Here is a 72,089-nt window from a genome sequence, read left to right as displayed (position 1 = left end):
TAGCTAATCTTGACAATACTTCTTAGTACAAACATTTGGTTATTTCATTGTCCTTTGAGTTTTGTAGTATTGAAAACGGATTTTTATTTTTGAACCCGTCTCTTACGTTTCAAAGTCCGAGACGCTAACTACTTGGCTAGCAAAACATCCACTTCATAACTAACTTAATTGTATAACTTAATGTTATAATTGTTAAATAATGTGATATAATTTTAAAATATGTCTTGTAACAGTACAATGATTTGCTTTGCCGTAATTTGCTGAGTGCACTAAACTGTTGATCGTCTGTTGGATGCTGCAGATCATTTTCCATTCGAAAAGAAAATATTTTTCCTTTATTTTTTCTTAATTTGGAAATAAATCTGAAGCAGTTTTTGATGAAACAAAATATAAAAACTTATTCAATGTCTTTCATTATTCCCATTAACAATCATACATTTCTGCAAAAAGCATTTACTATTAGGATATTTAAGTTAGGATTTACTCCGATACATATATATATTATATAAACGTGATTCTGAACTAGCTTAATATCGGTTCCTCCGGCAAGTTTAGACAAGTCACGTATGTCGCCGCCATCTTGGACCACGAGGCGTTGTGGCGTTTCACTGCAGATGTTCCTCGATCCACATTTGTTGTGTTTGGTATTTTGTATACAAAGTGGCTCAAAATGTTAACAAAAGACATTAAAACAAACTATACATACTGTTTTTTTTATATTTTCATTCTTTATTTTATTTGTATTTATGCCGTTATTTTTATACATTCCTTTTAAATAGCTTTACGCAAACCATTTCGTAATGTATAACTACTGTACAGTTACTGTTGCTTAATACTTTGTGGCCTATTAGATACAACATGTAACATATCATGTATTTCCTGTAAAATGGTGTAACCGTTGAGAGGAAATAAATAAATCAATATAGCGTGACAATAAAGCAAAATTACCAGTATACTACAAGAATATGCTATAATCAAATAAAAATAAAAATTCGTTAGTGTGTCGATTGTTAGTACATTTTGAATAATGCGAACTAAACCAAATTTTTAGCGGAAATTTTAAAGTTTCTTGTAGGGGAACGGGCCGAGCCTCGTTCTGTTAGTATCCAATAATTGGTAGCCCAATGAAAAATGGCATCTGGGTCTGGAAACGATTATACTAAGAGCTAAACCAGGGACTTAATATTTGAAGGCGAGCACTACATCCACTCTTCTACCCAGACGATAAAATGCTTGCTCGTAAGCTAGTTTTTACACCGTTTGACCTAGCAAATAACAATGCTAACCGATTGCTTATGTTTCGTAAGCACTTTTAAAATAACACTTTTACCTTTTACCTATACATGATTTATTAAAACAAAACGTTGATTTAAAATAGAGTTAGGTAACTAGGGTTCAACTTGAAAAAGTAGCGTTAAAAACAGTAAGTAATGGATAACAAGTTTAATTTGAAACACGTTGGTCTTTTTTGTAATTGTAAGCATGATATTTTATGTGTATGTACTCGAGAATAATTTGCTTCAAATTTATGTTCAATCTGGATAACATATGCAGTAGTTTGCATACGTATGTATTACCTGCTAACAGCAAGATGTACAGTTACTGTTGCCATCAGTGGTAATATGGTCCATTGTATCTGCCATTGCGTGGATGCTTGGAATACATTACGTTCTTGACTCGATAAATTTCAATTCGAAACAGTTTTCATAAAAATCTACTTTTAATATCAAACGTGAGTTTTTTACTATTTCTAATACTTTTAGTGGTGTACGTGTGATGAATTTCTCGGATGTGGTCTTTAATAACCAGTACAACAATAATGTCTCGAAACAGCAACATGTTGGCAATCATCATTTAACTACATACGCCATGTAGTGGCGACTCGCACTGCAATCAATAATAATGTATCATCCAAATATCTGTAAATAGGTTCGTAGCCAGATGCATCAAAGTTGTACAGGGTGGAGGCCTTCTCAAATACAATTGATATGGTGGCACAATAAAAATGGCTTCAAATAAATTATCCTGGCTTCTGGCTACTGAGACAGCTGATCTTGATATATCTTGTGGTATCTTCCGTGCGATCTTGTATCTATATTTGTGGATGTGTACAGAGCTACAGACAACACCGTACTGTGGTCCGATTTTGATTAAATTTAGTATGTAAGTACTAATCCATGGTATCTCCAAGCGTTATTTTTTTATTTTATTTTTAATGGTGAGTTTTCCATAACACCCATAAAATAACGGAAAAATAGGATTTTCTCGAAAATGGCCCGAACGATGTTGATAAATTTACTATGTTGCAGCTCTTTAAATTCTGAACACAATGATAGAACTCCCATTCCTGTAAAAGTTACTGTTCGAAAGTTATTGCAACTTATGTTATTTTCCATATAGAATATCTCCATCGCTTACCCGTGCATGATAATGGTTGTTGACAAGCATATACTATTATATATATACATATGATATATATTGTTGGAGAAGGTATGTGTGAGATTTCTGATCCCGTTTATTTATAACTGTAACCCTGATTGATGTAGGTAAATCAATCTTCTTGTCGTAGATCTAATATTAAAATAGTTGATTTATTGTAAAATATGGTAAAAATTTTAGTCATGTTCACCTAATTACTGTCTAAAAAATAATATATTCTTTGAAAAGTAAAGGGGTAGCCTATTGCATTATTTGTTTTGCCTTCGAATCGAACCCTATAAAACGATGCTGTTTGCGCACGTGTGTACTACGTGTTATTTTAATGGGGAATAAAAATATGACTCGTTTATGGAAATATATTAGTTATAGCTTAATCCAATCATACGAATTGAAGGGACGGGTGGCGTCGTTCTGTAATCCAGCTACTAGGAGGTCACGAATTGTGGATATTTATAGGCATGCACTGTAGATGTGATGCTCCCTGTTTTGGATCAATATGTCGTCCACACTAGTGAGTACTACTACTATCTGCAGCACTATCCTGATAATTAGATTAATTCGTTAATTACAAGGAAAAAATGTGGTTCGGATCCCACTATGAACTGTAGGTCCCTTAGTTACCATTAGCTGTATGGGCTATTATAATAATTAACAGCTGCTGTGTCTGAGGAACATGTCGGCCTTAGTCACTAACAAGACTACAAGATCGCGCCACTCATCCTACACTCATCCTTCACTCATATTTCGGTTAAAATACGCACATAGTGGCGTCCCCATCTTAAATAATTGATTGATTGATTAATTGAATGCACTTAGTCTGCAGGTTTGCTGCGCAGGGAATATTTTGTATTATATCTTTAAACTATTCTCCACTAAACAATCAAAATCCGAACGTATTAATATTATAAAGTCTCGAACTACAAGCTAGTACATAAATTCTGTTGACATGATATTTGAATAATGTTAGTTGCTATCTGTTATCTCCGCTGTCAGTTTTGTTTTGACTGTAAATGAAGCTAACACTGATGACGCCATTCCATCTTGAAACGTCAGGAATTATCATAACGTTGAACGAAAAGATATGCTCTATTATTCTACTCTCTTGAGGCTAGCTCTATTAAATATTAACTTTTCGGAAGATGTTGGGATATATATTTTTGTTAACTGTATTATATCTTCAGGCTATTTATCCTGTTTTCGTAAGTATTTTTTTCCTGGCTGTCTTAGAGGATTTGATTTCATCCAAAGGTAAACAAAGCATGGGGAGAGTCGGTACAGATGTAGAATGAACTAACTATCCTGAGTATAAGTAGTTGGGACGGAACATGAGCCCTTGACATCGCTGTCTACGTTCACAGTCCTGTTGCCACAGACCGAGCCTAAATTTAACATAACCCACCAAATTTGGCCTCACATTTTTCTTTGTTGGACGCTGTATTTAAATACTTACATTAATGAAACTCTTCCGGATTGCATTGCTTTTTTCTACATCATGACTTTATACTTTCTACCCCTTTTTACTCCTACGGAGACAGTATTGTTTACTTCAACATTTTAGAGTTTAAGTTAACCCCCATTCCTGCAAAAATTACGCTTCAAGAGCTATTGAACCTTTTGTGATTTTACCCATAAAATACTACACTTGTTTTCACCACTTGCCTGTGATATAGGTTGTGCAGCTAATGGGAGAAAGTGTGTGTCAGATAGCTGATATCGATTATTTATTCTAGTAAAGGCTTTGAAAGTACTCGTACGTGTTTAACTATTTCTATAGCTATTATAGCCTAGCTCAATTAGTCAAGACGAGATTTGAAAGAACGTCAATACGAACACTTATGTGGCAAAACTAGGACTGGCGGGAGTTGTATTTTATGTTCTGCACATGCAAAGAATTTCCTACCTGGGAAATTTACTGACTACCTGTTATGTTGTATAATCATCTATCTATATAAATAAAATTAGAGTTTTGTCTGTACATTGCTCAGAATTATATATGTTTAGGTTATTTTTACGTTTTATACATTAAGGAAGCAGAAACAAGACTTATCTCTATTACTGTCTGTATGTCTGTCTGTCTGTGTGTAACACTCAAGATGGCATTTTACGCTATCTTCAAATGTTAAAACGCGAGACTGACTCTTCTAAAAGGGATATACTTTTTAAACAATCTCAAAAAACATAGTACAAAAAAAACTTCAATTTTAATCAGACATAACTATTCAAGACCAACTATAACAATCAATCAAAAGAAAAATACAATTGCAAATGTGAACAAAAACATGTAAAGAATTAATATAAATAATCATCTAGACACAGTCAATTTGCAACATTTCAACGAAACTATCTAATGGCACTGGGATATTATATAAATTGTTATCATTTCCATCAACCCTATTTTTAAGAAATATTAATACTTTTGTAAAATAACACTTAAAGCTTATTTTATAGCACTTTTTGCGTTATAATTGTATAGATTTTGTTCTATAAAAATTAGTTATTTGCGATTTAGGGGGAGAAAGTAGGGAGAATAGCGTACAGGGGGAGAAAGTAAAAATCAGATTACATTTTCGTCAATCTTGGTAAAAGCAGGAAAATACAACATTTTCTTTTGTCTTGTATAGCGAGATATAAAGACAGCAAATTCTGATGCAATAATGTTGTATGTGCAGCAGCCTCTTAAAGTCACCTTTTGTATTGGTTACAACATGTAGCCATATATCATTGAAACACGTCAATGCTCTGATGCAAAAAGCGTGTGTAACGTCACTTAGGCCAAGTCAAGATAGATGTTGAACGTTCAATATAAATAGTTTAACACGGAACAGCTTTCACCACAGTTCAGTCTGAGAGATGTGAACTGTGATCAATGTGTTGTCTGCGTATACATGATGCCAAGTGGTCTGTTAGAGTAATGTTTGTTTATGTTGACATCAAAAGACTATAACAAATTATAAACCCAATCTAACTACTCCTTTAATCCACATTGGACACTTAAAACCAGACGAGTGTACCTTTAAGTACTTTTCTTTACTTTGGAACAAGAAAAGTTTATTTCCTTGCGCACTTGCTTTGGTGACCATCATTAATGATCACAATTTATAATACAAAAAATATTTTTGAAAACATGTTTGTTGGTAAAAACACAATATGATGTTTATTAGGTTTCTCTTTGCCATGGAAATAGTTTTTTGTCTACGATTGAGGGTCAAAACAAAATATTGTTTACACGTTTGAGGATTGAGATTCATTCTTCTTTTATTCAATTATTGTTTTAGGTTATAAAATATAAAATTTTAGGTATATATTTATATCGTAAACATAGAGTACAGAAAGCTCCCAGTGAAGAACCAATCATCTGACACTTTCTTAAACAGATAATTTGGGACAAACATTGTGTAACAACTTATTATCCAATGGCAACCACTTTTGAATTATGTCAATACCTAAAACATGGAAAGAATTATTTATAGTGTCAACTTTTTGAAAAGAAGTGATTTCAAATGCTCGTACTGAAACTTTATAAATAAATCATTTATGAACAATATACCTTCAAAATAAGTAAACAATACGGATCACAGTCTCATAGTTCGAGAGTTTCAGTACAAGTCGTTTGAGATGTCCTCGTAGGCCTACAGCATTTAGTGTCAAAAACATAAGTTTTTTTATCGTTTGCAGCTTTAGCCAGCCTGAGCACGACATACAGTCTCCAACCCTTCACGAGCAGCTAGGGGAAATGGGCAAAAATCACCCTTCCCATCTGTCCTTGACAACTATAGAAACTCATTCTTCATACCGTTGCTTGACGTTCAATATTTTTCATCGCATTGACATTAAATATTGCTTACTTGTATGAAAACTTTATCTTTGCAGTGATTGAGGAAACTTGTAATTGGGCCTAATTGCTTTCTCCCGCTACGCAACATATTACAAATAATATAATTTTGTTTCAGTACATATAGAATTCAATATTTAATAGTCGATTGTAATATTTTACAACCCTATATTTAATAGTGTATTTCGTACCTAGGGCAGAAAATGAGGTTTTGACGGCTCGAGATAGTTTTTAAGTTCGAGACGAAGTCGATTTAGTATAAAATACTACACTTGTTTTCACCACTTGCCTGTGATATAGGTTGTGCAGCTAATGGGAGAAAGTGTGTGTCAGATAGCTGATATCGATTATTTATTCTAGTAAAGGCTTTGAAAGTACTCGTACGTGTTTAACTATTTCTATAGCTATTATATCCTAGCTCAATTAGTCAAGACGACATTTGAAAGAACGTCAATACGAACGAACACTTATGTGGCAAAACTAGGACTGGCAGGAGTTGTATTTTATGTTTCCCTACCTGGGAAATGTACTGACTACCTGTTATGTTATATAATCATCTATCTATATAAATAAAATTAGAGTTTTGTCTGTACATTGCTCAGAATTATATATTTTTAGGTTATTTTTACGTTTTATACATTAAGGAAGCAGAAACAAGTCTTATCTCTATTACTGTCTGTCTGTCTGTCTTTCTGTCTGTATGTAACACTCAAGGTGGCATTTTACGCTATCTTCAAATGTTAAAACGCGAGACTGACTCTTCTAAAAGGGATATACTTTTTAAATGATCTCAAAAAACATAGTACAAAAAGAACTTCAATTTTAATCAGACATAACTATTCAAGACCAACTATAACAATCAATCAAAAGAAAAATACAATTGCAAATGTGAACAAAAACATGTGATGAATTAATTAATATAAATAATCAACTAGACACAGTCTATTTGCAACATTACAAAGAAACTATCTAATGGCACTGGGATATTATATAAATTGTTTTCATTTCCATCAACCCTATTTTTAAGAAATATTAATACTTTTGTAAAATAACACTTAAAGCTTATTTTATAGCACTTTTTGCGTTATAATATTGTATAGATTTTGGTCTAAAAAAATTAGTTAATTGCGATTTAGGGGAAGAAAGTAGGGAGAATAGCGTATAGGGGGAGAAAGTAAAAATCAGATTACATTTTCGTCAATCTTAGTAAAAGCAGGAAACATACAACATTTTCTTTTGTCTTGTACGAGGTGTTAGCCCGTCCTACGTACGGGAGTAGTCAGTTAAAACTTTGTAGGCCTATAATTCAGAACATCTAGTTTACACGTATAAGGACAAATTTTATTGCAGCCTACAGTAGAAAGAGTAATTATCAATTGAGAAGTGTATAGGCCTAGTCGATCATAAAGTCAGCTTTTGTATTGGTTACAACATGTAGCCATATATCATTGAAACATGTCAATGCTCTGATGCAAAAAGCGTGTGTAACGTCACTTAGGCCAAGTCAAGATAGATGTTGAACGTTCAATATAAATAGTTTAACACGGAACAGCTTTCACCACAGTTCAGTCTGAGAGATGTGAACTGTGATCAATGTGTTGTCTGCGTATACATGATGCCAAGTGGTCTGTTAGAGTAATGTTTGTTTATGTTGACATCAAAAGACTATAAAAAATTATAAACCCAATCTAACTACTCCTTTAATCCACATTGGACACTTAAAACCAGACGAGTGTACCTTTAAGTACTTTTCTTTACTTTGGAACAAGAAAAGTTTATTTCCTTGCGCACTTGCTTTGGTGACCATCATTAATGATCACAATTTATAATACAAAAAATATTTTTGAAAATATGTTTGTTGGTAAAAACACAATATGATGCTTATTAGGTTTCTATTTGCCATGGAAATAGTTTTTTGTCTACGATTGAGAGTCAAAACAAAATATTGTTTACACGTTTGAGGATCAAGATTCATTCTTCTTTTATCCAAATATTGTTTTAGGTTATAAAATATAAAATGGTAGGTATATATTTATATCGTAAACATAGAGTACAGAAAGCTCCCAGTGAAGAACCAATCATCTGACACTTTCTTAAACAGATAATTTGGGACAAACATTGTGTAACAACTTATTATCCAATGGCAACCACTTTTGAATTATGTCAATGCCAAAGACATGAAAAAAATTATTTATAGTTTCAACTTTTTGAAAAGAAGTGGTTTCAAATGCTCGTACTGAAACTTTATAAATAAATCATTTATGAACAATACACGTTCAAAATAAGTAAACAATACGGATCACAATCTCATATATAGTTCGAGAGTTTTAGTAAAAGTCGTTTGAGATGTCCTCGTAGGCCTACAGCATTTAGTGTCAAAAACATAAGTTTGATAAGAAGGGATATTTTTATCGTTGCAGCTTTAGCCAGCCTGAGCACGACATACAGTCTCCAACCCTTCACGAGCAGCTAGGGGAAATGGGCAAAAATCACCCTTCCTATCTGTCCTTGACAACTATAGAAACTCATTCTTCATACCGTTGCTTGACGTTCAATATTTTTCATCCCATTAACATTAAATATTGCTTACTTGTATGAAAACGTTATCTTTGCAGTGATTGAGGAAACTTGTAATTAGGCCTAATTGCTTTCTCCCGCTACGCAACATATTACAAATAATATAATTTTGTTTCAGTACATATAGAATTCAATATTTAATAGTCGATTGTAATATTTTACAACCCTATATTTAATAGTGTATTTCGTACCTAGGGCCGAAAATAAGGTTTTGACGGCTCGAGATAGTTTTTAAGTTCGAGACGAATTCGAGAACTTAAAACGATCGAGAGCTGCAAAACCATTTCGGTCTGTGGTACGAACACTATTTTTCACCACACTACTACTATTCACAATCTATCTATCTATATATTAATAGGCAAGCATGTTTCTTTAAAACCTTTTTTCTCAGCTCGTGTGCATCGTAGGGAAAATCTATGCATACCGTTAGAAAGCTATTTTCCTGTAGGTGTGCAGAATCCCTTTATAAATTAAAATAGGCTCAAAGATAAGCACAATAAATGAGTTTAAAAATTTGAAAAAATTAACATGGATCATATGGGTTGCTATGCTGGTGACGAAATAACAACGAAATATAAACAGAAAATCAAAACAAATGGAAGAAACTCCAATCGCATGTTTTATTTACAGTGTGGAGTGAAAATAGAGAAGTCTGTAAATTACATATTTTTGGTCGAGTTTCGACCACTGGACGACCTCTCGTAATAATTAATGTACACTGATAGTCAACGCAACTTTAAGGTTATGTGAAGAAGTAATTTCAGGAATCAGCAAACATAATAATTAACAGTTGCTATGCAACGGTGAAAATAAAACAATTCTATAGCAATGCTATGGATCCTGATTGTGTATTTAATATGCAAGCGGGCAGCTGATTTTGCGGTCCTAGGGATGTAAAAACCTGCTTGGTCCCCAAATGACGATGACAGCTGGCATGGCCAGCAAAACGTAACTTTCAGCCTCTAATTAACGTATGTAAAACAGCTAATAACATCATAGTGTGGTGAAAAATATTTTTTTATAACATTAAACGAACCAACAAACCAACAAATTGTTCGTGTCATAATATACCTGTAAACTATATTTTTATCTCAAAAAAATTTCTTTGGCTGTTTTTTTTTTTTTTTATTAAAATATTTAATTTCTTCCAGCATATGTTAGAAATTGAGCCAGGTTAATGTAAATTTTCTTAGTCTGCAGGTCTGCTGTGGCAAGGGTATTTTATTTTAGATTATTAAATAAGTTGGCGGATTCATAATTATAGAAACCAAATGTTTAACAGGAGAAGCCATAATATAGTACATCTCCAGTTAACATTCCAAGTATAATCCAGCGTCTAAAAAACTGAATCGATTATTGATTCGTTTTATAAACTATTTATAATTCTATGTTTTTATCTTACAGATCTTTTACGGTTGAATGATGGAAGAAAATCTGTAACACTAATGGTCAAAGTTAGGTTTAGTAACTTAATCTTCTACCCAAGCAACAAACTACTTCACTGCCACCAAAATTAAAACTTCATCGTAACTCTTGACTTGTGCATCAGGCACCAGTTTTCAAAGTTTTTTAACAATGATCTATTCACTTCTGGATAAATTTTCACATAAAAATACCATACAATAATTTAAAAACGACTGGTTTCAGTTTCTTAAAATTAAAAGTGAGCCTAACAAACGGAGCTGTTTTTAAACAGTCTTTTTAAAATAACATTGACTCAAAGTACGTGATATACTTGATATAGTTGATAAGGGTAAAAACTATTAGTTCTCATTATATCCCTATTATTTGCATTGCGTGCTCGAACTCTTCGAGGTATCTTAAAAAAATTACAAATACTAATGAAACATACTATGAAAACACAAAATCTAACGTAAGTCACTTTCTTCTTGATATTTTAAACAAATACAATTACAATGTTTTACTTGAATTCCCTAAAACATTCTATGAACATAAATGAAATGAAATGAATGAGTGTTCTCAGTCAATACAACACGGACCTGACATCAGCCTAATTGACAATCAGCTGACATCAAGGCAATTATTGAACATCACCTGGACCAAACCATGAATACACCGAGGCTATTGCAATCTAGAAAACCAACTATGTAGCATTCAATTCCTTTATTTGTGGGATATTCTCAAATTCAGTTCACAAAACCAATTCATATTTAAAATTACAGTATAAGTTCGTTACTTCTGAAAAATTAATACGGATCAAATTATTAGGGAAAGGAACAAATTGCATTGCAATTATAAAACGCTGATATTACTAACATTATTTCAAAGTGAAAATACTACTAAATAATGTACAATATCATTCACAAGCGGTAAACTAAATGCTATAGAATGACTTGCTGCAAAAAACAATTCTTATAGATTTTTATTATCACTCAAAATACTTTCAGCCAGAAGCTCATATGGCTTTTAACACAAAGCCTGATCAAGGGAGGGCCTTTTAATGCACACAAATCTTCCTCCCTAAATCTAAGCATTTGTTTCCCGCTCAAAATAAATTTGGATCATAAGATTTTCCAGTCTCCCTAAGTCTTCTCAATGGGAAAGACAGAAACCCCCCCTTAAACGTAATGAGATTTCCCTCTGTACATCACATATTTAACATCACGAACAAGCATAGCAGATTAAAGAGCATTCATTGCGTGTATTTGATTATTTTCATCTAATGATTTGTGTCTTTAGTTTGCACATCAAAAACTCATTCTTAGTATAAAGCCCGTGCGTATTTTATCATATACAGAGTTGTAAAGATCTGATAAAACAACTGGTGCTGTAGATAAATTTTGAAATAAATTATAACATTAAGATATGCGTTATTTTGATGGATTACGATCAAGTCACGACCAATAACAGTTCAATTTTAAGTTAAACTCCTAAAGGATTTGTATGGCTGCTGAGTGTTATGTGCCACTTATGTGAGTAAACGCATTTTCCGCCCCTCCCTCAAAAAGAAAATAATTAATCCGTATAATCTCCTAGGTGTTTCAGATAGCTATATCCCATACACTAAGGAAAGGCAGCAACAAATTTGCAATTTTATAACTGAAGGCATGTGATGGGTCGAGGAATTAGAACCGAATGATGAGCAATACTCCTATAGAGTTTGTCGAACTACTTAAGCACTAGTTGTTAGTACGACGACTATTCGCAGTACTATCCTGATAATTATACCAATTCGTATATACCAAGGCAAAAAATGTGGTTCGGATTCCACTATAAACTGTAGGTCCCTTAGTTGCCATTAGCTGTATGGGCTATTAATTAACAGCTGTGTCTAAGAAATATGTCGGCCTTAGTCACTATCAAGACTACAAGATCGCGCCAATCGCTACACTCATCTCCATTCATACTTGGCTTAAAATACATACTTTGTATGGTCGCCATTTCATTGAAAAGTATTAAAGTATTAAGTATTAATGTTGATAAAGTTGTCAATAAAGTGTATAACCTTTAAAAGTGATCACTAATCTGGATAAACTCCAACATGTCTGCACAAATGCAAAGGGATTCTAAATCGAACCAACTCTCTCTAAATCGGAACTCTTAGTTTTTTAAATGTCAGTGGCGTTGATCGCCGCATAATGTGACTGCGGTTAAATTATAATTTCACAATTCTCTATGATACAACTGGATTGAGGTTCAAATTTTTGTAATTAATGCAAAAGAGAATTGTTGCAGATATTTGTTTTTCAGTTGGATAAAACACTGTGAAACTTGCCAAGATGTGAGGATTATTTAAACTAACGTAATTTGTAAACGCACGTGATATACTTGCTTATGCAACAAGTATACTATTTGTACTCAGTTACTAGGTAAAATTATTGTTATTAAGTAACTTGGGCTGCTACTACATGCTTAGCCTAACTTTGAATAGTATATTAACGCGACTTGAATAATTCAAAAAAAGTAACCTAAACTATGCCTGAAGTTGGCCTTAAGTACAGTAGTTAGTTGTTGATTTCAAGTTGGTTGTTTCGTAATACCACAGAAATGATAGTGAAAAGTGTAATACTGGTAAGTTGACAAGTGTAATACTGTATATTAATATCACTTTGTAATACAAGTTTTGCTGGGCACAAATTAATTGCAATTTATAAATACACAAACATACTACATCCTGCAATTAGATCTCAAAGCCCCCTTTATCACAAATTCAGGCCTTTTGATTTTGTGCATTCCGTTTTGAAATCACAGCTTAAGTCATTATGTTATACTGCAGAATAGGCCTATGATATATTCATGAACTGAGCAATATGATTATAGATTAACGTGAAAGGCTAATGAATCTAATGAATATTGTTGCAAGGACCTTGTTCAATTATGGATACATGGTGTACACGTAGCTTACATATCAATATCTCTTTGTCTATCGCTGTGGTGTTCGGCCGAAAGTATGGTGTAACGGTGTAATCCACATTAATAAATAAATAATCTTAAAGTGACAATTGACAAAGCTGCTTTTTTCTATTAGGTACTACGACTATTCGACATTCGTCGGTATAAAACAGTAAACAGTAGTGCAAGTAGACTTCTTATCCTCTCGTAAAATTTCGAGGCTTTTTTACTTATGTTTGATATGGGCATTTGAGTAACGTTCAGAGTGTGTTGTCAACAAATTTTTCACATTTTAAAGATTAGATTTTTACAATAATTGGCGCTTTACTGCTTGTTTACAAAGTCATAAGTCAGATCTGTTTAAAATTAGATAGTTTTAGAAGACATCGTATTGCCATGCTGAAGTAGTAACTAGTTTTAGAGATGAGGATGAAAGTATTTGATACACCTTTGCTTCTCCGAAATAGTGTTTCCGTCTCACATACCATATTGACCAATAGGATACAGGTGATATATAAATCACGCCTGATAAAAGTGGGCTTAAACCATGGTGGGGGGCTTAAACTACAGTTTCATCTATCTGTACCATTATAAAATTTAGGTGGTGTCTGCTTGTCTGTGCGGCTGCCATGACTAAAATACTAAACCGATACAGCCAAAATTAAACACACCGATAGACCACATGTATCTAGGAATGTCATAGGCCATTCATTTCCCTGAGTTTCTCTCGGGCTACGCCCCTTGGATGTCCAAAGTTTTGAGGTGAGGTTTTCAAAAGTAAATATTAATTGGTATCCATGGGAGCATGAGAACATTCACAACCTTTGTTTACCTTTGTGTTGACATTTCAATGTATAAACAATCAGAACCGTTGAATGCTTATTAGACAATTTCAGACAGCTGATCCAAACAAATAAAATAAAATATTTTACAATATTATTTTTAAAACTATGTCATTGATAATAAAATTAGAGATGATTCTATAACCGTAAGTTATGGCAGTTATGTTATTGATACATTTTAATGTTAAAAGTAAGACAGTTCAATGTAGGCGTAGGTCATACTTTTTTGTATAAATTTGGTGGCTTGTGTTTATAATGTTGCGGGCTTGACGGGTTCTATTCACGTAGTCCGTTGACATGGGTCTATTGTCTATCACTGGTACTGGTGCGTTCGGAGAATCCGTGTTGATAAACAACCCTTTTGAGACGGCGCCTGGCTATTGTTGCGCGGGGCTCCTGGCTTGTAACAATAAATTCGAACTACTTAACAAGTGTTTGGATTAGGCGGTATAGTACATCTTCCCGTTTGCGAAGCACGGGTACAGAAGCTACTAGAATCATAAACTTAAAGAGAAGTGAATGTTCAACCCAATCTTAGTTAAAGTTAAATAATCAGTTAGATTACATCCAGGGCTGCGCCTAGTTATTAAGATATATATTTCATAAAAGTTCGTTATATGTGTATAAATCATAATCAAAGATAAAACCCTATCAATAATACTATAATGTACAACCAAGGCAAAAACAGGTCGATATTTAAAATAAATACAATAATAAAAAATGTATAAACATCTATTATATTTTACTCGTCTTAGAGTTTTTAATCCATAAATTTAGGGATTTAGAAAACTGGGTAAAGCTGAATTTGAAAGCGAGAACAAAGAAAAGTTCGAAGAATACGAGAATTCTAAACTGTAACCAAGTGTACAATCTTCTTATCTCCTTTTGTTTGTTTTCGCATGCCCAGGTTTGGTTAAGACTCTTTATCTTTGCTAAGCATACTTTGTTCTTTGTATTCTTCCATAAATATATACATAAAACAATGGTATGTGAACGACTGTTTCTTTCCAAAATGTAAATTAATATTTGTAAAAGCAGTGTAAAGTCTTTTAAGATTTTGGATTTGAAATCTATTCCAGTAGTGACAGAAATTTAAAATAAAAACTCCATAGGCATGACCATTATCATTCTTGTATAAAAGAACAAGTAGCCTTTACTGTTGTGTAGTATTTTAGCTAATATGTCTACGATATATATACTTATTTATTTACCAGCCGCTATAGTCGTGCTTTGGAACCTGGCGAGGATGTGGAAGAGAAAATGTTGGTTCTTTAAAAATGCTGTATGATATTGTTACACACATGTATGTTTCTGTTGACCCTAGGCTACCTGGCACGATATGAAAGTGGTACTGTAACCTATAAACCTATAAATGTGTGTTTGTATGAGATAAACTCAAAAACTACTCAACCAACTAAATTTGACAAAAATAAAGCTACAGCTCCGAGGATACATATCCCCGCATCGATATTGACCTAGGACTCTTTTAATTTTCACTTCCCGTTTCCTGTTAGTACATAGCTGTTGTGGCTCGAACTGGTGGCCCGGTATTATTTGTAATAATAAATAGACGCACGGGGTAAGATGTAAATATAAAATGTAGATAGATTGAATAGTAAATGTAAATAAACCCCTATTATATAATTTGTCTAAAGAAATGTAAAATTGTAAACATCCTTATATATAATTCTGTAAAACAACATTTTTACCAGAAACTTTTGGACGTCTGGTAAGTCGCAGAATGGGAGGGGTCTTAAATTAAAGGTCTTGACCCCAGAAACTCGGGGAAAATAGCAGAATTCCCATGAATTTACCAGAAAACGAGATATAACGTAAAATATCCACCATAAGAAAAGCATGGGGACTGAAAAACGTCTGCATTCTAATCAACTGTTACTCATTTATTTGCAATGTTTACATTTATTCCGAAAGCCAATGTTGTTAAATAATGTTTCAAATTAAATATATTTGTTTAATTTTTTGTTTTCCGTTTTTATAATGAGTGGAGTAACTAGACAGGGTAGGGGAAGACCTGCAAGACGTTGAAGAGTATCCAGTATTTTTTTTCTTTTCCTTTTTTATAATGATTGAAGTAACATACCACAACCACAAGTAAATAACGAACTAAAAGAACTGTTTTTACATGATTCTAACTTCATAAAAAACATAAGGCAATACAACAGTGCAATGACTTTTGCGTAGAGCTTTCCGCTACACAAAAAGAGTTTCCGGGAAATGGGCCTTGCTGTTTTAAAATTCGGGGACATAGATATATTTCTGACTTACTACCGCGAAATGGGGAGTTTCATATGGAGAGGACAATAAATTGTGTCTAAATTAGGGGCTATGGCCCCTACAGGCCACTAGTAAACAATATCTGTCTTGAATATTATTTTAAATCAAATAATTATTAATTAAACCGTATATGTTGTCAAGATAGACTTCACATTAGTTATAATAGCCCTTTTATTAATTACTACACAAACTTCATCGATGTAAATGTCTCATTACCAACACCATACAGCTAATGTAGGATTCGTCATAGGTTTCGTATGGTAACTCTTAAAATAAGTGACACTTTTAATTCCATAGTTTAAGCATTTAAATTTTACACTCTTACCATTGATTGTAAAAAAACTGTAACACAGCTAATTATGATTGGTTTTAGAAACAAAAGTCAAGCTTGATTTTAAAACAAACCATTGGGTTTAATTGAATCAGTTGGGTAGCTAAACAGAGCCCCCAAATTAATTGCAATGTACTAGAGGATAATTTATAAAATGTAAGTTATTTTAAAATATGGGTGTATAGGCTTAACCAAGTAACCAACATCAGAGCACTTGAACGTAACCTTACGCATGATTGCCGTGCGGTTCCGGCATTAGAATAGACCGCAGTATCCCTCGCAGGTGTGGTCAAGTAGTTCTCCTCCGGGACCCTAAAGTAACAAGACCCAGAAACACGGTAGTAAAAAGTCCAAGTCTAAATTCCACAAAAATTCACTGCCACTTTCTCCAAATAGTTCTTACCAAGTTCCAAAAATTTCACTAAGTAGGGCCTATCAAAAACCTTTTTTTTAATCTATGTTTTAAGAAGGGTATTTGAAAGCTTTTAATTATGTAGTCTAAACAATATTTCTTCAGCTGAACAAGACTTTAAACAGACATTACCACAGTACATGATCAAAAACAATTAATTTTGAGAAAAAATTGCTAGCAGGACAGAAATATGAAAGTGACAAATATCACAAATTGAGACAAAAGCTTTAATTTGCCTGGTCCAGAGTGGCCAAGAGTAAAAGTAAACAACAAAACATTCAAATTAAAACAAATAAAAATACTACAAAATCAGCTTTAAACGTTCTTCAAAAAACTTTCTATGCTAGCGTGACAACACATGTATTTTTGTAAATAACTCCAAAAATAACAGAAAGAATCTGCTCGGAATGGTCTTAAAAGCTGGGGGAAATATTCCAGCAACTTTTCCAGACCATACCAAGCCTTAAATCAAAACTTGAGGCCGGTGGGTCTTCAGGTTACCCATGCCACACCTGACTGAAAACTGAGCAAAAAAAAAACGTGGTGCAATCGGTTGAGATGGTCACCAACTAATGCCAATATTCTGTGTTATGAGATAAATCAATCCGCTGTTTGCTATGATAATGGATTGGTTATGATTAATATTCATCCCAATCAGCTCCGAATTCCCTAACCCCAAAACCAGAGGCAGAAATGACACCCGGCATGGACTTAAACCCATTCAGGATAAGGAGCTCACGTATGAGCCGTTCCCATAGGTTCGCGCCCGGTTTCTTACTCCAAGTGCCAAAATCCATGACCACTCTCGGGAACTCTGCCAGCTTTATAAACAGTATTTATTTATTTAGTCCAACGAAAGATCGCACATTTACAATGTGGATATATGGTAACCATGTGGTATAAACATGCATGTTAACAGAAAAACTTCACATAACAAGATCAACATCGGTAACAGGAAATCTGATCTTGACTAGGGTAGAGAAAGCAACAAATGTGACAATGAGGCACAAAATAACGTATGAAAAACAATAAGAATAAGAACAATAACAATGCATTTTTAGAACATAAGAATGTGTAAAATCCACCAACATAGGTATTTAACCTAAGGTGGTTATTGTTTTTTTCTTTTTTCATGTGTGTATTTTTGTGTTTGTTTGTTGTGTGGAAAAACAATAAAGATTTCTAAAAAAAAAAATAACAATGGTAAGCTAGTGTACAACATTAGAAACACAGGAATCCATGCTCAACAACACAGACTAAAACTGTTTGAACAAAAACCCCACTATTCCGGTTTCAAACTTTTCCAGGCACTGCAAAAACAACTCCAAAACACAAAACATCCAAAAAATCTCAAAATTCAAAACATAAATCAAATATTTCCTGAAAAAAATTGGTTTTTGTGATATGGAAGATTTTCTAAATTTCACAAAACAGAGCTCTTTGGCCTAGAATGTGATTTTTATAAAAGTTATTTTTTATACCCTATTGACCTGTCCAATTCCTGCCTCTGGACTAAGGACGGAAACTACAAGTACAGTATATAAGTAAGTAACTAATAAGCATTCAATACAACAATAACAATATGGTAACTCTATAGCGAAATTGTCAAAAACCGAAATAGTTGTGAAAAATAATAATAAATGGTGATAGCTTTATAACAAAAAAGTAAAGCACAGGTAAGCCTGACACCGAAGGAATTAATATAAACAAAATATTGTTGAAACTACCGTCTATGTCACCAACATAATAAAATAGACACAAAAACAAGCTTCAGGTTTTACATTGGGACGAGAAGTCTATTTGTGTTACTGTGTTAGGTACAAAAGTTGACTCTTCGTCCTTTTGTAAAATCAGTAACTTATTTGTTTTATTTCTAGTTCATGTTTCAGTCACTGATCGCATTATAGTAACGACGAAATGTTGTTTCTCTTATTTTATGGTTCATTTTGTGATTTATGATTTTGTTATATCACCACCAATTGAGATGGGGACGTAAGATGGGTGCGTATATAAACCCAAATATGAGTGAAGTATGAATGCAGAATGAAGTGTGATGATCCGTGTAGCTTTTTGTTACTTACTGTGATCAGCTGTTTCATTAGCCAGGATAATAATTTATTTAAAGCTCAGGCTCAGGAACAGCTTGCTGAGTCCAATTTCAAACCATCAAAAAGCTACGCACTTTTCTCATGATCGAACCGGTTATTAAACATTAGGACGAGCTATTTTTTTTTAATTAAATCGTTCTTTTTGCTTAAACTTGTATTGAATGGCTGAAATAGTAAGAAGAAAATAAATTGTCAAAATACGCCCCTAGTTTGCGGCACCAGACGGAAATAACATTAACATTTCCTTTATCTCATGCGCAAGGACATACACTTAGTATGTTTTATCTATGGTAAAATTGGCAATTGACAAATCTACTGTGGTAGTATGTTTAATCTATCGTCTCTATGCTGTTTTATCCACGGCCGCCTTTAAAGGTGGCCGTGGTTCTATCTAACGAAATCTGTGCTGTGGTGGTAGACTACATGACACCTTGTCAAGCCTGCAAAAAAGCACATAAGAAAGAAGAAACCTGGTCGGTCATCTGATCATGATCATATGGTTTTAGTTAGATTGATTCTACCGTTTTGCTAACATTTTGGAGTCTGCGTATTGTATTTTTGTCTCTCACCCCACAGCACGAAAAGAATCAGCCAAGGTGACATAGTAGATAATTAATATTTTTATTTAACTATCAATTTATGGTTCATCAGAAATATGTTGATTGCTAATGTTTTAAAATCATTACTCTCATTTTAAGGTTATACAAAGAATAGGCTAGTCCAAAAATTAGAATTTACTTGGCTCAGTCTTTATACACTGCGACCTTCAACCAAAAAAAACTTTCTGTTCTAAGGCTATCAAGTAATTTTTAATAACACACTATTCGTACTTTTTACTTCTTGAGGTATTGTTTTTATATTATAAATGTTGGCCTAGGCCTAGCAAGTAAATCCAAGCTAGAACGCTAGAACATGAGCTACCCTAGGGCCACTCGGAAAAAAATTCCATTTGACCTCTTAGTTTGTAAAAATGTCTTTCTTTCAAGCTAGGCTAACTTAACTTATAGGCTTCCTAGTAAAAATTAAGGCGCTGATGCATGTATGAACATTCTGTAACATACAATTTTATTTTCAAATGGTACACTTACCGGCACCGGTACTTAATCCTTCCCGGACGGGTGATGGATATATCCACCAAGTCTTTGGCGATAAAGGACGGGTGGCTGATATATCCGCTTATGGTTTTTGATGTTCCGGACGGGAATTGGATATCCCTTCCGAGTGTCCCTTGTTTTGGCCTTAATGTCTGCCTATTTTTTGCTCATTTGCAAGGTTTTATTAAAACGGATCTGAGAAGCTTGAAAACAATGTTAATTATACTGTTCTATATACCATTTTGTTTGGAAAATCATGAGCTTCAATAGCCTATTATACATAAAACATAAGAAACATTTGTTTCAAAAAATTTTTTTTAAGTAAAAAAAAACAATATTTTGGAAAATTAAAAAAAAAAGTTTGCGCTCAATGAAATTGTATAAATTATAGGCCTATAAATATTTGAAAATAGCCACTTTGTTCTAAATTTTATGAGGATTACAAATATATAATAATAAGTACTAGCTGTGTGCCCGTTCTACGCACGTGGATCTTATAGTAGTCAGTTGAAACCTTCTTATATTAAGATTAAGAACAGCAGTTAGTTTGCATATTTGCAGATATGCTGGCAAAACTATTATATATAAACCAAATACAGTATCTGACAGTTCAAGCCAAAATAAATGCTTCGCAATTAAATGTCACCCGGATCGTTATGGTCCATATGTCCAATGATTAAACTAAAAAATGTTTTATAGATCCATGAAGCGTAACCCTAAAGTAGGCCTATAATTGAAAGTTACTTTCCACATCGGTTAACTTAAACGTATTTAAAGTACTACCACAACCTCACCATTTAACACTTTATTCCGGTTGACATTTTCAGTATCAAAGGTGCTCTTGTCCATTCCGTGAAACACTGAGAAATAAGGACATTAATGCGTTACCAACAGACATACACACAACAATCCAAAAAAGGCCACGAACTATTGATACATAAACAATATAAAGGCGTAAACAATTCATGATGGTTTGCCCAACAAATGTTTTACTCAAATAGGTTATCATTTTCTTTGCATACCGGGTAAGCTAAGATTTGGAATCCAGACAGAAAAAGCAAAACTTATACAGAGTTAAGACATCACTTAAATTGAATACGGACGGCTCTAATAAATAAGGTGCAACACCAACGATAACTAATTTGTAAACTAAAGTGATGTGTTGGTACCTACGTAAAAATGATTCTAGCAGCTACCAACGGTTCTAAGGAAAAGAACCAGTACCTACGTAAGAACCTACCTAAGAACTATAGTACATCCGATCAATTAAATACATTAATATCTAGTCCCGAGGTTATTGATCTCTTGCTTTTGGATTTTCTCGTAAAAAGTTATAGGCCCCTAGCGTAAACTTATCGGTGTCAGTTTGAAAAAAAAAACAACCTTACCCAAACAACTTTTTGTTTTTTAATAGATTACGCATTCTCTAAACAATGATTAGTATAGCCTATCTATTAACATTAGAAGGAAATGTGACGAAAATCACACAATGTTGGGGTTTTGGTCATTTGTAATTATATTTCTTAAGTAGGTAGGCCATGTATTCTATGGAAAAGTACCGGTATCAAGGATCGTTGTCAAAAAGGTTGTTATGAATAAATATGTAGGCTTACGTACCCAAGATATGAGCTATGGGCCTATTGGCTGTATGGTCCAGCGATTGCATCACACGGTGAGTAGAAACAGAAAGTGACACATTGGAAAAGCGAGTTTAGCACTTCCTCTGTTAAACCTCTGTTACAATCACCCACTGCAGTTGTGATTTTTTACTTTACACTTTACACAACCGCCATTGAAGCGCCGTCAATGAGTGGAAACCTTTTTTGTAAGCTATTGGCGACGATCATTTCAGTGTCCAGCCCTATACAACACTGATTCAAGGTCTTCTTTCTGGTTGTCAAAACTCAAGAAACATTTTATACTCAAAGAATTTCTGGTTCCGATTTGGACAATGTCTAGTTATTTAATTTCATTTACGGTTACACTATTAGACTATATTATTGCACTTGCGATTAATTAAATCCGTTACGTAAGAAAAACGTTTTTAATCTCACTTTGTTGGGATTTGCTTTCAAAACGTGATTCGAAATGGTTGCGGTATTTGTAAACAACATTTGTAAACATATCATTGACAGCTAGAAAAAATAATCTTGATCCGAACAGCTGTTCGTTATTTCATAGACAATAATTATGTGATAAAAATTGAACGAAAATTTGAAAAAAATCGCACAAAACTGTATTTTTGAACGTCCATAATTTTATTTACAAAGTAGTGAGGCTATATTTAAATCGCTAAAGACACTCTCGCCAATCCAGTGAATACATTAAAATGACTTGGATCTTGATAGGTACTCTGGTTTTCACGGAGAAGATTGCGTAAAATGCCATCTTGAGTGTTACAGACAAAGGGACAGACAGACAGACAGACAGACAGACAGAAATAGAGATAGATAAGACTCGTTTCTGCTTCTTTAATGTATAAAACGTAAAAATAACCTAAAAGTATATAATTCTGAGCAAAGTACAGACAAAACTCTAATTTTATTTATATAGATAAGGAAGTAGATTTGCAAATAAATAAGTTATGGGCAAAAAACAGATTTCAGTACATAGCGTTTAGCTAAGAATGCATAGCCTAACCATAGCTAGGAATCTGGCTGACAATTTACATCAATATCACTAGGCCTACCTACTTCTTCAGGATCATCAACCAGCCCTTCAAAATCACTTAAATCTTCTTATAATGCACCACGTAAATTACTAGGCTACTTTTGATTTTTAACATTAAAACAATGATAAACGTAATAAAACACATCAGTCATCGGTCTGAGGTTAACCAAGCTGTTTACAAATACGCACGTCAGCTGTCTGCTACAATATTATCGGAACTAAAATGAAAAGCGCTTAGAGACAGACCTCCGGAGAAAGCTCTGAATCTGTCAAATAAAACGATACCTAACTTCATCCAGTTCAATCCGATTTTGTCAGTCATAGAGCCTTCGCCGTAAACAGTGTTTGTGAGTCGATGCATCGACAAATAACATTCGGAGGGTTAAATCGCCTTCTCTTCAGACAGACTGACAAGTGCTTGAGCAGTAACCATATGTTTCGCGGTACCAAGGCGCCACTTTCCTGCTCTCTCCATGGCTGCACTCTCTCCCGCATTCCCTTCTCTCTCCCGCACCCTTCACCTCTCCTACCCTCCCCCCTCGACGTTTCGCGCTCAACACTACGTTATCTTTATTTATTGCCTAACGTTCTCATGGTCATATCTTCAAAGACGGGTGGCGGATATCCGCTGCTTTTCTACTCATCCGGGGACGGGTAGCGGATATATCCGCAATAGTTAAATACAAGTAAAAAATTATTTTGACAGTTTGAAGTGTTCCATTGTGTTTATTTTATGTATACTTGTATAACAAAACACAAATAAGGAAAATTAATTTTTATTTTTTCCTATAATTTTTTCCCGTTCTAATATCACGATTACGCCCGTCCGGGAAGGGTTAAAAGATTACTTAGTTGAAAAAAGACGTACATATTAAAAGTTGATGGGTAAAAAATAATTGCACAACATAGGGTACTGTACCCTATTGAAGCAAAAAAAATGTAGGCCCTATTTCTGAACTTTCTGCACTCTTCTTCTAAACCATTCCTACAATCCTAATAAATGTTAAAATACCTTTAAAACATTTTTTAAGTCGCGGAAACCACCAAAAATTGTGGAAATATATGAAACTACTTTCTTAAGGCGCGGAGCACATTGCACACATAGTAACAAGAAATGAAGTGTTATGGATCTAACTTACTTCGGTTGAATTGAAACTGAAACAATAAATTATCTTATCTAGGCATGTGGGAAAGGCAGGTCGGGGTTTAAGTTTTGTGGGTTCATGGCTGAATTAAGTGTTTTAAAGTTAGGTTGGATTAAGAAGACGGTAAAGTGTACGTTATAGGGGATCGGGTTTTATTGAAGTTACACCTATGTTGTTTTTTTATCTTTTGTAATAGTTAGTTAATGACGAGACAATAAAAAAAATTCAAGCATTTTTTAAATGTTCTCGTCGTTTGATAACTCATTCCAAAAGATAAAAAACGACATGAATGTAACCTCAATAAACAACCCGATCGCCTACAACCTACACTTTAACTTACTTAATCTAACCTACCTTCAAAGGACTTAATGTAGTCACGAATCCTCAATAAGCCCATCCTGACTTGCCCATATGCCTTTTCTCTTATGAAACCGATTCATGAAACCAACAGCAAGTTTGGTTAGGTGTTAGTTTAGAACAGTTTTATTAATCAAAACATAAATAACATAAAAAATCATAATAAATTAATGATCACTTAAATTACGAGTAGGCCTAAGTTAAGTACCGTAGTCACCGGTCCGAATCAATCCGCTCCTTGTTCCTTTGCGTGCGATTTGCTCCGCGCCTTGAAAAGTAGGAACGTATATTTTCTCAATTTGCTTTGTTTTCCGCGCCACAAAAAAATGTTTTGAAGGTATTTTATTGTTTATTGGAATCTTAGGAATGGTTTAGAAGGGTTTAACCCACTGGGGAAGGAATTAATGCGCTACCTGCAGCACCCTCTGGCGGCAATTAATTTTACCGAATTTGTAGACTTTTATTCTAACTGCTATAGAAAGAAAACCTTAGGTAATAAATTAATAATTCTTTCACCATTTTGTTCACAGTAAAATTGTCTACAGAAAAGTGGTAATTGGATAGTCAAAGTTCTAAACTAAAAAATATATATATTATATAAAGATTATAAAAATAAAAATTTTAAAAACAATATTTTGAAAGTAAACTTGATGTAAAAATTCCAAGATTAATCCAGACACCAAATAACACTACTATTATAATGTTCAATCGATTCCCTACGTAGAAAAATCAAAAGTTGTGTACTTTTATAAGTAATAACATTTAAAAAAAAATATTTGTTTACCTTACCGCAGCTGATTTTTGGTGATATGTGGTTTCCATGGCAACACAAAATTGTTTGTTATTCGCTAAAATAAATGAGTAAATACGCAAATCAAGAAGCAAGATATTTATAAACATTATAATAGTAAGAAGAAACAAAAAGGGCGAAAAATAATAATAACTAAATAACTAATGGTGCTGCCTAGCGGTGACACGAGCGGCACTCGTAAGTCGGCCGCCGGGCCTGCAGCGGCCGTACGAGTAACGAGTAACGCTTGTAAGTCGGCACCAATGGGTTAAAAGGAAAGTCCAGAAAGTTTGGATTTACCCATAAAACAATTTATAATGATTTCACACAAAATATATAGGCCTATGTTGTACCCTACCTACTGAACTTTTGTCAGGAATCATTACCTGCAGCTCATTATGTAAAAATTTTAAGCACAGTTTAAGCAAAATGAAACGGAAAAAACTTGTAATACATTTTTTAAGAAAGCCAACCCCTATTATCGTAAATCAGGACACAAATTTTATCAATTTGTATAATACTAGGCTACACAAATTATAATAATAAGAATAAAAGTAAAATGAGAAAATTCAACAACATATAATACATAACACTAACTGTTCTTATTTTTACTTGTTCTTTAGTTCATTGTAGCCTTAATACTTTCTTTAAAATACTTTCTTATTGAATGGTGACCAAACAAAGTACCTAGGTTTCAAGCCAAGTATGAATGGAGATGAGTGTAGGATGAGTGGTGCGATCTTGTAGTCTTTCTTGTAGTGACTTAGGCCGACATTCCTTAGACACAGCTGTTAATTAATAGCCCATACAGCTAATGGCAACTAAGAGACCTATACAGTTTATAATGGAATCTGAACCACATTTTTGCCTTGGTATATACGAATTGGTCTAATTATCAGGATAGTACTGCGGATAGTCGTATTACTCACTCGTGCGGACGTTAATCCACACCAGGGAGTATCGCATCCATAGTGCATGCCTATAAATATCCAAAATTCGTGACCTCCTAGTAGCTGGATTACAGGACGACGCCACCCTTCTATACTATAATATCAGTAACATTTGCGCACAATGATTTCAAAAACGGGTCCTATGATTTCCTCCAAATTGTTAGAAATATCTGAGTTTTAGGCTAAAAACTTGTTTTTAATTTAATTTCAATTAATTTCATTAGGCCACTCAATCGAAACTATTCATGAAATACAGTTAAAAAGGCTTTAGATTTTACAATTAGCATACAAAGATTAGACTTCAATTATGTTTTTAGTATCCTAAGTACCGGTAAATAATAGAAGAAAATATTAAAATAACAAGAAAATATTGAATGGAAACTATGCCAACCCAGCAGATGGCCGTAAGTGCACAGCAGTGTTGTATGTGCACTATGTATCAAACTATCGTATTCATTTCATGTACTTTTTTTTGTCCTAAGGACGCTAGGCACGAGCCTGGGATTTTTTTTCACATTACTTCAGGCTAGACCTAGGGGTTGCGGCATTATCATGTACTGTACATAATATGTATTTAATAAAGCACTTTTCTATTCTATTCTATTCTAATCTAATAGGTAGAAAAAAATATAAGTATGGGCTACCTGTACAAAAAATTTTAGTATACATAATTGAAATTTAGTTTGTTGCAAATTGAATGAGAAGAACAAGAACAAATAATAGTGTCAATAGTCACCTAGCCTAAATGTTTAAAAATCAATTTTTTTCATTTTAGTTTTAAAAACAACCATCTAGTTTAACTTAAATTTTAATCCAAACTTGACGTGTTAATCAGTTCAAATTTGTTGACAAATAGCTACCGGTACCAAAATAATTACAAAACATGTATAGGCTACTTTGTAATGATCCATCTGTTTCCATAAAAATATACCAACAAACCTTCTATATTCTCATATTCATACAACTTAAGAATCTTGGGAGCAGAACTTGTACCTCTTAACCTCTGCTCTTTGAACTGTCAAATTGTATTTACAGTTCAATGCGGCTAAGCCCTAAGGTTAAATATAAAACTGAATTTACCTACATGTTAATCGAGACAAAGACGAATCAAAAATCATTAAAATCGGTCCAGCCGTTCTTGGTGTAACTAACACGACTTGTTTTATATATAGACTTGCAGAGTACCCGTCCTTCGTACGGGGTTGACGTAAAATGCTTATTGCAGTCATACTCGAGCTCTGCGTTTTGGGGGAGGACACAGTTTGATAAAATTTGCTTCTTTAAATTTACGGTATACTATAGTATTACACATCTAGCATAGCCATTATGTACTACCACTTCACCTAAATATTTTTTTTTTTTTTCCTAGGACGCTAGGCACGAGCCTGGGATTGTTTTTCACATTATTTCAGATTGCTATTGATATTGCTAGACCTAGGGGTTGCGGCATTATCACTTAGATAAAATCCATTGGTGACTTGGCGGGGATCGAACCCGGGACCTCAGGGACTGAAGTCCCGCGCTCTAACCACTACACCAGCTCGCTCCCCTCACCTAAATAATAGAGAAAAATAAATTGTTAAAAATTCGCAACTTACCACATAGTTGTGTAAAATATTTTATATAATGTATACAATTAACATATGTTCTTCTTCTCACTTTTAATTTCTGACAACAGCTGTTGTTTCATAACAATGATGGTATTCTTATGGAGAAATACAAAACTTTAAACGGCCCCAGGGCCTCACTCCCTTAGGGATGTTGCGATACCACTGTCTTTCCGATATTTGGTATCGATACCGGCTCAGTATCGGAACTAAAGTATCAATACCTTTAGTATCGTATCCATTCGATACCAGTGACGTCATATTCTGATTCACTGATCTTCGATTAAAGTTCACTCGTTCCAATACAGTGCAGCCAATATAGGATTCGAATTCAAGCTGCTAAAAACTACCTAAATATGTAAAACATTGATAAAATTAACCAAACATAGCCAACCATTGTTTTCAATTTTACCTTCAAGTATAAGTTCAAGTAGGCCTAAGCTTACCTTAAGTTCTAGGCCTATATAATTTATCTTTTCAATAGACAGTGTTATTAAATTACCAACGTAACACATTCGTGTTTACCATCAGCCTAAAAAAAGTTTTTTAGTTAAATAACTTTAAGTGCCATCTTTTTAGTTTATTTGATGTTAAATAGTCCATGTTTTCATTTTATTTGCCTTACACAACGTTGTTAACATTGACTTGTAACAAAAATAACTCTGCAACTAAACCCTTAAGTTGTATCATTGACTAAATATACGTCTGTAGGTATATATATAGTCAATGGTTTTACTTATAGTTATGTAAAGTTCTATGGATAGTGAATCATAATTTACTCAAACCACATATCAGACAAGCTAGATAAAAAAAATATTTAATTGGGTTAAAGTTTGTTTCTTTTTTGGGTCACTGTTGCTCCAGCCTTGGAAAATAACCGCTCAGAAGGCACGAGCGTGGCCATTTTACTCAGATTTGTCAGAAATTACCTTCCGATACTTACGATACGATACTGGCCTCTTGGTATCGATACCAAGTAAATATCGGATCAACCGATACCGATATGATACCAGCAGTATCACAATAAAAGTATCGATACCTACTGGTATCGATAGTATCGCAACATCCCTACACTCCCTAATTATTTCCCTAAAAAGAAAGTTTCCTGCACAACTTCAAGTTAGGCCTACGCTCTTTCCAATGACACCAAAAACATGGCAATCGGTTCAGTAGTTTCGGAGGAGTAATTGTCACAAAAAACCTGCTTGCGTATTAAATAAGTTTTTTTTTCTAAGTATTGATCAACTTTGGATTTCCATAGCGTAAAACTTATTGTAGCTTCTCTGTGTTATGTAGGTAAGTATCATGATTTGGATTTCAAGATGCAAGGGTAGTTTTTTGGGGGGAAGGACGATCTCCGTAGTTGATGTGTATGTTGAAATGAGGCTCCTTACTGCTTAATGGCATTATTTAAGAAGAGAATAGTGCTATTTAATTTGCAGTTCTGTAGTTGATGTGTATGCTTCACTGTATGTTTAAAAGGTTTTTAAAATAACTGAATCTCTTGCCGCATGTGAGATAAGGTAAATGATACAACTTTTGACTACAAGAAAAATATCTGATAGATACTGGTCCTGACTATATGACTGAAGGTTATGGATGGCCTTAGTGCAATGAGTGTGTAAGTGCAGAAATAACTTAGATTATGGTAATTATAAAAATGGTTGTGAAAAACTTTTTCTTTTGAGATCTTCAGTTGGAAGTCTAGAAACCCACAAAAAGCAAAACGCATATCATAAATGGATAGGCTAGCCTATTTTCACGGCCATTTTAAAATCCCAAACCCATTTCTGAACTTTACACTCCAACATTGTATAAGTTAAGGGCCATGAACTTTAGTCATGTGGCGATGATTGTCTGCAGCCAATATGTTTCTTGCATTAAAAAAACATAACACTGACCTTATCTCACATGCGGCGGTAGATTCAATCATTCAAAATAATTGTGTATAAACACAGCAAAGTGTACACAGTACACATCAGCTACAGAACTGCTAGTGGCGGTGTTCTGTTCACAAATTATGCCAGTAAGTGGCAAGGAGCCTGGTTGCCACGTGATCAGAGAAGCTATACACACAAACAGCTCTTGCTTAAAGAACGACCCTCGTTCGTCCAATGTACAAATATTTACCCATCTTTTGTCAAAACTACCAAAAATGGGTGTTCAATAAGGTTTTTTTATTATTTTAGATGAGCTGCAGGAAGCTTGTTCCCTTTGTTACCCGCCAATTCTCCACCACAGCTCGCAGACAAGCTGATGTTGTCCATCCTGGCTACAAGGAGTTAAAAGTAAAACAGGAATTGTTCCAGAAAGAAGATGGAGTTCCTGTTCATCTTAAGAAAGGTAGAGAAATATATTTAGGATTCCGCGAGATACATTTATGATTTTGCTGCGATTGCGGAAAAATGGTTTAATTCCGTCAATGCAGGAGATGTTCCCTAACCCAATCTCACGACAGCAGGAGATGTACTGGGTTTGGTTGCTATCTCGGTAGACGATGATAATGTTTCTGTAACAATGATAATGATATTAATGATTAATATCATTAATATCATTATTGATGAATATTAATGATTTTTCCACGGTCACGGAAGAGGATATAATATTCCCGTGACCTATGAAGATATGTAGGATATTGCTGCGATCATGGAAGATGATGGTGACATTTGGGTGCCAAGCCCAAGTGCAAGGTTAGGTGAAAATATCTGTGATAATGTTTACTAGTGTACATGTTGCTGGAATTCGAGCGATTGCAAAGTATTACAGGAGTTATTTCAAAACGAAGAGCAGTCATATTTACAATGAGTTTAAAAGTCAACTTAAAGATTACTGGTGTGTAACTTAGACCATGTTTATCTTCGTTATCGATAAACCTAAAGCATTCCAGCCGGGTTTTTCCTTCTCAAAATGCTTAGCTGTACAGGCAACACAGGTCATTGATAGAGGGCCAATTCGCCCAATTGAGAACGAAAAGTCTTTTTGGGGTTAAGGCGCATTTGTAACCTATTGAGATATATTGAGATTGTCCAGGGTCAGGTGCTGACTGTGATGAGGCGCCTATTACGCACCACTGTTCTGTAGCTGCGGTCGTTATCACGATTACGCCTCCTGTCTATGTTTCGTTGTCGTCGCGTCGGAGGCGTTTAAAAGAAAAAAAACAACAAATAAACAAATTATAGCTACCTACACAAAACAACGATAAGTGCACAAATTTATGTTACAATCTTGCTAATACGATCGGTCATAGCGACACAAAACAACGATAAATACACAAACTTAAGATACAACCATACTAACACGATCCGTCTTGGGGGTTATGTTTACATAAACTCAAATAGTAAATAAATGTACGCAATGCGTTTCATTGAATTGAAAAATAAATAACAGCAATTAAATTATGCAGCTGATCAAAATGTAAACAATTATGTTTTTCTTGAATGCCTAATATTTAATAGACCCATAATAATAATATTAACACATTAGCTACCAACTATACTCATCCCTCTGTTACAGAGGAGTGTAACGGTCGGTAGGGAACGTGTTAACACATTAGCTACCAACTATATTCATCCCTCAGTTACAGAGTAGTGTGATGGTCGGTAGAGAACGTGTTAAATTACCGGTACGTGATTTAAAATCGAGCTAGGTGCGATTAGTATAAAACTTAGAAAAAGTGCTGCTTTGGTATATTTGTGTTTTATTTTTCAGGTGTAGTGGATTCAATCGTTTACAGGTTCACAATGGGCCTTGGTGTCTTCGGAGTTGGTGCCAGTCTTTTTTCCTTCTACAAACTTGCAACCGGTCAAAAGTAAAAGATCTTCATCAAAAGATCGCCAATTGAAAAATAGGATAAATTATTACTTGTTAAATTTAAGAAAATAAAATTAATGTAGACCTAACGTAAATGGGAGTTTATTTACATTCTTTGAAATCATTAGGCCTAATTTGAGTTAGCATTAGTCCTTTTGTGTTCAATTAGTATATTAATATCTTACAAATTGCCATGAGTGACAAACAATGTAGGCCTATCCTACAAAGCTGCTTCAACTTGACTCTAGAAGAAAATATTTAATTTTTCATATCATGTACAGTGAATTATGTAATGGTCAACTTTTTAGTTTTTACCATGTAAAATGTGTTGGTCCTTGCAATTAGTTTAAGTTAATATTCAAACAGTACTGTTGAGAGTTAGTTATTCTTTTACATGTGGGCTAGTGGGACCTGTGACATTTCACATGAAGAAGATTGAACCATTGGCTATTGGATACTAAAGAATAGTATCAATAGTCAAAGATTGAACTGTCTACTTTAGTCCAGGCAACTTTTTAGCAGAAAAACACATTTATAAGCCAAATTCAGTAGTTGTCGGGGAAGGGTCCTTAAAAAAAACATACTAAAAGTACTGATCACTGGGGGTGGAGCTAAGGGAGCTAGGGGGCTCCAAAGGTGACTGTACTCTTTCTTACCTTACATAAACCTAATCCTAACACGCTTTGTGAAACCAAAGTATGAATCACTACCGTAGCCTTAATGTGTTTTGGCGTGCAAGTCATGTTTTCTGAGTTCAACTACTAGGTCTGAGGGTTATGTTGGGAATACCAATGTTTTCATTGGATCTTCAACTTTGAACTCAAAAGAAACTCAAATTTGATAACGCGCTTTATGTTAATTCCCCTAGAGGTATAACTTTAATGGTGTTTAATTTTTCATGACATTTACTTTCTAAAGATAATTTGTGGAATAGTGTTTCGATAAATGATATGAATGGGTTAGTGGTAAGTGCTTTATTTAAAATATGTTGTATTTCAAATGATTAATAGTGTTTCGATAAATGATATGAATGGGTTAGTGGTAAGTGCTTTATTTAAAATATGTTGTATTTCAAATGATTACTTACATTTTATTATACAATTTAACTCTTAACTAGTCTGAATCTCAATTGTTCAGTAAATATAAATAAAATGTATACAACACGCAGCACAAAGTGATTAGGGGATTAGGTTATGTAAGAAAAGAGTACAGTCAAGGTCAACATTTCGCACCACGGCCTATCTGGCGCACCAGCCAAGGGCGAGCAGTTTGCCTACACCCAATTTGAGACTTTCTCCACAGTCACAGAATGCTGGTTGCTTTGTCCGTTGTCAAGGTGTTCAACCAATCACAATCTGGACCGGTTGGTCAGCTGATCAAGGGCTGCCTCATTTGAATAAAATTAGCTCATTAACCCTCTATCTGGCGCTGGTCGATTTTCGACCACTAAAACGTGAGTTCTCAGTGGCGCTGGTCGATTATAGACCAAGATGACATGGGTCGGGTTTTTCTATTATTAAAATATGAAAACAGTTTTAAAACGCAATAAATCTTATACTATTAGAAAGATGAGATTCTGAGGATTCATTTTCATGCATAAAACATTATTGAGTGAGTATTATGTAGCGAGAAACGGTAGTTTGAAAAACTAGAGAGTTCAAAATAGATTTTGGCGGTGGAAAGTTTTGGTCACCTGACTACAAAAACAGCTGTTTTTGGTGATTGTCCATTAAATTGTATACAATATTAGTACATATTCTGAAACTACAATAAATTCCCTACAATTCCCTGTGAATCTATAAGGTTGATTGTAAAAATTTTATTTGTTTTTAAATATGTCATAAATATTATGTTTTTGTAAAAAAATCTTCAAAATTTTACATTCCGACGTAAATTTCTCCGACATTTTAGAATTCAACTAAATATAACTATATATTTTCAGAAAGATCTTTTTATTACCTATTGTACAGTATCATTTCATTTTTTGTTGATACATTCTATTATTTCCTACGTGACAAAAAGAAATTTGGTAGTTTTTCAAAAAAGAAAATATTTATGAAGAATTTATTTTTTTATAATTTTATTTTTATGAGTATTTAAAAAACATTGATATTTCTACGTAGGGAATCATATTTCACACAAACTTTACATTTAGATAAAATGTGTAAAAGAATTATTTTGTGGTTTTCTTGTGGGTTGCTTTTGAAATTTCTAATTTGCATAATCCAAAAATTTGCAAACCTTTTGCTACTACGCCTAAACGCATTGCTAGGAAAATAATATTTTTATATTATTATATTCTAAATTCATCACTGAAATAGAAAATATATATATGTGTGTACTTATATTCACAAATAAATTTTTTGTGGCAAAATATATGATACCACTACAAAAGCGCCAAAATATACCCGCCACTGGTGAATAAAATGACCGCCAGATCTAGGGTTAACTCATTAACTCTCATTGACATTTCCAACATAGATGAAAACTCATGTCCAATGCACCATCTCTCCTACCTTTATCGGATTTACACGATGCCAGTTGGCGAGACAATTGTCTTTGCCAATTGGCATCACAAGGTTTTGGAATTGTCGTAGGCCAGTCCAGTTGAACGCGGACCTGTTCACACATGGCCGACAATTACCTAGGAAATTGAGGGTTGGCACATATACATCAGCTGATCCAATTGTGGCGACAACTGGATTTTCGAGGGGTGGGGGGCCTCGCTGGGCCCAGCTCATTGTTCTCAGTCTACTCCCGTAGACAACTGAATTTCGGGAAAATTGGCCTGAAGTGTTTACACAAAGCCAGTAATTTCAAGCCAGTCAGTTGTCACACCAACTGGCATCGTGTAAACCCTCATAATCGTGTATCTGACCTCATAACCACAAAGTTAATATTTTTCATAAAAATATAACTAACTTATGATCTCAGCTTCATAAATAAATATAACTTGGAGATAGTGGGGAAGATACTCAAGAAAAGTCGTACAGTTAAGTATTGAACTAAAATTGTATTTAATGTTTTCTTTTCAAAGAGAAATTATCACAATATCAAAGCAAAAACATTTAAAGGTTTTAATTAGTTGTCTTTGGTACATGATTGTACAAACAAAAACGCATACCCCTTAGTTTTGGAAGCTATCTGAAGCTCGAAAACTGATTATAACAGACTAAAGATACAATCCAATTAATTAACCTACGTTATTCAAAAACTAAAACACCTTCAATAAAAACAGTGATAAATTTTTGGGTCAGTCACACTTAAGAACTAACAAAATTGCCTCATTTAATCACAATATATATTTACAACTTTAAAAATTAGATTTAAAGAAAATGCAGCACCTAAATATTACACCGCAACCAGAAGTCTAGTTCAAACTCTATTTCAATATTTGATCAAATGAAATGATTTGATGACACTAAACCAGTTTTATCATTCGATAAAGATATTAAAAATTGAACATTTCAAAACTTAGGAGAAAGGATTCATAAAATTGAATCCTGAAAAAATGTAAATTATAATGTATATTGTAGTCTCTAAAGTAACATTTATATTACAATTTACAAATCTATTAAAAATACCTATTTTCCAAAACAAAATTGTATTTATTTGTGCTGGTATTGCAATTGTTTATGATACATGAGAATATTTAACTGCCATCAGTTATAATGTTGCACGATAACATAGACAATAGACGATAACAAGAATAATAATTTGTTTATAATGCGTTTGGTTAGTAATCCACTCAAAACATGATTTTTTTAACGAATCTTGTAAGCCTGATTGAAGAGAAAGTTGGCAAGCCTTTATAAAGTAATTGTTTATAATTTCAGACAATTTTTTGTGTAAAAATAAAGATAAGCAGCAACACATGTCAATTGACCCAAAAATGTTGTTGAAATTAATCAGCATTGAGCCTATTTTCAAGATGATAAATTCACTATAGAATTTATTTTCTATTCCATTGTGAAATTTTACATTGTAAACTCAATAGCTTCTTCCCCATAGGGGAAATTCACTTATTAAAGGTAAACCACAAATCGGTTCACATGCAACATTATAACAGGGGATTTAGAAGAATAACAAAGACAGGTAAATGTACACTAGATGATACACGGAAAGAAGTCTGTGGGTTTGCCTGCTGCATTTTTCTTTGTCAAGTAAAAATGGTAAGAGACAACTTATCTACTGGGTAAGTTGTTACTTACCCAGTAACTTTGTTTGTTAACAAAGTTTGTATCAACTTAAACTAAAAAAAAAATCATTTTCTTTTTCTTAATTTTTAAAAATAATACTTTAAACTTCACTTTAAAAAATATAGTAGCTTGTAAATAACAAAATTGACTGTAATGCAACTTGAAAGTAATCATAATCATCATTTAGATAAAAGTATCGCGTTACACTTACTATTTTCGAAGTATAATGTCAACCTAATGAGGCACAACAGCTGTACTTCGTGGATGTTTGTAGGAAGACTCACAATCAGACCCCATATCACTCCTGATATCATTGTTCGCAGGATTTTATTACAATAAACATTTAGAGAACTAAACACTCATGAAACACTGAAATTTACAATCAACCACAGGTAGCGGAAAAGTCTTACATACAGTAGAACTCCAATTATCCAATTAATTGAGACTTTGATGATAAAAAATCCGGATGTATGCATTGTTAAAGAAAAATTATTTGAACCAAACAGCATTAACAAGAACAAGTATTTTCACACTAAATCATATAATTTGTGTCAAACGTCACTCAATAGATTCACCACAGATGGACACCGAATGGAAATTAACTTTTTTTGCTGATTTCTTTCTTAACGTTGACGTGATCTGGATTATAAACAAACCGGATGATTTGAGTTCTACTGTACTTTAATTTGTATAGCAATATTATGATATTTTAAACTAAACACACTTGAACCCACAGACTTCTTACACTGAAGTGTTGATAACACAGATACTATCAATCTCACTAAGAGTCAACTAACTACTGAGTCGACTATTATCAACAATAGGAGAGCGAGCGTGGAGACTTGAGATCACTGTACACCGTCCGAGTCAGAGCGATACATTGTCAGACGATTAAGGTACCAAACTCTAGGTCTTAGATTACATTAGTGGCTAATTTCAACTGTGCTAGTATACATTGGGTTCCTGATAAGAACATTTATAAGAACAATGGTTGAGAAAGAATGATCAAGCCCACTTGAAGGAGAGGTAAATATGGTAAAATTGATTGAAATTTAGGAGTGTTCCTAGCATAACAAAACCTATGATACTTCGATACTTGTCAAATTAACTAAACAATTAAAGAGCAGGTTTTCTACAGTGTTTGTCCACCTATTTCACTGTACAAAATATTTCAACTTATTTGGGTGAGTTCTAATCAGTGTAAATTAGTACAATTTGAAATATATATCAGATAAACTTGTTTTTCAACTAAAGTGGTAATCATTTTTAGCAGACAAACAAGATTTGTTGTAAAAAAATATATAAAATGACCACTGTAAAGAAATGTTTAAAAACTGTATCATAAGTGAACTACAACAATTTATATATTACTTTTAAAGGCAGAAAGTGAGCTTAACACTCCTTTTCAGTGAAGAACATCCTACATGAAACATTGTACCTAGTATAAATACAAATTTAAAGAATCTATAATTATTTAATACATCTTACTATTAAATTTAACCTACACAATCATAAATTTTCTTGTATTTTATGTTAAAAAACACTTACACTTAAGTATCAAAGCTATTAGGTTTAAAAAAAAAACATTTTAATCGCTCTAAAAATCAATCAAATTCAATTAGAATTTTCATAAGTTTTTCTTAAGCAATTAGTTTTTAATATGCTAAACCAATTATGTGCAACTTTTCACTGTATATACTACTTGAGTACAATCTATTGCTGAAATTAGAATACACAGACTTTTATTTTTATTTATTAACAAAAAGAATATTTTAAACCAAATTAAAAATATTACTCCTCCCATAGGTCTATTTAAAGATACTGTATTGACATTAAAACATAACGTAATTTCAATTGTGACACTATCAGTTCTGCATTTCAGGCATAGCTATTTGAGGTTATATAAATGAGTGGTTATAAAGCTCGCCTGGGAATCAAACAAAATACTCTGTTCTGAGGAAAGGGAGTAGCTTTTCGATTGTTCGAAGCTGGACTCAGTTGCCCTTGATCATTGAGCTTCTAATAAAACGATCCTGGCTAAGGAACATCTGGTCATAGTCGGAGATAAAGCTGCACAGACCATCTCACGCCATTCTTCTCTCACCCTTCATTCGTATTCAGGATGAAATACGCACCAAAGTGTGCGTGGCTGTCTCCAAAAATTAGATTGGAATTTAAAATATTAAAATTAAAACAATTATATGTTTCACAATGTTTCTGATCTTATTATCATATTAAATCACTCTGAAAAATGATTTGACTCTAGTATACAGTCAATAGTACTATACACAATAGTTCAGTATACATTTAACATATTGATTAATATAATAATGAACAGGGTACAGTATAATAATAATAATAATAAAAGTATAATAACGTCCAAATAGGTGGGACAAATAAATACAAAACATACATCAAAGGATTTAAACTTAAGCCTGTTCCAAATAAATATCATAATAACACAGGTTGAATCCAAAATCAAATCTAGTCTAACATATAAATTAATGAAAATCAATACAGTCAATCAATTTACAAATCACACTTTAGGACTGGTGTATGAGGTCATATGTACAGTTTTTTACCACAAAAATTTTTGTTTAGGCCACATTGTAAAATCTCTACCCTACTCTTCAGGTTTTGTTTGTCTGGCCGAGACAGGATTCAGTTATAACAGCACTCGCTCTCTCCCCCAAACACAAAATTTCTCTGAAACATAAAAATGCTAAGATTAGCATATTTGAAAAACTAACTGTTAATCTAAATCTACAGCATTCAGCAGATTTTTTAGAAATGTGAACACTTTTCATACTTTTAGAACGGATGCTTTGGCTTAGTTGTGTCAAAAAGTAAGAAAGAGCAACCAGATTTACCATGATGTAAGTTTGTTTCTGTTTCTACACTTTTGTAATATCTTGAAAAGTTCAGTGGATAGAGCAAATAGGAAACATAATAAAAAGTGACTTGCACACTTGGTTAACCTCACTTGCTGTTGAAATTTAATTGAATAACAAAATGCTTAATATGTAGACTAACTTATATTTCTCTTATCTCCCGCCCCAGTGTATGGAAAACAGATTTTTTTCAGTTAACAATAATTTTTTTTGTCCTAGGACGCTAGGCACGAGCCAGGAATTGTTTTTCACATTACTTCAGGCTAGACCTAGGGGTTGCGGCATTATCACATGGATAAAATCCATTGGTGATTTGAACTCGGGACCTCTGGAACCGAAGTCCCGCGCTCTAACCATTAGATCAGCTCGCTCCCCCAACAGATAACAATACGGTCCTTAATGTTTCAATGCAGCACCGTTTTAGTGGCTTTATGTCTTCTCTATCGTAACACTGATGTCACTCAATGTTTATATTCATTAATTTGCTGTCACTGATAGAAAAAAAAAATTATCACCGAGTTGGTGAGTCGGTGGCTCAGTCGGTAGTGTCACGGACTTGAAACCCAAGGCTGCAAACGGACTGCCGCAAACATTTCATCATTTTTTCTTTGCTGGATACGTGCCACGCACAGGTAAATAGTCTATGTGGACGGGCAAATGCAAGGTTAAAACAAAAAGCCGCCAACCTCTTTAACCCTTTTGATACTAGAATATTTTTTTGCAATTGTCCAAAAAATGCTAGATTTATTTACTTATTTCGTTTGAAAAGTGCTAGGCTGGCCACGGGGGCAAAATCTAGTGTGCGAGAAAAAAAAACTGTAAAAATAAAATTTTTCATCTCAAAAGTGCTGGGTTCCTTAGATATCGGGCTTTGATTGTATGAGGAAACGAAAGAAACCATCGCGGTTTCGAAATAACAACCAAGTCGACGGATATGCTTAATTAAACTCACAAGATCGAAAGTCACGCCGGCACGATATATCGTTGCTTAGCGCTTTTCGGATGAAACGTGAAAAATATATCGTTCTATAGCACTTATTGGGGAAAAGACGCACAGAAAGGGTTAAAAAAGTTTTGTTTAAACTAGAGCTTGCCTATTTTATTTATCAGTTGCATTGAGTCCGTCACCGTGCGTGGTATGGCCAACAGCGCATTAATTTATGTAAATGTTTTCGTTATTGTACCCGTGTTCGTGTGTTATGTGTTGACTATTTGTGTATTGACGACGACGTTGTGCTCCAATAATTTAATGAAGCAACAGGCTTGACGATGAAACCGTGGTTTCAAAACTAGTCGCCCAGACTACAAATTTAGGATTGATGATGTAATAAGGTATGTAAACCTATTTTATATTGTAGAGTTTGCCCCGTGGTCGAAAACTCGATCGTGCAAACTTCTCTATTATCACCCCACGCTGTACATAAAACATGTGATTGGAATTTCTTCCATTTGTTTTGATTTTCTGTTTATATTTTGTTATTTTGTCACCATAACATGGCACCACCATAAGGCCCATGTAAAAATTTTTAATTCATTACTTTTGAGCCTATTTTAATTTATAAAGGGATTATGCATATCTACAGGAAAATATATTTCTAACAGTATGCATAGATTTTCCCTGTGATGCACAGGAGTTGAGAAAAAGGTGTTCAATAAGCATGCTTGTCTAATGTATATTAATACATAGAACTATCCCTAAGTTACATCTCCATAAGAAAAGTTGAACTCCTCAAAATTACATAGGCGTCCAGTAAGGTGTTACCTGCATGTGTGTGGTGCTACCAGAGCCTATGTAGGTGAAGGTTGCGACTGAGCACTGAGCGCACGTCCTGGGTGAACCTGAGCGCATCCAGCATCGGCAACAGGTTCAGCAATGCTGTGTCCATCGGGTCACTGAACCACGACTTTATAGGAATAGCGTTGTCTGAAACATGCACAAATACATTCAATAACAGGTTGTGACTGAGACTGAGCACATAAAAAGATAAGTAAACTTAGGAGGCAGTCAGAGAGTGTATAGACAATGGCCAACGTGACGTTCTCCTAGGAAATAGTATGGTATTAGTATCACCTGTAATAGCAGTCGCCAAGTCACATCTTGGGTATAACAGACACTTGCCAACATAAGCGCAGATTCAGTACCTATGTTGCAAAACTCTGAACCCCGACACCACAAGGAAAAGTAATGAATCATTAGCCAATATTTTAATTGATGTTTTAAAATATTTAACAGTACCTAATATCCTTTCTACAGCATTCAAATCACACAGTAAGATTAGCATATGTTAGTTTTAATTTCATTTATTTAAAGTAATTTGTTTCTGATATCTAGGTTAAAAAAAATAGCAAAATAACCATCTATATTTTTAAAATTATTCTCTTCTATTATGGCTCTTCTACATGACAGATTTTCATAATTTTGGTCTTAAATTAAAGGTATGCAAGCACAGATTTTCCATCAAGCATTATCATTCATTTTTCTACTGTATTACTCGACCAAAAAACATAGGCCTAAATTAGAGTTTTGTTTTTATTCTTACTTCAATTAACAATAACTACTATAAACTCCTAGAAATAAAGGATTTAATTTGAAATATTGATTGTTTAAATCAGTTAAGTTCAAGATACTGTATTACTCAACTAAAAAACATAAATTGGAGATAATGAAATGTATACCGTAATTAAATTTACAAGTTCAACAAGGCCAATATATAATTATTTTATTTTATTCACTAGCGCTTTCAGAAACTAGGTTTCCATCTTCAGGTAGTACACTGGTACAAAAAGTAAATATTTACTTAATAATAAATTAATTCTAAACAAAGTTAAAACATATGTTGTAAAGGACATTGGAAAAATATATAAAAATTAATATTAGAAAAATAATCTTTTAAATTTTCGATATATTACAGTGTTGTTTTTGGTGTAATTATTTTCAGTACAGTAATTCCGAGTTTATAATTGAGGCGTCTTCATTGTTTAATTTTGATCTGTTTTTTTCTATAAAATAAGATTCCCACGTATTAAGATGTTGAGGTTTTATAATTTGTTTTAAAAGTTTAAGGTGTCCCAAATTGAAAATATATCCTGTATTAACACTGTAATATATCCAAAATTCAAAAGATTATTTTTCTAATATTAATTTTTACATATTTTTCCAATGTCCTTTACAACATTTGTTTTAACTTTGTTTAGAATTTTATTATTATTAAGTAAATATTTACTTTTTGTACCAGTGTACTAGTGCCTGAAGATGAAAACCTAGTTTCTGAAAGCGCTAGTGAATAAAACTATAGTTCGGCCGCTTAGAAAACGACCTGAGCGCTAATGCTAAACCAATGCTGGAGGAGGTCGCTTTCTAAGCGGCCGAACTATAGGTGGTGTTTGCAGATGCATCCACAAAATTGAGCGGAGTCATCAAGGGTTCATATTATATTGTTTTTGTTATACTGCAGTAAAAACAGTCATCATTGGTGCACGCGTATCGGGTCTAAAGTAGCATTTTTACTCTTCAGGGAGTAAAAATCGTTTTAGCCTCTATGGAGTAAAACTCAGCTGTTGTCAACTCAGTTGTAAATTTCTATTGTAAATGATTGAATCCGTATGGAAATATGTAACGATTCGTGCTTCATAATCATTTTAACCTACAGTCTACTAGTGTCTTCCCATACGTAGCATTTTAGCATTGCAGATACATTAATCCATTCCCACACTCAACACTGCCCACCTTTACTATTTCCTTCACCACCCCCACGTCGTGGACCTGTTTCCCTCTCTTCCCATAGCATTTTGGGATTGCAGATACATTAAATTAATTGCCAAAGACAGTTCCCACACTCTGTACTGCAAGCCTTACTACTTCCTTCACCATTTCCTACGTCATAGACCTGTTTAATTTCCTACGTCATAGACCTGTTTCCTTCCCTTCTCATAGCATTTAAGAGTCTTCCTTAGTGGTAGCCATGTTGGATTTCTTCCCCATAAGAACAATGTTAAACATTACATCATTTGTGGACACGTAACGGCGTTATTTGTTAAGATATAGCTTTAAAATTTATAATTTGTATTTTTAACATAATAGACTAGGGACTGAGGTTTTTGAATTTCGAAAATCCATTTTCATTTCCTTTCAATAATTAGCTTAATTTTAAGCTAATTAATAATCAATTATTCATTATAAAAATTAATAATTGTGAAATAAAAAACGTCAATCTCTAGAGGACCGCAATTCCTTAAATTTAACTCCTTATCCATAATTATATGACAATTTGCTGATGAGATATTTGGACCCAAAGTTAACATTGTTCTTATGGGGAAGAAATCCAACATGGCTTCCACTAAGGAAGACTCTTAAGTATTAGATACATTTATCTAACTGCCCAAACGGTTCCCTTACTCTGCACTGCCAGCCTTTACTACTTCCTTCACCCCTTCCTACGTCGTGGAGTCTGTTTCCTTCCCTTCTCATAGCATTTTAGGATTGAAGATACATTAATCTAACTGCCACAGACGGTTCTCATAATATGTTCATACTTTACTACTTCCTAAGCCACTTCCTTCGTCGTGGACCTGTTTTCATCACTTTCCATAGCATTTTAGTATTTTAGATACGTTAATCTAATTGCCACAAACATTGCCCACACTCCGCACTGCTAGCCTTTACTACTTCTTTCACCATTTTCTATGTCGTGGGCATCCATCCCTTTTCTTAGCATTTCAGCATTGCAGATACATTAATCTAACTGCTAGAAACGGTTTCCAGTTCCCAAACTCCACACTGCTCACCTTACTACTTCCTTCACCTCTTCTTACGTCGCAGACCTGTTTCCCTCTCTTCTCATAGAATTTTAAGTTGTAGATATCTTAATCTAACTGTCATAAACAGTTCCCACACTCCGAAAAACTCACCTTTACTACTTCCTTCATCTATTCCTACGTCACAACTTGTTTACCTTCCTTCCCTTAGCATTTTAGGATTGCAGATACCTTAATCTAATCGTCATAAACAGTTCACACATTTTTGAAAAAATTTGCCTTTACTGCTTCCTTCATCACTTCCCACGTCACGTACCTATTTACCTCCCTTTCCATAGCATTATTGGAATGCAAATACCTTAATCTATTGGTCAAAAACAGATCCCACGCTCAGGACAGCTTTCCTTGACTACTTCCTTCACCACTTTGTACATCGCGGACCTGTTTTCCTCCTGTCCCATAGCATTTTAGGATTGTAGATACCTTAATCTTAGTCATGAACAGTTTCCACATTCCGGACAGCTCGCATTGACAATTTCCTTCATCAGTTCCTACGTCGCGGACCTGTTATCCTCCCTTCCCATAGCATTTTAGGATTGCAAATACCTTAATGTAATGGTCATAAACAGATCCTATAGGACCCCGAACAGCTCACCTTTACTACTTCCTTCACCACTTCCTACGTCGCGGACCTGTTTCCTTTCCTTCCAATAGCATTTTACGATTGCAGATACCTTAATCTAATTGTCATAAACAGTTTCCCACACTCCGGACAGCTCGCCTTGACTACTTCCTTCACCACTTCCTACGTCGCGGACCCGTTTTCCTCCCTTCCCATAGAATTTTAGGAATGCATATACCTTAATCTAATCGTCATAAACAGTTCCCACACTCCGGGCAGCTCGCCTTGACTACTTCCTACACCACTTCCTACGTCACGGACCCGTTTTCCTCCCTTCCCATAGAATTTTAGGAATGCAGATACCTACCTAAATCTAATCGTCTTAAACAGTTTCCACACTCCGGGCAGCTCACCTTTACTACTTCCTTCACCACTTCCTACGTCACGGACCTCAAGCTAGTGTCGTCATTTGATTATAAAAAAATGTATGATCCATACCACCGTTTATGTTCTATTATCTGTGGAATAATGCTATCAGCTATTTATTTATCTACTGCATTCAAAAGTCATCAGCTGATCATATGTCTTTGTTTATGTGTCAAATACTGCTTCCATAAGGATTACATTGAAACTTTGAGACCCAGTGGGGCGGATTCCTGAGAGACTTTTTTAACGCCATATAGATGTTGGCACTCAACGATATGGTCTTTATCACCATGCAAAATTTGAAAACGATTGATTCAGCCGTCTAGGAGGAGTTTGCGTATTACGAAATGCATTAAAGTCGACGTATAAGAGCTTCGCTCGCTCCGCTCAATAAAATTATTATATATTGGCCTTGTTGAACTTGTAAATTTAATTATACATTTCATTATAAATTTGATTATTTATCGGATACGGAAAATTATTTTAGACATATTTTACACAATCAATATTCTAACTACGTTATCGTTATCCTTCTATATGTTTATATCCAAGAACCTTCAGTGAAATACCAGCTTTCATTTGTGTTATTGATTATTGAGATCAGACTATCTAAAAGCAACCTGCTGAAGATGTAGATTTCGACGGGTTTCACTTAGTATCTCTTAAAACTTTTAACGCAAATGTAGTGAATCTTAAAACATAAAACTTTTAATTTGATGAAATCCTTGATTCAAATACGAACAATAGTTTGATAGCACCCAATTTCAATTTTATACCGTAATTGAGTGGTTTAAACCCACAAATCAATGGGTGTCAGTGCTGCCGCAGCACGGTCCTTCCTTGCTGACCTTCCAGGTCTTGTGTGCAACTCTAGTTTGTACAAAACAGTTGTCTTACCAGGATAAGCTCTGTAGGCTCCTGGGGAGTTGTCTAGGATGAAAACATTGGCCAGATCCCCAGAAATGGCTGACAAGTCCTTGGTGTAACTGCCCAGGTCGGGGGTGCAGTGTTGTCTATAGTATCTGTAACAGACAATCGATAGTTAATTATTGGTCAAAGACCCACACGCTCACGTGCAGACAATGCAATAAATAACTGGTTAAAATACATTTTTTCAATAATTTTTCAGCTGGCCAAACGCAAACATTGTTTGTTAAAAATGTTTGGTTCATTTCAATGCTGGTTTCATTGAACATTGCTACAGTTTGATTACACTGGGTTATTTTCTCAAAACAAATGTTTTTATTGGGTGGATCAAACAAATTAGCTGTGTATCAAAATGTATGTATTTCTGTGCAAATTAGGTGTTTTTATTTTGCACCATGGTTCACCATAGTCTCGTTAGGGGGCATGAAATTTTGCATACCAAGTAATTATTCAAACCTTATATTATTTTATGGATCTCTACACCTTGCCCTTAAGAACTTTTTTCCACGGACGCACATTGTCTTGTTCTCTGGAAATTACCTTCGCCTCAGAATTCCTCGGTTGTTGTCCAGTTTATCGGCAACTGCAGCACCGTAAATCTCCATGCTCGCTGTGAACACAACTAGCTCATACCATTGGGATACCTGAAACAGACCATTTAATCACGCATCAGAATTCTGTATAAAAAGTTAGCTAAATAAAACGTTAGCCCTTGTGCTTTATGTTACATACTTCACCCAATCAAACTTGTACATCAAACTTGTTTTTAATTCAAGTGTCAAAATGCCAAGAAGTCATAACCATAGCAAAACTCTCAATATTTTCATTCATTAAAGGCATTTAGCTCCCTTGCTTAAAATGAGCTCTTGTAGTAATAAACTTGTGTTCTTTTGCAACACTCATAATGAATAAATCATTGTTGTTATTGGTTGAAATTCAATATTTATAGTTAACAACACTGAACATATTGAAAACTCGGCCAGCCAGCTCTGTTAACCGGGCCAAATTAGAAACTACGTTTGTCACTCACAATGTCTAGGAAGTAGTCGACGTGCGGCCGCTTGTGGACAAAGAAGCGTACGGGATGCCTCTCTATCGTCACCTTAAGTACAAAGTCTGGTGGAGTCCCTGGCTTTACTGTTTGTCTCACTACACCCTCGTGGTGTGAATGTATCAGAGTCTCGTCTAGATCCAACACTAACACCTTGCGCTTCACCAGACCTACAACACAACAGAGTACGGTATTGAACTTACCCATTATCAAATCCGACAATGACTTGAGTTTGTAACGTACAACAAAGGTATTTACTGTGTATTTACTTATACACGTAATAAGAGCAAAAATTACCTTCAAATGTGTGATTTGAGGATGATTAAGGGATTCTGCACATCTACAGGAAAATACCTTTCTAACAGTATGCATAGATTTTCCCTGTGATGCACACAACCTGAGAAAAAAGGTTTTAAAGAAATATAGTGGTTTAAATTACCTTGTTACTGTCAAAACGATCGTTTGTAGTTTGTCACGACTCACCCCTCAGCCGTATCACGTGTGTTGTTACCGTCGTCTGGTCGACCAATATTAAATGTTTCATGTTTCCGTGTGTTATGTGTTTTGTTGTCTATTTATTATTAAACTTTTGACGATCTCCAATACGAGGAATATGAAGACTATTTGACATTCTTCTGACCTGATGATGTGCTCCATTCGAAGCATGAAACAGCTGTAGTCTTACAAACTACAAAGGATCGTTTTGACAGTAACAGCGTAATTTAAACCACTATAGGTATAGTTAATTCAGACGATCCAGAGGCCATTCCACCATGAAATTTTAAAGAAACATGCTTGCCTATTAATATATACTAGAGTTTACTAGAGAGTTGTTAATTATTAAATATTATATAACAGATCTATCTTCTATAATATTAAAACGAAACAGGGTTTTTTTATTTCACGATTCTGAATCAACCACTTGACGGATTTTCATGATTTTTGTGTTGAATGAAGGTTAATTTTGAGAACTAGGGAATGTCGAAGCCATAATTTTAGTTTAAGGTTTCAGTTTTTTAGAAATTAAGTTTTAATTTTTTAAAAGTCTAGCAGCCGACGCTAGCAATTTAAAGTATTTTCAATACTGGTTTAACTAACAGCTGGTTTATAACTGTCATTAAAATGTTTATGTTACAAGTTGTTTGTTTACAAAAATATTGTTCGTTGGTGTTTGCTTACCTTACATACTATTTCACTTTAAAATGTAGGTAGTTTTCCCTTACCGTAAAGGATCTGCGTTATCAGGAAATGTGTTATTTTGAACTAAATATCTCAAACAGTTGCGTTTAATCAAGTTTTGTCGTAAATGCAATCCATAAAGTATTTAGTTTATGCATTGCAAATTTCAACTCATATTTGGGAAATATTTTTTCAGCAGTTTATCGCTCAACTGTTTAAGATATAAGTGGTTTACGTGTTGATACTTCTTTTTCTGTATGTTTGAATGTGAGTATGTCGGCATACTAAAATTTTGGTTAGTAATGAAAGCGTCAATCGGGTAGTAGGTCTCTATAAAACTGTTAAATAAACTGCAGGGTGCAGCAGAAACCAAAGTCGACTCATACCACACCAACTATCCCCGTAGTACTGATGATTCAGAAACTTGGGTACTGATGATTCAGAAACTTGGGCAGTGACCAAAGAACCGAAAAACCTTAATGATGGGTTAGATAATAAAGTGCAGAGAAAATATACAGACCAGTTCAAGATAACGGCCCGGAGGTCAAAATAAAAAAGAACAGAGAGCTAAGAGAAATGTGTTAACAGCCAAATATAGGGATGCTTTCCAGAAGTAGGTAAAGCTTGGATGGACAGGCTGTGCATAAACTTTTAAAAAGTATATTCCAAGGAGTAACACACAATAGACGGGAAATATCAAGTTATGAAATGCATCCTCAGACTGGGATCTAAATTTTGAAGAGGCAGGTGATAGAAGAGAATCCTCATAAAGGTTTCAGTGGTCACGGAGGTAAGATAAGGTACGGTAAGTACATAAGTAGTACAGTATGCAATTGGAGGTGGCAGCTACACTACTCAAAACCAGTGTGAATCGGTCGCCAATCTCACTTCAAGATTTTTCAAATCGACACAAATGCTGTTTTATGGTAAAATTATCGGATTTAAAATACATATCGCCATATTTTAGGTCTATATTCGAATGGAATAAATAGGTGGTCACGTTACATTTGTTTATAAGGTGATCTTTCCCATTAAAACTGCCAGAATTTGTGTCTATGCGTGTAAACTAGATGTTCTGAATTATTCCATTTTAGTTGACAACTCGATTCCCGTACACGTAGGACGGGCCACCAGCTCGTTATTTAAATATTTAAAACCAGTACTGCTTATTGTTGTAACGTTCTTGAAGATAAACTATTCCTCCCAGATTTTTTACTTATGTGCATTATTACAATGAATGTTAATTTTTATTTTGAGTTGACCATTGTACTGTAGCATAATCAAGTATAATACGGTAATATGATTTTGTTATTTTTCACAGTAGCTTTTATATTGTTACAATAAGGTTTCCCCCGTTACAATACTGTATTTTACTTGCTTTGTTATGTGCCAAAACATACTCTAGAAAGTAGTTGAGGTTATGTTTGCTTAGCATTTGTTTTATTAACATTTTTGAAAGATTTATTGTGAATAAAAGAGATCCTCTTATAAACCGACCTTTTTTGCGTTCCGACCATACCCCTAATCCGCCTTATCGAGGCAGCTTTTGTGAGGTTGTACTGTACTGTTTTTAGGCAATAGAAAAAATACAAAAACTAGCATTGTTGGTTATATTTTTGTTTCACAAATCCAATAGGCCAGTATATATCTACCAGTAATATGCTTCATTAAGACCAGCTAAAAATAAATACCTTTTAAGTCTTGCTAACTTACAAGGTCTAAATTGTCTTGATTGACAAGCAACTACTGAAAAATCGTTTCTTCAAACGCTTTGCTACACTACAGCTTTACCATCTAATTAGATTTGTTTCAGATATCTCATTGTTTTTAGTTGGATTTAATACAAGATCACAAGCTGAATCATTATTTATCAGTTTGGATGAATGATCACAGATTATTAGCTGTTTTTCTAAAAGTGTCTATTGTTTTTCTTCAACCAATTAGGAGATAAGAAATGACTGGACACCACTACTACTCACAGACAACCTACATTAATAGAGACTCATTATCCTCTTGTATTCACCATTTGTAATCACTATTTTCACTTAAAAGTGTGCACATAAACAGTTAAGATGTAAAAAAAAAACCCCCGCCACAGCAAACCTGCAGACTAAGGGAATTTCCATTGGCCTGATTGGATTTACACTAAAAAATCTCCTTAAAAATATCACATTTATTCCCTATTTAAATAGAATTAATTTAATTAGTACTTAGGTTTGCTCCAAATGGGAGGGTAAAAAATATTTTTTTTTTTTTTTTGTAAAATGTTAATAGTTTAGTAAGAAATAAGTGTATTTTCCAAATTTGATCAAAATATGTTCATAAACAAGCAAACTACAACCAGTTTACTTATTCTCCATAAGAATAACATGCAAATTTTTAATTTACAATTTTTTTTAATTTTCTCCATAACCATTAGGTGCATAATGACACTTCAATATACTAAATTATTTGTTTTTTAAGCTCTATAAAATGGTTTGGAAAGAAATTGCTAAATGTTATGATTTTTGGGTCCAAAATGGGACCAATTTTCACACCATAAAACTCTCCATAAACACCCGTTCCCATCGTCTGATCATGCTGGTTCGTGAACTCGTTAGAATAAATGTAGGTTTACACGTTTATACCAAATTTTATCAAAATTGGATTATTTTGTTTGAGTTATTGTGCTAACGGACAGATATATATATATATACATACATACATATTGCCCTAATTTTGATAAAATTGATACCGTAATAAATTCTATCAGACTAATTGGTAGAGTTATATGACTTTTCTATGTTTCCATAGTTTGCAAATCGGTTCTTTCAATGATTGCTCAAGAAATACAGTAGGTACTGTGTTAATTGAGTTGTCTTATTTAGTGAAATACTGTATATCAAATTGTCCAAGATTTCTCACTTTTTTAATTGTAATATGTACCCAACCCCAAAATTCAAATAGTAAATGTTTAATTTCAACCAATTCAGTAAAATTTTATGTTTGTAGCATGTATTTCCTTGAATTTCAATAAATATTAACAGCAATTAAATTATCCAGCAGGTCATAATGGAAAAAAATATGTTCTTCATAAGAATAACATGGGAACTTTAAAAGCTACTGGGGCAGAGCCCAAGGGATTTTTTCAAAAATTTAGGTCAGTTTGCACATCTAAGCGAAACACTCTTTCCAATGAGACTTGAATGGTCGAAATGGGTTAAAGAAATGGTTGAGGAGTTTAACTGACAAATTTTGTGTTGGCGTATAGATTTTATGTTGCCACACATCATAAAACCTATTGCAGTGTTTTCTAACTGTAGCAACATCACTTTTTATTATTTTTATCATATTTACCTACGCCTTATTTCAAACTTAACATAAAATGTTGGAGGAACTACTATTTTAATAAGTATATTTAGGGGATCTATGACAATTTACTGTCCTTTGACTGTTTTTGGGGACCCTACAATATTTGAAGTGAACCCGGCTGCTGTCCTAGAAGACTTAGGCTGTCCCTATGCCATACAATAATTGAATAAATTATCCACAAATAAATTTACTCTTTAGATAGGCCTATATAGATATACATAATTTGCCTCCAGGATTGATCTATTGACATAAAATGAGGTTACTATCCTGTCGTCAATCAGTCCTCTATTGTCTTGGATGACTATAGTTTTGGGGTTAAAATCCCATTTTCCAATCTTCTCTTCAGTCGTCGGACGGCTTATGCAAGAGAATATGTTTGACATTTGACGACTGAAGAGAAGATTTAAAAATGGGGTTTTAACCCCGAAACTATAGTCATCCAAGACAATAGAGGACTGATTGACGACAGGTTAGTAACCTCATTTTATGCCTATATAGAATAGAATGCTGTTGCAACCTAGAGCTTTCGTTTTATTACTCTGCATATGTCTATAGATAGCCTTGTATCTTTCTCAAGTAAATTGTTCTCTTAAGTCATCATGACCTTCTAAGAGGGAGAACGAAAGTATCACTTTTATAACAGATTTAAACTTACTCAGTCTATGCCTGGAAAGTGGAGACAGCGGGTAGATTTCATATTTAACAGGCTGATGCTGTACAATCTGAAACAAAGGAAAACAATCAAATATTGTTTCATTCCTTTTAAAACTAACTTGCAGTAAAGGCTTCCAAAGCTCCTCTTAACTACAATACTGTGATTTTCTTTATATAAGATCGTGTCATATTACAAGTAAACTGTGCTGACGTTTCAGACTTATTACTTATCGATGGCTATCTTCAGAGCCATGATACCTTTTCAGGACACAACTGTTTAACAGTAAAAATTAATTAAACCATGTCTAATATTGTAAAATACTGTAATAGTATCTATTGATAAATAAATAGAACTGAGTGGTTGTATGGTACAAAAGAGGGTATAATGTTTTAAAGGTTGTTATAGATATTTTAATTACAAGAAAAAAGTGCACCTTTTGTCATCACCAAAGATGTATAGCAAAAGGTAGGCTAAATAAAAGTTTATAAATAACATACTAAAATCACGATTTCTTTGTTATTAAATAACTTTACCCTTAATTGTAGTACAAAATAAAAAATCTGTGTTGCAATGGTTATTTCACCAGGTAACAGAATTGTTTGCAAGATCCCAAAATTAGGGAAATATGTAAGATGTAGGTTAAATGCGATATAGGTATATATATATAGGATGTAGGTTAGATGTAGATATAGGTTAAGTTGGTGGGAACTATGTAAAAGATTAAATTAGTATATAGGTGTAGATTAAAAGTAGAGCTATTAATTTAAAAAGGTACAACTTGTATTTCCTCTATTTCATTTGTTAGCTGCTTATTTAGGCCTACATTAGCAGAATTTAAAACAAGTTGGAACTCGTTTTGAGAGGTTATCTTTATATGAAAAGTATTTTTGTTTTCTACCTTAGTTCATTAAATTAATGATGCAATAAGTTATAACAAAAATAGACAAAATAGCAAAAAGTGTCTTTTCAACCCTCACTCATTTTTCGATCTTGGCTTGATCATAAAATTTGAGCTCAGGTTGAAAGGAGTCACTCTACGCCCTTAAACTGGTGAAATATACTTACTATTAAATACAGTCCCCAGTTTTAAATGTTTTGAATTATAAATTTCCCCGTCAAAATTTAAATTGATCAAAAAAGAAAGCCCAGCTCATTAATACCTATTGCAAGTTTCTTACTTTACGGTACAGCTTAAGCCGTAAGAGAACCAACAGAACTTCAATCATTAATAAATGCTCTAGGACTATTATGGTGATTTTTTTTTTAAATTTTGGTCTCATACAATCTTAAACAATCACTGACTTATTGTCCATCAAAATTCCAGATTTCTAAGTTAGCTGGAGACTTTGCTTAAAAAGTTTCTTATAAATTTTTTGTAATAGGAGAAATAAAATTAATTTTCTTAAAAAAAAAATGTCACTAAGATTCTGTATCAAATGCAAGAACGGGCAGGAGATTTGCTTTTTGGTGGTTCGAAGCTATACCCAGCTGTTGATCATTGGGCTTTTAATAAGTGGTCCTGACTAATGAAACAACTGGTCTTAGTCAGGAACGAAGCTACAAAAGACATCATACTCCAATCTACACTCATCCTTCACTCATATTTGGGTTAAAATACACAATTGATATTGATATATCATAAAGAGCGGTCCTAGACATATATTTTGGGGGGGGGGTCCGGGGAAAATTTTGAAAATAACGTGCTAAAGTGAGTGGTTTTTAAGCTATTTTTAGGACCTAGTTTAATGTGTTCAAGCTTCCCAGTTTATTTAAAGGTCAAAGAAATGTTTGAAAATAAACTTGTATAATGTCATGTTTTTGCATTATTGAGACTTGGGGTTTTAAAACGAAGGAATACCGCAACATTAAAACACATTCAAGCATTATTGATTTACGAAAACACCCTTTTAACTGGTGCGGATGTGCATGCTAAACAGAAAATTTCCCAAATCAGACCAAGATTTTGAACCAGAGAACTTATTTTACCAAAGAAGTGTTTAATAACTTACACCCAACACGACTGCATTATACCTGCCCAGTAAGCAACAATTAACCTACACAAAGTACACTACCCAACTAACGTTGCCGTCATCGAAGTATATAACACAACTTCGAAGATGTGTTATATACTTCGGTGGTTGCCGTCCCCCTAACTAACTGCTACCCTGAAGAATTGGTTCTCAGTGTTCTCATTTTTTTTCTACCCCAGTGGCATTTTACAAGGGGTCAACGTGAGAATAAAGTTTTTGTGCAACGTTTTTGTGGTTGTGCCGGGAATTAAATCCGTTCCTTCCGCATCCAAGTCTGAGACACTACCAGTATGTTGTTGTTTCGTGGCTAGCAACATACCAATTGGGTAGTGGTATTCTTAAATACCTATGATATCAGGGCTCTAAATATTAATACTATTTTATATGGAAAGTTTTAAAATTTGCTACGGTAATCATTGAATTACATTACTGTAATTACAAATTCCTAACGCTGAACTCAGATAAATTAATATTCAACTACCTTTCAAGCTTTGACTATTGATAAAACTTCTTTTCTTTGTCCAATTCCCAATTCAAGTTTTCAATCATCTAGGTTAAAATGAATGATAATATTAAATGCTGAAAAATTAAATAAGAAGAATGCGTGCGAATATCGAACGCTAGCATCGGACACTGCTGTTGCCGTATATGGCTGAAAGCGTCCGTCGTCTGCCGATCTTCCCTACTCATAACGTACAAAAAAATCTGACTCGAAAGATCCCAAGTTTTAGGTTAGAGTTTGTAATTAGTCCTTTTGTTCGCCACAAGTGTAAAGATTACAATACAATGAATTTGGTAGAACGATTTGTAATAAAAATTATTTAAGTTCCCCTTGTATAATAGTTTATCTATATAATATAACAAATATTTGGGGGGGGGGTGGTCACGACCCCCCCTCACACCGCTCGCCCTTATATGGCATAGGCATGAGTTGGAGATATAATGAGGCTAGGTTTAACTCATATTGCCTGTCTTTGAGGAGGTAATTTAATACTTTATTATGAAATGGCAGTTACAACAAACACCTGACCATCGCTGTCAAATCAACCTCATGGGCGGCAAATTGTTGTGCAAAGTGAAACCTACTTTAGTTCACTCAAAGGATTTCTGACCGAAATGGAGAGATATAGCTACTGTCAATAATATTTCCAGTGCATTAGTTTTTAATACTCTAACCAGTAAAGCTTGTTTGCCAGTTTAGAAAACACTTTTTTAACTTCCGGAGCTCTTATATAGGTCCACTATTAAGAAAATGCAATTCATTAAGTCCCCTAAACTTCCATCTGAGCAACAACTGTTTTTACTACCAGCCCTGCTACAGATGGCAAACCCCTCATGGATTGCACAACAGAACTAAACATTTTTTTGCTGGGATTTGAAACCCACCATCTTCAGTGCCGTTTTCGGATCAAGGTGATAAAAGCTTATTGTGGCCATTGTGCAGATAATATAACAGTCGGCCACTCAATCAATTCAGTATACAAAATTCCGTAGTGTTGGTACGGTTTACCTCCTAAATTACGGCAAACATCATACACAGTCTTTAACTGTTTTTATTGAGCTCAACTAACATAAGTTAATAAAGTTGTAGGTGAGTTTTTGTTAGTCATGAGAGGTGTTGAGTTAAAGGGTTAAAAATCATAATTGATATGCTCTTAAAATCAGAAAAATTTTACTACTTTTCTGGAAATAAAACAATGTATCCATTACTTTTTACCATAAAGGGTTCAAATCCTAGTGTGTACAAGTTTTACGAGTGCCTGAGTTATACTAACACATCTATAATTTTCTAACATCCTTTGATTGTTTGTCCATATCAGTTCCTTATCAACCCAGGACTAGACAACAACAATTCTCTAGTTTGCCTACAATCTGTGATTATTGTTTTCTTCTCCGAGTTTTTAAACTGAATACTATTCCAGATGGCCCAGATACTTAAGCAACGATGTCTCTAGCTTAGATTCTTTCTTAGGATGGATCAAACACGTGCTTTGCCAATCATACAATCTTTAATACACGTGTCACCTTTAATGTTCTCCAAACTCAGGAGGACCAAAACTAACAGAAAAAAAATTATAAAAATTATAATTTCAGAATAATTGTAGAAGTTTAAAGTGTGAATTTACTGAACAAGTCATGGATTTATTAGAAAACTTGGTTTTTTCAATATTACAAAATGCTGTATTTACCAAATATTCAAGATGAATGGAAAGTTTGGCATTCAAACGTCTGACCTTGTGACACAGCTTGGAGCCAAATGTTGGCATCTCTGCTGGCACTGGCACATGCTTCTTGGCACTCATCGTTGCCTATTATTACACGAAACCATACAAATATTATGCCTGGATCCCATGAAAGTGAAAACTTATTGGGGAGTGACCTTAGTGGATTTTTATTTATGAGATTTCACGTTCCTTTAGAGAGAAAATAGAATCCTTTGAAATTTTATTTTGTACTTAAAATCTACAAATTAAGCTACTTTCTTTACCTCACAACTAGCAACCAGAACTTAAGTTTGAACTGCAAAACTAGAAGAATGTTAAATTATGATATTCCCTGCTCAGAAATCTAAAAAAATAAAACATTGACTACTTACATGTAACTACTACTTAAACACTACACTAACTAAATGAATAAAACTATGAAAATCTTTTTAACGGTATTGGGTTCTTATTTATTTATTTATTTTTTTTTTTTGTATAGCCTAATTAACTGAAACCAGAGGACTAATGCTGCTTCGCAGGGTTGAAATGAATATCATATCCGAGATATAATCAAATTTATGATTTTTGATTGAGTAATACAGTATCTTAAACTTAACTGATTCTAACGATCAATAGCTCAAATTAAAGCCTTTATTTACTGATAATATTAAGTCTAAAACATATAAAAAAAAAAACAATACTGGAGCTATTGATTTTAAACCTACAAAAACCTTATAAAAAATTATTTTTGTTGTTGTTCACCTTGCGTTTAATTGAAACTCGTCCGATTTGAATAACTAATAGCTTAAATTAAAGCCGGTATTTCACTGAAGGTTCTTAGAAATAAATAAATATATAGGATTATATAATTACAACTGGTGAAATCCATCTTAAATTAAAGTAAGAATTCAAAAATGAATCAAATTTATGTTTTTTGGTGGAGTAATACAGTAGATAGATATATTCCAATGCTTGGTGTGAAATCTGTGTGTCCATACCTTCATTTTGAGACCTCAATCATGAAAATCGGTCAGATAGAAGGGCCAAATGAACTCGGCAAAGAAAAACCAAATTTTTTAATATATAGATAGGGTGTTTTTAAAACAATGCCGGTATTTTAAACGATAATTGCTTGGGTACTATTCAAGGTAACTAAACGTTTTATACGTCAAATTGAAGCTAAAATAACTAAGTTTTGTTTCCCGTGTAGCAAAGCCAGGAAGGAAGGAAGGAAATTTTGACCTTGGCATGCGCAAAACAGGTGCGCGGTGGTAGGCCGCTATTGTGACTCATACGCTTGACGACAGTCGAGAGTACGATGTTTTTTCCACAACAGAAGGTACAAATTGTAATCTGTGGTTGGCAGATTTTATATCCATTGCTAAATTAAACTAAATTTAAAACTACTTCATGATAAGAAACTTGAAGCTGGTTTAATGAGTTTTGTGGCACCGTACTGTTTTGGAAAGACATTCACCTGGCCGGCTAAAAACAATCGCGAAGAAATCCAACAATTCTGCATCAGAAGCCTGAAAAAATCGATTGCCTGAAGAAGTCTTCAGTTGAACAAACCTAAATTGGTCTCTTATTGATGTTATCTGTAAAAGATAGTCTTTGTGCCTAAAATATTCAGTTAGACATCAGATAAACCCACCGATCGCCCTAAGTGTACAGACTTTGCCAGTTTTACGCTCATATAAGATTGATGAACATCTGAATTTTATTAAATCATTCTGAATTGTATCAAAGAATGAGAAAAAACTTTGTTTTTTTTCCCTTCAATTTGACGTTTGAATCATTTAATTATCTTAAATAGTCCACGAGCAACCATTTTAAATCCCGGCATTCTTTTGAAAACACCCTGTATAAGATGTTGTTTTTCAAATAGATAATATCAATGCATCATATTATGTATCGGCAACAAGGAAGTAAAACAACATGTGGAACCGCAAGATATTGAATTTAAATAGTTGGTAGCTTGAGATTTAAAATACAGGTACTTGGTGAATCATCTAAACAATTTACAAGTACTAAGTACTGTAGGTACCTTATTAGAGTTTTATGTTTTACAGTCAAATTTAAATTGTTGATATGTGATTTTTAGAAAAAAATCTGATTTTTTAAATGTAGACTTAGGCAAGACACATTTAAAGTACCTACCATCTAAAACCAGCAGACTTGCAGAATTTTTTGTTTCTTGATTGAATTAGTATTTTTTTTTAACAAAACACTTTGTTTTATGCGAACATGTATTTAAAAAACCGAAGGAACACATCACATAAGCCAAGATAACACTTGCTACTTTTATGTCACGGGATTGCTTCTATTAATATAACTGAGCTAATCAACTATTAGTTTTCAAGTTTTCTGAGTGAGAAGGCTTGTACTAAAAGTCTTCAATAATGAAATAAATATAGTGCATGATGCATAACTCAGGAAAAACAGAACACAAGACATACAATGCATCATCAACTTTTTATTAAATATACTGCACCGCTTTGTAACCAACATTATCTTAGTGAAGTATCCAGAATACCCTTTATCTATCAAACCATTCATCACAATATATTTTTTAATTACATAACAGTGGTTTATTAGCCTTAGGAATAAGTTAAATTATATGAAGAATGTAATACGTTTATTTATATTCAGGTCTACCATAGTAAGTATATTAAAATTACATTTTACAAGTTTTTTTTAATCAAAACAGAAGCATATACATTTACCTACATGTTACCAAAACAACTTAGATTATTGTAATATTAGTTTTTGTTAGTCATCTTCAAACACTTGTAAACGTTATGAACAACATTATACCAATCTTAATAAAAGAAAATATGAACTGCATTACAAAAATATATGTAGTTGTAAAATGTATAAAAATCTATTTTAAAAACTAATATAGAAATCTTTTGTTTTGGAAGATCCTTATAACAATATGTAAATCAAAAGCCGGGAAACAGCGATCTTCATTTGAAGATTAAATGTTTCAATTATTTAAAAATAAGAAAAGTTGGAGTTACGTACACTTTTCAAAAAGTCACAAAAAGTAACGTACACTTTTTGCAAGTTCTTTAATGTGTTTTCTCCACGCCACATGGGATTCGATTTATTGGATTTGACTGACTACTATCACGATCACCTTTAACTCCAGGCCGCGGCCTTTGAAGTGGCAACATCACAATTGGGGTTGTAACAGCTGTTTAGTTTTGGATGCAGCTAATGATTAGTGTATATTTTTAAGAATATGAAAGCTTGGTTACTAGGCTATGAAAATATTGACTCCACTTTAAATATACAAAAATTGATTTTCAATTTAAATATCATTTTGATTTGCAATTCTATTTGTTCTATTTTTAATCTTTTAATACATTTATGTTCATAAATTTAAATTTAAATTAATAATCCGCAAATTAATGAGGTGGTGTCACCTGTCTGCCATGTTATCTTATGGGACGTCTGGTGCTAGACAATACCACTTGCAACGTTGCCAATTCTACCAGGCCGCGGCCTGGATTTAAAGGTGGCTGTACCTTACACACATATACACTCATATAAAAATCTTTTCCAGGTGAAGCAAGTTGGACATTTTTTCTTAATTAAAAAGTACAATAAGTAATTGTGGACTTAATACAGTTGGTGAATCTGGTTGGTTTTCATTAATTTAAGACTTGCCCACACACTGTAACGTACATACTACATGTCACTACTATGAACATAACTAAAGGTCTGCTGTTAACATTTTATAGAGGAGGTGAATCTATAGAATTCTGTGATAACGGTTTATTCGCTTCCTCATCACTGCAGCTTACAAAAAATAGTACACCATGTTTACTTTTATCTGGTGTACTTGGTTCTTCCTCTTCTTCTTCTACTTCACTCTCTTCTGGTGTGAGTGAACGACAGAACCTCTTCTTTGGCGGAGAAGTTGTGCAGGTAGACTTCTCTTGAAGTTCTTGTTTCAGCTTGACTACATCGAGAAGTAGATTAGCCAGGACCTGTTCTTCTGTCAGATTCCTAGGAAGAGCACAAGGGTGGACAACATCAGGTTTCAAGTACTTTACCGTTCCAATTAACTCTTCAAGTGAACAATGCAGTGAATACGCAATCCTCACTAATCCGGGCCTTCCTTCTTTTTGTCGACCGAGTTCCAACTGTTTACTAGTAAAACTCTGAGCACAAGGTTTGATAATCTTCGTGTTAATCTGATCACTGCGACATATCTTGCACCACTCCATTTCTTTCACAGAACATAAATGCACTCTGGAGTCTGATTCTTTTTGGCATAGCGCAGGATGAAGTTCAGGAATACAAGCATAGTTCTCATATGACTGAAGGTCTCTCACATGTATCTTGGTTTTCAAAACATCAGCTACATTTATCAATAGATGTTCTAGTCCGTGGTACGAGTTGTACAAAATTCCTACTTTGTGGTCAGGACTTGTTTTAAGCCAATTTTGTGCTATTTCGATCAAATCCTCCTCCGACTGCTTTCGAGATGGAAATGATATCCACCTTGGGTCACAGAATGTGGTATCCAAGTACAGTGTATGCAGTTTCTTCAAAGACCCATCACTGTTGTGCAAAGCTTTAAACTTATAAAGTTCTTCAGGATTTATCCTGAAATCGCCTGTGTAGAGCACTCTTCTTGTTCCCGTTGTTGTTTCTTCTTCAAACAAGAACATGGCCGAGCCTGGACAATGTCCTGCAGGCAACACCCTTACAACCACTCTATGTTGCCCTTCATAATATAAAGGTTTACATTCATTGACTACCAAAGGAATTATTTTATGATCTGGGATTTTACACCTAGGATGTCTTTTTATTAGATGTTTTGTGACTGGAGTGCAATAAAGTTTTTTGTTTTCATTTTCAATCAATACTTTCAAAAAGGCTTCACCAAACAGTCCTTTAAAATGGTCCGTATGAAAATGTGATAAAAAGAAAACTGTTCCATCGTGGTTGTTTGGCTCAAATTGGTCAATCCTTATGTAATGGAGACTGTCTTCCAGCAACTTGCCTTCAAAAGTGGACATTGTTCTTTTCGTCCTATAAACAAAACGATTTCTATGATTTAAATTTTGAAAATGTATTGACTCACTAGTTTTTATTCTATATTAAATTAATTTGGAGCTCTCAAAAAGGATTCTATGGCGTTTTCAGTTATTATTCAGTAATCCCAATCATTCCAAAGTGGAGGCGAGCTTCCCTAGGTAGGATAGATTTTCACAATTGAAATCTAGGTATCTGAGTGAAGTAGGCATACTGGGCACTGGAGGCAAGAGTTTTAATTTAGCTAATATTACTTTAGAGTGCTTTGATTTCAGGGTACTCAGGTTTACTGTGTTAAACCTTTGTTAAACTAACAAAACTACCTCCTCCTTGATCTTAGGTCTTGCTGATTTTAAACAGTTGTGGTGAAGCAATGCACTAATGTAGTCCTAACAATCCTGAAATATTAAACTTAGCCTACTTAGATCGTCACCACGTACCACTGCAGTGGTCTCAGCTTAGCCTTCCATTAGGGGTAGCCTATATGCGTACAGGTTTGGAAATGCTTTATTAGATTAACGAACAGTGTAACTTACATTACATGTGAACATTATGAAATTTTGCTAACACTTATTGGTTTTAACTTTACAAGACTAAATTATTTGAAAGAATTTAGTTATTACATAGGCTAGGTTATTGAGATGATTCTGAAATAATAGTTTTCAACAATAAAAAACAAGTAGACACTTGTTGTCTTGTCTTATGATACGGTAAGTTTACTTGGATTTTTGTTGTCACAGGCTAGTTTAATATGTGCAATCTGGTGTTTGCGGTGATTTAGCAAGTTGCTGGATTTATCAGCGTAAAAAATTTCCACAAGCAAAGATACGCGCACAATAAACAGAAACAACACCAAACATGGGCTAGACAACAGGCTCACTGACTTTAAGTTATTGTAATTAACTTATCTTAAGTTAACTTAATATGGACCAGTTTCTACATTTAAGAAAATGTGCAGTCCCATTCACCTGGCGAGTACAGTAAAATCGTCAATATACAAGATTCAATTACAGTACCTATTTTGATATCACGGGCAATTACTTAAGATTAAACATTAGAAATTACAAAATAAATGTTAACAAAAACCATCTTCATCATTTATTTAAGAAACTATCAATTTTCTGTCATATCATGGGGACGTCCCGCAAGGAGTCAGAAGGAAATCTTAAATAGAAGCATAGGTTGATATGCACATCAAATTAAAGACCTTTACTAGCAGAATATAATGCCGCAAATTTGAACTCAAACGGATAACTGAATAAAAAATGGCAGCCGTTCAAAGATTTCTTGAATCCGCCATTTTGAATCTTTGAACGAAGCCTGCCATTTTTTACTCAGGCGTTCTTTTGAGCTTGAATTTACGGCATTGTAATCTAATAGTGAAACCTTTAATTTGATGTGCATATCGACCTATGCTTACGTTAACAATTTTCTTCCGATTCTTAAGGTTGTGCCCCCCGAGGAGTAAGAAGCGTCTAATAGCAATGCAAATTAAATGAATTTTGAACCACTGCCATTCTTGACTCGGTTGTCCGTTTCAGTTCAAATTTGCGGCATTATATTCTGCTAGTAAAGACCTTTAATTTGATGTACATGTCAACCTATGCTTCTATTAAGATTTCCTTCTGACTCCTTGCGGGACGTCCCCATGATGTGACAGAAAATTGATATTTCCCTAAAAAAGTAGATTTTTAGGTGTGGTGTTGATGTACCAAACCTTATTGATTTATCTGTTGTCGTTTAGAAAATATTAAACCGGTCCGGGACTTTTGGGACAGCCTGTATATAGGCCTATCATAAAACAGTCTCTTGGCAAACAAATAGGGAAATATCTATTGAGCGGTTTTCTTTATAAATGACTAGCAGAGTACCCGTCCTTCGTACGGGGTTGTCATATAAGTATATAATGCTTATTGCAGTTATAGGTATAGGCCTACTCAAGCTTTCCGTTTACAATGGGGAAGAACAAAATAACAGTTTGATAAAATTTGGTTCTTTAAATTTACGGTTCACTTTAGTATTACACATCGACAATAGCCATAATGTTCTACCACTTCACCTAAACAATAGAGAAAAATAAATCATTTTAAACATTCGCAAAATATCACAAATTATTCATGAAATTAAAAAACATAAACATAACTGTAAACAATCATACTTTGACAGTTCTCATTGCGTATCACAGTTTTTTGTTGCTGCTTAGTTCAAATTAGCTGTTTTCATAAATGGAAAAAAAGAAAATAATAGTGCTGCACCCTGTTGGTAAATCTTATAACCTTTTAATGCTTTTGCATATCATAGAACCACCTTTTTTAGTTGAAACAGCTGACTAAATACTTCAATTTCCTTTAAAAATGAATACTCATAAGGTTAACATGGGGAACTACAGAGCCATTGGGGCGGAGCCAGAAAGGATTTTTGAGATAAGAATATGCCTATATGTTAATCAGGAATGTGAGCTATCATCTTGCCAAATTTCAGCCCAATCCATCCAATATTTAATGCATGATTGAACTTCAAAAAAACAAACAAACAAACACACAAACTTTCACATTTATAATATTAGTAAGATTAATCATCGTACGTCAACAGTTCCACAGAGAAACTGTGATATGTTATCAGATGAAATATCAATATAGGCCTATTCCGTATCGATTTTGATTCAGTTTATTTAATATATCGTTTCTAAATTTTTCCATGTGAACATCAAATTGAGTTATGATCTTTGTTTTTAGCGAATTTCCCATATAAAGGGAATATTTAGCAAATTTCCCATACAGTAGACTCCCTCCCATCCGGACTCCTCGGGACCGAGGCCAGTCCGGATAACGGGTTTTCCAGTTAAACCGACGTCCCCAAAAACTCGTTAAAACGGACCATTTAAATGCATACTGTAGGCCTATACAGTATTTGACTTAAATTTAGGAGCGTATTTACACACGTGATCACTGGTTTCAAATCTTTCCCACGAGAACAGTTGTTTCAGTCTTCCTGCCGATCTAGTCCGGTTATTCAGATGTGCTGATAAAAATTGTCCGGTTCCGCCGAGTGTAGTCCGGTTAAAAGGTGTCCGGATAAGAGGGAGTCTACTGTAGCCTATAGGGAATAAGCTATCACCGTAGATCTCATGGTAAGACCTGGACCCAGGACCGATTTGCTTTTTTCGTTTTGAGGTCCCTAGAGGCCAAAAACACCATCCGTTCAAATTCATATATTTATATAGGCCGACGTAAAGGTGTCTCAAATTTATTAAGGAAAAACGGCTAATTGTATAAGGATGAAATAAAATTGTAATTATTTCCAGCTAAACCAACCCCAAGGAATACCTAACAAAAAAAATATTTTTCAATATACTTTTTTCCGATACAGAGTGTGCCAAAAACTGAGGGTCACTAGTTCTAATCTCTTCTAATTTTCAAATGTAAACATATGTCATGTTATGCATCATTTTAAAGGTATTAAATAGACAAACATTTTGGCAAAAACAGAAATTAATTATCTTTTTAGCGAATTTCCCTATAGGGAAGTAGCTATTACACCAAATGTCTCCTGGTGAGACCTATGCCTGGGACCGATTTACTTTCTCATTTTGATGTCCCCAAAATCCAAAACCACCATTCGTTCAAATTTTTATGAACGTATATATGTTTATATATATGTGTCCGTTTAGACGATAACCTGAGTAATTTTTGTCCAATTTTGATCATATTTGGTGTGAAGGTGTAAGGCGGAATAAACTTGAATGAGTTCGCGAACCAGCATGATCGGACCATGGGAACGGGGTTTAACATGGGTTTTATGGGGTAAAAATGGGGTTTTCTCATTTCCCCCCCCCATATTTTGGAAAATTTTCAAAAAAAATAAGTTCGCGCTCAATGAAATTGTATAAATTATAGGCCATAAATATTTAAAAATAGCCACTTTGTTCTAAATTTTATGAGGATTACAAATATATAATAATATAAGGAAGTAGATTTGCAAATAAATAAGTTATGGGCAAAAAACAGATTTCAGTACATAGCGTTTAGCTAAGAATGCATAGCCTAACCATAGCTAGGAATCTGGCTGATAATTTACATCAATATCACTACCTACTTCTTCAGGATCATCAACCAGCCCTTCAAAATCACTTAAATCTTCTTATAACGCACCACGTATATCACTACTTTTGATTTTTAACACTAAAACAATGATAAACGTAATAAAACACATCAGTCATCGGTCCGAGGGTAACCTAGCTATTTACAAATACGCACGTCAGCTGTCTGCTACAATTACGATCGGCTCGGAGAACATAAAGCGCTTAGAGACAGACCTCTGGAGAAAGCGTAGAATATAATGAAAAGAAAGATACCTAACTCGATCCAGTTCAATCCGATTCAGTCAGTCATCGAGTTTTCGCCGTAAACGATGTTCGTTCGCCGAAAAATCGACGCGTGACACTACACAAAGTGTGTCGCGTGTCGATTTTTCGACGAGTGACGCTCGGAGGGTTAAGTTATACCTAGGCTATCAATGTAAAGCCTGTAAGTTAAGTTATTTTTGGATTGAGTTCAGAACAGGGTTGCCACCTCAGGTTAGGGAGGAATCGGTACGTGGACCCTTCCCGCCGGATTACAGGCATTAGGCCTAGGAGCCAAAATCGACTGTCTTGACAGAATCGGGACGGGTCTGGTTCAGAATGACAATAAGATTGGATAACTTAGGGAGGTAGGCCTAGGCTAAATTAGATACCAGATTGGCAGGTATAAAAATTGGACAATGGATTTAGATTGCCAGGTGACAAGCTTAGCTTGTGCTGTAACTTACAGTCTCAAGTAAGTTATCAATGGACTAAACCAAATAAAACATAGGCCTAGCCTAGAATAAATTGCGCTAAGTTTGGGCCTAACTTACGCCTATCCTAAGTTTTAAGCTTGAATCTGTTGAGTTATTTCATCTTAGACAAGGCCCAATCATCATCAAGTAGGCTATTTGGAATCTCGTAAGCCATATAACCATTGTAGGCTAGGTCTATTGAAACTTACATATTTTCAGGAGTGAGAAGACTGGAATGGCTGAGTACGCTAAAGCTAAAGGAGATAAGTAGGCTACCAAAAGCAAACATCAAAAACTTCAACAACAATACATCAGTATCGTAAATACCTCTAAAAATCTACTTCAATGTCTAAAGTAGTAATTTTACTTAGTCGTGTAAGGTACTTACAGCTCTAACCTTCTTTTTGATTAGAAAACAAATACAAGTCCACACTCGAGAAGCCAGTAGCATAAACGCTCGAAGGCCCATTTGCAATTGTTTCAGCATTGGTAACAATTTTACAGCAAATATATCACCTTTACTTTCTAAAGACACAGAAATTATAAAATACAAACTTAAAAAATGGTACTAAGGCATCCTTGTACCACTGAACATCAACAATAATATTTATTCACACACCGAACTTCTCGCCTGCCATAATCGAATCGACCCAAATCCAAACCAAATAATCAGTGTTGCCACCACGTTGTTGCGATTTTACCCTAAATGCGGGCTAAAATTACCCTAAATTACCCTAAATCTACTTTGAGTTACCCTAAAAATTACCCTAAATGTTAATATTTGCGTTTAATGCTATAAAACATTGTTAAAATCATATAAATCTTACATAAGGTGGTTAATTATACTAAATGAAGTTCCAATATCAATCAATTTACGTAAAATTATACTCGATTCTAAAAAACAACCCGAAAGAAGAACAAAATGTTGATATTGATCAGCTCTATCGTATAACGAAAAATATCGAATCAAGAACTATCATATTTTTTAAAAGTATCGACCCATTACTACTGTTTTTGGACAATCATATCTTTAAAATACAGTACGGTACCACCAAAGCTTTAATCTATAACTTACGTAGTAGTAATTTCTTGTCAAAATTTGTAAAATAATCCAGTTTAAACCAATTTAATCACATAATTAAATATCAAACCCAGTAATTAATAATATTTCATATTTTATTAGGCCTATAACGTGTTATAGAATCGAATACATTCTAAAACAGATAATTTTCCCAACTATTGATAAGATCGATTTGGATAATTTGATGAAAAATTCATCATAGCAATCGATTTAAACCGGTTGAATCGAATATGATGGTTTGGCCATAGTATGTAATGAACGTTTTTGCCAAATTTTGAAGTTTTTTTCATGTTTTTAGTAAAATTTTCATTGTTATCCCAACTTTTAGTTTTACCCTAAAATTACCCTAGATCTACCATTACCCTAAACTTTACCCTAAGACCAGTAAATTACCCTAAAAAAGGGTAATTACCCTAAAAGTGGCAACACTGCAAATAATGAAATAATACAAAATCCGAATCCGATTCCAAAAATCATGCGCAAGAAGGATGCGCAAAAGAAACTTGGAAATTTGGAAGCAAAGGCATGCAGAAGAAATAATCAAGATATCACCATGATATCACTGAGCTTATGGCCACGGCCGCCTTTAACTACAGCCATAGATAAAACATACTCCCTTCTACAGCTCATTGCATAGCAAACAATATGTGACAATAAAAACGCAATATCATAGACTAACCAACACAAGTAGACTTCTCATCCCATTGTAAATTTTAAAGCTAGTTTTTCATGTCTAGTTCATGTACGCCACACTGGGCGCTAGTGTCGACAAAATTTGGTTTCTATTATTTTAGGGTTAATTTCTTGATTTGTGCTTTACTGTTTGGTTAAATAACTAGGGGACAATTTATTGTTCATAACTAGATCGTATTATTTGGTTAAACGAGGTTTTAAAGGGCTGTAATAACGGGAAACAAATTGTAAACAAAACACGACCTATACATAAACCGTACAGAACTAACAATAAAATTGTCTTCAGCTGTTCCATAAAGATGAGAAATCTACTAAGGGAGTCGGTGGGGCACACGGGAGGGACCAAGGCTAACATGTCTTGTAGTGTCAGCGTTCGCCGCTAGAACTGCTAAGTTGAAATACAGTAATTTAAATTAATTTTTTTTTTAGTTATAAAATTAACTTTTTAATTATAAAATATTGTTTTAAAATTATAAAATAAATTTTTAATTTTTAAAATTAAACTGTCATAACATAACCTAACCAACCAGACTTGCTGATAATATAAAAACTATATAAGATAAAAATCTAATTAATAATTACTTATAATTTTTAATTAATTATAAAATTAATTTTAAAATGTAGTATTATAAAATTAAACTGTCATAACCTAACCTAACCAACCAAACTTGCTGATATGAAAAATTTGTTGACAAAAAGTCAGTGTTAACAGCGGGATTCGAACCCGGGACCTCCTGCACACTAATCCGATCCGCTACCAACTATGCCACGAACGCTGCTGAAATCACATCGTTTCGTAACGGTAATCGTGTCGCCTCAAGAGAAGACATTACCCACTAGAGATATGACGTCACTACACCTTTAGCCTTAGTCCCTTCCGTGTGCCCATTCCCTAAGCGAGTATGTTTTATCTATGGCAATATCGCTCGCTCTTCATACACAACACGTTAATGTCAAACGACACCACGGCCACCTTTAACTACGACGACACAGTGTTGGGCGATCAAAATCGTATTGTGGGCGAGGGGCCTTGAGGTAGTTAAAGGCGGCCGTGCTTCAGACCAGCCGTTTACAAACAGGTCCCCGATTATTTGATTTCCCAGATTGCACACAGCCATATCGTCTCCTCAAGACCTCAAGAGACTGAGAGGCCAGCTCCTGGTTGGGGAGGGGAAACCCTCGGTTCGGTAGACTACATATGAATGAATGACTTGTACTTGCACAATCCACACTAAATAACAATTTTCGGTGGTTTCCGCATCTTAAAAATTGTTTTAAAGGTCTATGCATACTTACCATATTTTATCGTTAATTAGGATCGTAGGATCGATTTAGGAAGTTACAGAAATACCCCACCTTAAACTCCAAGGCCTTCAAAGTGGAAACGAACAACACTACTTGCGAAGTTACCAATTCTACCAGGCCGCGACATGGAGTAAAAGGTGGTCGTGATTTTAGACATCCAGGAGCCGTCCCGTCCGTGTAGTTAGTTGCACGTATAGTTTTGATGTATTTTGTTTATACAGTTTTAAATTATTTACTCCTTGAGTTAAATGGTTAAATATACCTAGATATTAAGTGGGAGTTTTGTTGATATAATTTGACCTATGGGTGTGATCGATCCCGAGGTTTTAAACAGCCCCACTTCCTCGCGGTTCTTAGATGAACCCATAGTGGACATGGTTTTCTTCTCCGACGTTGGAAAATATTAATGCAGTAATGATTTGTTCACAATCCATTTTCAACTTAACTTTACATTACTTTCCAAATAACTAATAAAAATCCAGTAAAAATTGGAGCAGGGTAAAATCGTGGATAAAACAAAACATTAACTCCCTTGTGTTGGTTTGTCTAAGGTAAAAGCGACAGATAAAGACCCGGCCGATTTATTCCCAGACGGACAAGGATCAGTCGGCAAGGACTAAGGAGAACTTAAAAGTATCAAGTACAGTAATGCAGTTTTTATAGTGCTTTTATTCATCATAATACCAATTCCCACCCAATATACATTCCCTATGTAAATATCAATGAGTTAAACAATCATTAATTTCGGACGCTATTTACACATTTTTTTTAACAGAGGACCAGGCTTACAAGACGTTACCATGGGATTGCATCACAGCTGAAACAGCTTATTCAACACCCACTCACAGGTCCTCATTCTCCGTCAAATCCCAGGTCCTTGGTGAACCATTAGATCCTTTTGTCTGTGTGGTAACCTGTTCTTCCCTTTGATCTCCAGTCGATAGGCCAAGGGCTCTCATAGGCAGACCTTGTAGGGCTGGGCACATAAATACTTGGATACTTGGAGTATTTCCCACTGGTATCGAATCAGCGACGAGGTCATAAGGTTTTACTTGTCTTGCTATTTATATACATTATCTATGGTTTCAATTCCTCTTCGGGAATGCATATATGGCCTAAATATATTTAATCAACATTGTAGTAGGCTATTTGACTTAAATATGTTTTTAACAGATTATAAATTGAAATTTTTTATTGAAGGCTCTTTGGATGTACTGAGGCAATTTGATGTAAATTTTGATAGGCTACTATGGGAGTAAGGGCTCTTGCTTGCAAGGGTGGAATGTATTTTGAGATGGATGTGGATTTTTTGATCTTCTTGTATTGTAATTATTATGGATCAGACTATTAGTAACAACACTATTGGGATTCTTCTTAACGAGTAATGCGGATTCCATTATAAAGAGAGACGGAAGTGTGAGAAATGTTCAGTTCTTGGAACAGAGGTTTACAGTGTGTCCATCTGTGGACTTCGTTTTGCCTTACACTACAACCACCCCCAAAATACCAAACCACATGAAATTATGCGATTAAAGCAGCCATAGTAAAGCTTAAGGAGAATCTGGGAGTCAACCAGCAGCTTTTATAGTCTAAACAGCAGGTAGGTGACGGATGACAGTCTGGCCCGTATTGCATCGAAATGTGTTCCCCAATTAAGGTCCTCTGTAATGTGTAGGCTCAGCAGGTATTTGGGTTTACTACAGTTCTCAAGTGGCACCCCGTTCAAGGTCAATACTGGAGGTGGCTCAGGCTTCTTCCTGTTATATAATTCCATACATTTGCTTTTACTAGAATTCAGAATTAGATGATGTTTGCTAATATCACGTTGAAGGCTGTATCCTCCTCCTCGCCACATTTCCTACATAAGAGGCTTTCAACATTCCTATCTTGTATAGATGTCCACGGAATACCCAATGAATGACCGCTGATGATGTCAACCACCTTCCGCGCAGGATCTTGTACCTATTTGGCACTCGTACAACCCAACCACGATCACCCGCCAGGTTTTTATTTTTATTTTTGAATATTTCAAATTTATTTCCTTAAAAAATACTTTTATTTTGTTGTTGTAAATAATTAATATTTATATTTAAAAAAATACTCAGTTTATCCAGCTATGCTGGTCAACAACGCAGCTTTGGTAATAAGGTGACCGATTTTGTGTGAGATTTCATTTTAATGCTTACAATATAGTGCATGGATCAGTGATTGGCAATTGAAAAATAATTATCAAGTAAATATTAGCATCAGCCGTTTATAAGCCCTAGTTAAACTGCAAGCATAATTTTAACGCATTTATTTGTAAAATTAGAAATAAGTTTTCATTCTGAATATCAGGCTAGTTAGCTTTAAAATCAACGGTGTATATCTTTTCACGTCTTTTGTTGGCTTAATTAGAGGTCCTCTTTGACCTCTTTGTGTCGTCCAAATGAGAAGAAGAAGAAGAAACAATTGAATTGACCAAATTTCTTTTATAAATAAGTTTTACGTTGTATTTGTTTGTAAATAATCCTGATTAATTAATTTAAAATAAATATTTTAAGTTGTTTATGAAATAATTTTATGCTAGGGACATTTATTCTTCAAAATGTGTAAAAATACATTTTACAGTATAGGTTTCTTATATTCAGACGCTTTCCGATTGCAATGTGTCCGGCGTTTTCTAATTTGAGGTTAATCATTATTATTACGCAGCGTCTAGCATCATAGGCCAATTCTGGTTTTTGTAAAGTTATTATGGTTTTCCTCGTTCGTTCAATCGGATTCTCATGGGATGATGATAACTAGTGATGTATTAAAACCCAGGAAAATACCTCCTCAAAATATTGTAAATAGATTGATTAAAAGAGAAACTTATGGTTCTGTAAGACCAGGTACACATTTCCATGTTGCAAGATATTTTCACCAAAATGTATTTCCGAATTTTACCATAATTAACGTTGAAAAACCACCTTGTTTTTTAAGAAAATTTAGTCCAAATGGCCACTATTTTATTGCATTCTCATCTGATCAAACATCTCTGGAAGTGTACGAATACCAAGGTTCATCAGCTGCTGCTGATCTGGTTGAGAACTGCAGAGGAGAATATATTGGTCACAAAAATGACCCTGAAAGTGACCACATCCGCAATCAGGTATTTGAGAGATTTTTTCGACCTAAATGGACTGTTAACGTAGTTCAAAGTGGTGAACAGTTAAATAGAGAATGCAGTTTATTTACTGATGACGGAAGATATGTT

At 34.2% G+C, this 72,089-nt stretch overlaps 3 protein-coding genes across 6 annotated transcripts in view; 2 read left to right on the top strand and 1 right to left on the bottom strand.

The window, feature by feature from the left end:
* The first annotated feature begins 25,409 nt into the window (after nt 1–25,409).
* LOC129003696 (cytochrome c oxidase subunit 7A, mitochondrial) lies at nt 25,410–31,707 on the top strand. The gene is made up of 4 exons (XM_054431995.1): nt 25,410–25,494; nt 29,761–29,828; nt 29,992–30,145; nt 31,511–31,707. The coding sequence occupies exons 1-4, from the start codon at nt 25,410–25,412 to the stop codon at nt 31,612–31,614; spliced, it is 411 nt and encodes a 136-aa protein (XP_054287970.1). The 3' UTR covers nt 31,615–31,707.
* A 5,968-nt stretch (nt 31,708–37,675) lies between these two features.
* LOC129003964 (CTD nuclear envelope phosphatase 1 homolog) lies at nt 37,676–66,369 on the bottom strand. 4 transcript variants are annotated; one of them, XM_054432322.1, is made up of 7 exons: nt 66,161–66,369; nt 51,669–51,735; nt 46,463–46,653; nt 45,973–46,076; nt 45,403–45,527; nt 40,465–40,626; nt 37,676–38,517 (listed from the first exon to the last, which is right to left on the bottom strand). In XM_054432322.1, exons 1-6 carry the CDS (start codon nt 66,257–66,259, stop codon nt 40,481–40,483), a joined length of 732 nt encoding a protein of 243 aa, XP_054288297.1. In that variant the 5' UTR covers nt 66,260–66,369; the 3' UTR covers nt 37,676–38,517; nt 40,465–40,480. The 4 variants fall into 4 exon arrangements, with proteins under 4 accessions (XP_054288297.1, XP_054288298.1, XP_054288296.1 ...); XM_054432323.1 differs by having other exon boundaries at nt 66,170–66,369; XM_054432321.1 differs by lacking the exons at nt 37,676–38,517; nt 40,465–40,626; nt 45,403–45,527; ... (1 more) ...; nt 46,463–46,653; nt 51,669–51,735 and adding an exon at nt 58,371–60,951 and having other exon boundaries at nt 66,170–66,293.
* A 5,001-nt stretch (nt 66,370–71,370) lies between these two features.
* LOC129002639 (DET1 homolog) overlaps nt 71,371–72,089 on the top strand; it is a 17,196-nt gene continuing 16,477 nt past the window's right edge. The window contains exon 1 of the mRNA XM_054430588.1: nt 71,371–72,089. This exon is cut by the window's right edge and continues 513 nt beyond it. Within this exon, the coding sequence (XP_054286563.1) occupies nt 71,625–72,089 (465 nt within the window). The 5' untranslated portion in view covers nt 71,371–71,624.

This window comes from Macrosteles quadrilineatus, unplaced genomic scaffold (genome assembly GCF_028750875.1).
Source record: "Macrosteles quadrilineatus isolate MER2022 unplaced genomic scaffold, UCM_ALF_1.0 Scaffold_9__3_contigs__length_116548681, whole genome shotgun sequence".
NCBI classification, from domain to species: Eukaryota; Metazoa; Arthropoda; class Insecta; order Hemiptera; family Cicadellidae; genus Macrosteles; species Macrosteles quadrilineatus.
This window is presented reverse-complemented; position numbering and strand designations above follow the sequence as displayed.

Bases quoted from the DNA above. Each gene is read 5' to 3' on its own strand.
- LOC129003696 (XM_054431995.1), top strand. From the start codon at position 25,410: ATGGTGCTGCCTAGCGGTGACACGAGCGGCACTCGTAAGTCGGCCGCC. The intron at 25,495-29,760 runs GTAAGTCGGCAC...GTATAAACACAG, and splicing joins ACGAGTAACGAGTAACGCTT to CAAAGTGTACACAGTACACA. The intron at 29,829-29,991 runs GTAAGTGGCAAG...TTATTATTTTAG, and splicing joins TCTGTTCACAAATTATGCCA to ATGAGCTGCAGGAAGCTTGT.
- LOC129003964 (XM_054432321.1), bottom strand. From the start codon at position 60,938: ATGTCCACTTTTGAAGGCAAGTTGCTGGAAGACAGTCTCCATTACATA.